Below are 72,089 nucleotides of genomic sequence, written 5' to 3' on the forward strand. Positions count from 1 at the left end.
TTGGTTTGGGATTTTTTTTCTATTAGCTCTTTGGGTCCTAAAGTGTATTCTATTTTAAAATTGCTTGTGGAAATTTGCTTGTGGATGTGAAATTTTATTTTATTTTCCATCTTTTCTAAAAAAAAATCAGGTTTTATAATCTGATTCAGTACTTCAGCACTCTTAACATTGGGCTATTAGGGAGAATAGATAGAAGTTTTAACCCCCCCCCCTAAAGATGTGTTGTCTTTCCATATTGATATAATACCCACAGTTCATTTATGTTATGAAGTTTCTTAGTTTACTAAATAAACAGTGAGCTGTGAGATTTGTAGGTGATATTTTTTGTCATATCCACTCCTAAACAGGTTTGAGATGACCTGGTGGCCCTTCTTCTGGTTGTGTGGATGCAGTTGTGTAGGTGGAACCTTTTGACATCCTCATTACTGAAGCTTTGTGTGAAAAACCCTCCTTGCATAATAGCGTGACCCATCAAAACCGCGTTCCACTAAAGCGCGCCGGATTAAAGCGTGTACCTGACGTCATCAGCAGCGCGACAAATACGACCGGGGAAAAAAAAGGGCGCTTTAAAAAGCGCTTTTAAAGCAAGCCGATTCACATAAAGGTAAGGGTTAGGTTTAGGTTTAGGGTTAGGTTAAGGGTTAGGGTTAGGTTTAGGGTTACGTTAAGCGTTAGGGTTAGGTTTAGGGTTAGGTTAAGGGTTAGCATTAGGTTTAGCGTTAGGTTAAGGGTTAGGTATAGGGTTAGGTTTAGGGTTAGGTTTGGGGGGGTTAGGTTTAGATTTACCCTTTAATTTTAAGTTTACCGCTCACAGCGTGCTGTTTTCGTCGCGCTGTGATGACATCACGTACGCGCTTTCGTCGAGCGCGCTTTAGTCTACCGCAGTTTTGTGGTGGAACCGCATAATAGACATCTTAGTGATTTGAAGATATTCTTTAATCTATCAGCCAAAAGTAATGTAAATAGTTTATAATCACCATTTGATAGGGACATTTTTCTATAGTTCTGATATCTAAAAGAGTGTTTCCTGGAATTTTAAGCTTCATGATTAACATTTAAAATGTGATATCAATACGTTTAACATGGCAGTCTAGGCATTTTTATTAGTTTCAAGGAGAACGTTTAATTTTCCTTCTTTGCTAAGGCTATTTTTTTTTTTTGTATATGAGAACTTTGCCTTCTGAGCACAAAACAACAAAGTAGTCTTTCAAATACCCTTTAAAAAGATACCTTCTCAAAAAGAGTAATGTAGTCCGTAAATTTGCCATTTAGGGAATGTTATTTAAAATCAATGTTTTTTCTTGTTTAACATAACTGAACATGTAATTAATTCTTTTTATTTTATTTGTGCACTGTCCATCTTGACAACAGGTGACTAGGTGGTTTACAATCAAGAAAAAAATAAGATAAAACATTCAATATTAAAAAATTAACAATAAAATTGACTGTTATAGTTTGATCACTTGCTTTCTGTTTTATTACACACACATCAAATGTACGATAGGGATCATTTGTTTTTCTACCCTATAAATAGACTTGAACTCACTTGAATATGCTTGCAGGTTTTACATTAGGTGAAAACCCTACTGGGAAACAGTAATATAAGCTATAAATTTGCTACTTCTGGAATGTTATCTAGAATCAAGAGACTTCTCATTGTTGACATCTCACATGCAATGAATGTCTTTTATTGTTTGATCACTTGCTTTCTAATGTATCACATATTGCAAATGTATGCATCATTGGTTTCTATACCCTATAACCCCCCCCCCCCATTTGCTTTGCCTGAATTACCTGGTAGTTTGGATTTTTAGATGGGCAAAGAAGCCCCTTTACAAAGGTAAAAATATCCCTTCAAGGATCAAGTTTCAATCAACTCATGATGAGATTATCAGAGCCCAGATGAAATGGGAGGAGGACACATTGTCATAATGGATGGTCACCTTATGCATTGCCATTTGCTCTGTACTGGAATCTGAGTAGACACCTCAAGGTCAACCAACAAGAGCCAGACTCTGTGAAAGAAGTCCTAAGCCACTGTGACCTCCAGCCAAGGGAACTGAAAACAGCAGATGCTAACAGAACCTCTGGCAAGCCCTGTGCTATGCAGCCTCCACTGGCTTTGCAGATAAACACCACCCAAAACTGAGAGAAAACAGGGCATGGCAACACAGAATAACACTCAAAGCTAATATAACAATGGACTTTCAGTGTTTCCCCTTGTGTTAGACTCTGAGCCTCAGGGTTGGAACTGCAGAGCCAACTCGATAGTCACAGATGAAATGCACAATAGTTCTTGCAGGATCCAATCTGAGTTGGTCAGCAGCAGTGGTGGGTTGCAATTTATTTTACTACCAGTTTGTGTCTGTCTCTGTGTGTGTGTGTGTGTGTGTGTGTGTGTGTGTGTGTGATCACATAATGCTTCTGTGCATGCACAGAAGCATCCGAGTGGGTGGGTGGAGCCTCCCACTGCAGCCACCACCGGTTCACCCCATCCAGGGGGATCCAGCAGCAACCCACCTCTGGTCAGCAGTATCAGAGGTTTATTCTTCCATGCTTTCAGATTTCTGCTACAGCCCAACCTCAGGGAAGTTCTCTTTCTCCAAGAGAGACAATGTCTTCTCCACAGCTAAAATAATGGAATTTATAGAGCTCTCTCTCCCCCCCCCCCCCTATATTCTGGGGCATATCAACAAGATTCCCATTGCACAAGTGTTATTTTTTAAAAAAGCTTTATTTGCATCTCGGGCCTCAATAGACTAAGGGCATTAGGCAGATATGCTGCCTTGTGAATTAAAAAAAAAAACTCAGAATGTTGGGGGGAAAGAAAGAAAGAAAGAAAGAAAGAAAGAAAGAAAGAAAGAAAGAAAGAAAGAAAGAAAGAAAGAAAGAAAGAAAGAAAGAAAACAGCACAGCAATTTAGGGCTAGAAGGCAACTCAGAGGTCATCTAGTCTAACCCCCTGCTGCAGCAGAAAACCTTACATCGTCTAGATTATTTTGGTGCCTCTAAAAGAGAGGAAAATTTCCAGAAAGGAGAAGGAGTTTACTAGAACAAGGTTGCCATGCAGATGAAGGCAGAGATAGTCCTTGACTTATGACTACAATTGAGCCCAAAATTTTGGTTGCTAAGCAAGACCGTTGTTAAGTGAGCTTCACCACATTTTACCCAATCCATGACATCTCCTGGTAAGTCAGATCATGTTGGCCATGCCCATCATCACATGACCACTAAACCATGCCCACAATATAGGCCACGCCCACAGAATAGGCAGTAAAATGTTTTGAAAGCCACCCCTGGCCTGCTGGTGGGCAACGTAACTTTCTTTTTATATTCCTTGTAGTCATCTGGTTGTGATAGACTGCAAGGAATATAAATCCTTCCATTCCCCACCATTCAATGAAGAAGCTTTTTGGATGAAAAGCAAAACACCGTGAAGAAAAATAATGAAAAACTTGTCTTTTGAAAAAACACATTTGAGACAACAATTGACCTGGATGACTGAGAATCTCCATAGACTTTCACCCATCAGTGATTGCCTCAATCACTCTTTCAGCCTAATTTTGTCTGAAAAAATTACATGAAAATGTATCACTTGTACAGTGTTAGAACTAGACAGGATCTCTGCTTTTTAGCTTCAATTTGAACATGGACGATGGAGTAATTGTGCAGAATGATGTGATGGAAGCTTGACATTTCCTTGTAAATAAAGCAACAATAGAGGCATTGGTTTTGGGCAATGAGGCCTGCGGATTAAGATATTAACATGTGGCTGTAGAACTGAATAAAGTCACTTAGAAGAACAGGGAGGACTAGAAGAGCTGAAGAGCTTTTAATGTTTACTTTGACTTTTACACTGTCCACACAGCAGGTAAGACTACATTTTTTGGGTTACAAAATTTTGTGACTTTCAGCTGGGGTGCTGGCAGATGGAATGAGTAAGCCTTTTTTGAGCTTGTCCCCAGCTGGTACAGGACATTAAATAGCAATAGCAGTTAGACTTATATACCACTTCATAGGGCTTTCAGCCCTCTCTAAGCGGTTTACAGAGTCAGCATATCGCCCCCAACAACAATCCGGGTCCTCATTTTACCCACCTCGGAAGGATGGAAGGCTGAGTCAACCCTGAGCCGGTGAGATTTGAACAGCCGAACTGCAGAACTGCAGTCAGCTGAAGTAGCCTGCAGTGCTGCATTTAACCACTGTGCCACCTCGGCTCTTAAGCAAGCAAAGACAAGGACAAATATGTTGAAAAATATATTCTATCCCAGAACAGTAACCATAATGAATTCTACTGCAATATTAATGCAATATCAAGAGTTTCAATACAATTATATGGAATGTGAAGGATATGTGTTTTTGTTTATTATTTTTAATGTCTAATGTACACTGAAGATGGGATTTAATTTTGTTGTATGAGGTACAATCACACTAAACTAAACTAAACTAAATTAAACACATTTCTTAGTATAATATAGCCTTTATTGTATAATATAGCATAGTGTTTTTTCATGAAGAGATTGAAAAATCAGACAGGAGGTTTTGAGTATTTAGTTTTTTTAATAATTGGAAATTAAATTGTATCAATGGTTCTAAATTCAGGCTGGCAACCTGTTCTCTGCATTGGCTTTCTCAGTGTTCAGCTTAGCATGAGAGCCAGAGGCATAACCTCTTTTTGGACCTATTGAGTTGGACCAATACAGAAGACTGAAAATTTCTTTGGTTGGAAAGATATTATTTATACTGTGCAAGATAGGACAGGCTTTAAGATAAATGCAAATAAAGGACAGAGCAAAATTCACAGGTTCATTAGCCCCATAACTGCATATCATAGACCAATGATGGCGAACCTTTTCGGCCCTGAGTGCCCAAACCGGAACATATGTGCATGTGTGCGTGGTGCAGTTTTGGAAACCTGAAAACCAGCTGGCTGGCATGCACATGCCTCTGGCTGAGTTTTTTGGCCATTTTCCAGCCACTTTGGGGTTGGTTTGGGGGCTGTTTTTGAGTCATTTTTGGGCTGAAAAATGGCCTGAAAACAGCCTGAAAAATGGCCTAAGAATGACACAAAAAGCAGCCCATTTTTTTGCTGATTTTAGGGCCATTTTCAGTGCTCTGCCCCTCCCCCCTGCAAAGACCAACTGGCCAGTGCAAGAATGGCCCAGAAAACAGCCTGAAAAATGGCCCACCAAAAGTCTGTTTTTGGGGCCATTTTCAGGCTGTTTCCTGGCTCTCCAGTGCCTGCAAAGACTAGCTGGCCAGAAGAGCCAGAAGAGCAGCTGGCGAAAGCATGCGTGCCCACAGAGAGGGCTCTCCGTGCCACCTCTGGCATGCGTGCCATAGGTTTGCCATCATGGTCATAGACTATTATCATGTATTACCTGTAAACATATAAGGAAGTTTAATATTTGATGTTTAATTCACATATTGGGTCAAAGCTTCCCCTTTGGGTCGAATGTATAGGTCCCTTTTCCTCCCCCCAAAAAGTTTATAGTCAAATCTAATTTCAGAGAGGGTAGTTTAGTATAAATCACCCAGTCCAGAATAGTCTGCAAGAGATTCCTCTCTGGAATTGTTGATCAACCAATAGTTTATCTAGGTAGCACCTGCCTGAGAATTCTGGGGGGCAGAAATAGTTTTTTAGGGGATGCAAATTCCCTTTGCCAAATCAATTGAAAGAGTAAATTGTAATCAGTGGTGGGATTCAACCGGTGTAACAACTGGTTCACTGAGCGTTAGTGGTGGTTACTTTATCAGAGTAGAATTGATTCATTCTGGTGTCCCCTTTGATCACATCAAATTGGGGGAGATGGGGGTTGGGTTGAATTATTTGAAAGCAGCATTTCTGCTGTCAGGAACTGGGCATGGCTAGTTTAGTGAAGACAAGGACCAGCTGAGAGATGATAGCAGTGTCCCAATAGTTGAGGGGCTGCCACAGAGAGGAGGAGGTCAAAGTATTTTCCATAGCACTTGAAGGCCAGACAAGAAATAATGGATGAAATTGATCAAGGAAAGATTCAACCTAGAAATAAGGAGAACAATAAATCAATGGAACAGCTTTGCCTTCAGAAATTGTGGTAGCTTCATCACTGGAAGCTTTCAAGAAGAGACTGGACAGTCAACTATCAGAAATGGCATAGGGTCTCCTGCTTGGGCTAGATGACTTACAAGGTTCCTTCCAACTCTGTTTTACATGGCTAGTTTCATTGTTGTAGTTTTATTTATTAAATAAAATAATATCCTTTGTGGCCCTCCAATGCTTTATAGACATAGAATAATTCATCTCAGTGGAGAAAACATTTAATCAAAATGATTAATTGTGTTCCATGCTGGGCTGATTCATTTATTTTTAATCTCATTCTTCTAAGAACCAGAACAACACTCAAGGTACAATAACAATAATGTAATAAAAATAATAGTGTGAAGTGTTAAATGTTGGAAAAGGGTCAGGCAAATACAGATTATGGAGCACTTTCAGCAGTGGTGGGATTCAAATAATTTAACAACCGGTTCTCTGCCTTAATGATTTTTCCCAACAACCAGTTCAGCAAACTGCTCAGAAAGTTAACAACCGGTTTTCCCGGAGTGGTGTGAACTGGCTGAGTCCCACCCTTAACTTTCAGCCATGTGGTTTCCATCAGTGACATTGGTTCAATCAATCTCTTAGTCCAATTTTGTATAAGAACGTTGCTTTACTTCATAGTGGGCAGAAATACAACCTCTGTCTTTTAGTTTCAATTTGAACATGGATGATAGAATAATTGTGCACGATGCAATAGAAGTTTGATATTTCCTTGTAAATCAAGTAACAATAAAAGCATTGAGTTTGGGCAATGAGGCCTAAGAATTAAGATATTAAAACGTGGCAAGGGAGATGAATAAAGTCACTTAGAAGAACAGCCAGGACCAGAAGAGCTGAAGAGCAACAAATGCATCTCCTTTTAATCATTGTTTTGACATTTGCGATTTCTGCACAGGGGGTAAGGCTAAATTTTGTGAGTTGCAATGGTCTTTCAGCTGATGAAATCAGTAAGCATTTTGTTGTGTTTGTCCCCATGCTTTAGTGAACACTTTTCTTCAGAAAGGCATTGAAACATCAGGCAGAGGGCTTTAAGTACTCAGTCTTTTAATCATCGGGAATTCAACTGTATCAATGGTTCTGAATTCAGATTGGCATGTTTTTTTTTCTTCATTGGCTTCCTCAATGTTCTCTTTGCATGAGAGTCAGAGACAATCTCTTTTTGCACCTACTGAGTTGGAACAATACAAAATGCTGAACATTGTTTTGGTTGATCAGATATCAGCAACTATGCAAAGTATGGGAAAAGTTTGAGATAAATTAAAATAAGGAAGAGCGCAAAATTCACAGGTTCATTGGCACCTGAGCTGCGTATCTTATGAGGTTATGTTACCTGTAAACATCTAAGGAAGCTTAATGTTTTACATTTAATTCACATATTGTGTCAAGGCTTATTTGGATACCCAAAAGTTTTGTACATTTACTTGACTATATCAACAAGATCTTTGAAGCAATGCCTGGAAGATTGGTGGCAGTATTGGGTGAGGCTCAATAGTGCTCTCTCTCTCTCCCCGTTCTCTCTCTGTATGTGTGTGTGTGTGTGTGTGTCAATGGAGTCTAATCAGAAAAGGATATAGCAATTTCTCAATAGCTACTGGATTGATTTCTCCCAGTGCTTCTGATTTAAATTTAATTGGTTTGGGCCATTTTAAAAAAAAAAGAAACAGAAGGATATTTTAATGAAAGAGTTATCTTAGTTTTATTGATATCTAGACAATAATATACTGATCTTACACAGAAAATGGTAATCTTATATTCTTAGAGGAGAAGATATTCTGTCAACTCTGAAGCTGGCCTGACTGAGGCCATTTTTGAGGTTTCAGCATTGCCAACATAGAGATGAAGAATAGGGAGCATGGAATAGAGATAGCTGGGGGTTTCCAGCCAAAATAAAATATTTTTTTGAACCAAGGACATTCCAAAAGCTGGCTGGATAGAGTAGGAGGAGAGCAGTAACCTGTGCCAAGATGATATCTCCAAACAAAACTGTTATTTGAGGATTCTACCTGCCTCCGAGTTCTGTTTGCAATGGGTACATCACGTGGAACCCTGACGTTCTCTATCCATCTATGTCTTTATGTCTCTTTGACATTTCTATACGGGGATTTCACTTGTTTAACCATGGTTTGAATTTACAGTGGTGCTGGGGAAAAATATAACTCTGACTGTCTTCAAAATTACAGTTGTTATGTGATCATGATTTGGGTGCTTGGCAACCAACTCGCATTTACACAGTGATCTGAGGTGGTGATTGTGATTGTGGTTTTCATCTGAAACCTTCCCAGCTAGCTTCTGACAATCAAAGTCAATGGAGAAAGCCATATTCTCTTAACAATTGTGCAATTCATTTAACAACTGAAGTGATTCACTTAACTGCAGCAAAAAAATCATAACACAGGGCACAACTCACTTAACAATTGTCTTGTTTAGTAATAGAGTGAGAGAAATATTACCTGATTATTCATATAAAAATTAGTGAACCTGACAGATTCCATTTTGAATAGGATCTCAGATATTATCAAGTTACATTTCTATTTAGTTTATTTAGCTGGAAGATTATTTAGCTGGAAGAAGCATTTTAAGTTTAGCTGGCATTAGCTCAGGTCATTTTGATCTTTGTCAAAAATAGCCCAGGTGGGAGGGTGGAAATTCCCTGGCTGTCCAAAACTGCAGTAAACAAGGAGATGTTGATGTCAGATGTGTTCTCCAGAACTTGGTAATTATCTTGTTATTGTCCTAGGGGAAATCTGGGGAATTTGGCATTGTTTGTAACCAAACTGAAAATGTCATGCATTTTAGACACCCATGTGAATGGAAGATGGGGTTCTTGGCTTTGAGCTTAACTATAGTAATGATAGCCAAACTATTGTCATAGTAGCAATAGCAATACCAGTTAGACTTATATACTGCTTCATAGGGCTTTCAGCCCTCTCTAAGTGGATTACAGAGTCAACATATTGCCCCCAACAATCCGGGTCCTCATTTTACCCACCTCGGAAGGATGGAAGGTTGAGTCAACCTTGAGCCGGTGAGATTTGAACAGATGAACTGCAGATCTGCAGTCAGCTGAAGTAGCCTGCAGCCAAATGCAATTATGTAACTGTATTATGAAACAACTTGATGATGTCCATGAGGCCCATGAATTGTGTATTTAAGTCTTGCCTGTCGCCCTGTCAATTATTCTCTTTTCCGAGAATCCTCATGTGCATGAGAGTGATCAATAAGACTTATTGATTAATAAAAGCTTTTTGTTGCCTATAATCTCCTTGTTTGTTTTTCTTAATATATAGAAAAGATATATCAAATATATTTTTTAGTACAAAATAATTACTTTATTTCTAAAATGTGCATAGGTACACACAATTTCTTGTGTCTTCTTCCTTCTCTCTGCTGATAATGTAATTTCACTTTGTTTTGCAAATGGGCAAATGACTGTAAGAAAAAACATAATCAGAAACTGCAAGAGTAAGGAAATTTTCTTGTTTTCTTTTCAGTATAACTATGATGAGGCTAATGCTGATGCAGAATATATGGTAAGTAAGTTACATTTTGCTGGATGTCCTGATTTTTCCCCCTTTGGCAGAATGTACTTTTTCTCCAAAAACAGCTTACAGTTACAACTACTCATGTCATGTCATTTGTGTAGTGATGAGAGTGGATTAGTTAATATTTAGAAATTTATATTGCTGTCTATTTGTACATAGAAACTCAAGGCGGCTTACAAGAATATTTTGTGTGTGTGTGTGTGTGTGTGCGTGTGTGTGTATGGATATTTGTTTTTGTAGATTTCGTAGGTTTTCAAAGTGCTTCAGGAGGCTGAAAATGGGCCACATGGGGGTCACGTCCCACCCCTGCATCCCAGTTTGCCTGTCAGAGGCACCATGAGCCAGTCCTTTTGATATATACACATACATACATACATACATACATACATACATACATACATACATACTTACATACATACATACATACATACACACACATACACATACACACACACACACACACACACACACACACACATATGCAGGTCTTGGCGTATTTGGGTCTTTTCCCGTGTAAGATGGAGAGTATCTTAGTGACGTTTCGACGAGGTCCCACTCGCCATCTTCAGGCTGGTGCCTTCAGCTTCATGCTCCATGCTCCTTGCTCTGTGCCTTCGGCTTCGTGCTCTGATCACACTTTGCTCGCATAATGGACTGGCCCATGGTGCCTCTGACAGCCAAACTGGGGTGTAGGGGTGGGACGTGACCCCTATGTGTCCCGTTTTCAGACTGGATGGCCTCCTGAAGCACTTTGAAAACCCCGCCTCCCATTTTGGCTGGCAAAGTGCTGCAGGACGCCATCCAGGCCATCTCCCTCTGTCCCTGCTGTCCTGTGGAGATCTACAATGCTGAACTGGCCCTTGAAGAAATCCACTTTGACACCCCTGTCCTATAGTCTCAAAACACTTTAAATTTATGTTTAGGTTTTTTACCCCTATCATGGCCTCTTTTAACAAGAATCATATGTTTCCAATTTGGAGAATGCAGCCATTCATTTGTGTGTGATATAGTGAGGGAACAGTTGGAGAACTCAGATACGTTATCACGTGAGGATCAAACTGATACCCTTTATTTTCCTTGTAGGAAAATGGCGATGTAGTGATGGCAAAAGTAATGGTAGGTAATTCATAGTATAATGCTTTTTACTTGGGTATTCTCAGTCCCTTATAACAAAAATTCCTGGAGGAATAAAAGCAACTAACATCAATCCTTAGATTCTTATTTTCACCCACACTCATCAAATACCAATTCATATTTTCTGGAATGAATTTAAGCTCCTTCATTTTTAAATTAAACTTCCACTCCAGGAAATACCACAAAGGGAGCTACAGACCACAGGGAAAACTGCACCACACTCCCAATTCTGGCATGTCTCAAAAGGTCCTCTTTGTATAGGTAGGCAGAAAGCTACCATGAACTGCCAATGCTCTTTAGCTAGTCCCACTTCAGCCAGTGTCCCCCAGCCAGCCCCACCTTGACATCTTGTCACCTCCTGTTCCCTCACCCACCACTGCCATTAAGACATTTGAGATTTTGGCCTTGGTACCAAAGCAGCCCATGACCTCTTGGGAGGTGAAGCTGAGATGGAAACAGATTTCTCAATGATAAGGACTTCCTGGTCCTCTTAGGCCAAGGAAGTCCTGATATGCCGCTTGGTTCACTGAACTTGCCAGCTCCCGCAATTCACAGAATTCAGCTGCTGCCTTCAGATAATCCTGTCCCAGCTAAACATTCCTTCTTTTGGGGTCTGTGTTGGCAAAACCATTATGGAACTTTCCTTGGGGATCATTCTGGAATATAGGAGGGGGCTTATGGAGAGCTTCTTCTCTAGTGAAGTATTTCTCAACCTCAGGAATTTTAAAATGTGTGGACTACACACTCCCCAGCCAAGAAAGGGAAGTTATTGGAAGTTAAAAGTACCTGCAACTAACCCAACTTAGTAAACCAATGCATGAAAGCAATGACAGAAAAACTAACCCAAATTACAATTCTCCAAGTTTGGGTGGTTGTACCAATGCAGCTATTAGGGTTTTTCTTGATTTGATGAGATAATAAACATGAAAGTAGATTCATGTATGAAATGAAGACACATACTGCATATTCGCAGAAGAGCTTTAACTCCAAGAGACACGTTGATTAAAGGGCTGATCCTTTTATACCTGAAGAAGGAAGGTATTCATTGTTATCATGTATGAGATGGCAGAGATCAGATTGTGGCAGAAGGCATGGATGTTGTCATTTGAGAATAAAGTGGATACTTTTTGTTTCCATTGCAGAATGCAATTGGTGAGAAAGGTCGGGAACAAGTAATGGTAAGTAGCTCTTTGACCATGTTTTCCCCTTTCATTGTGAAATATCTTTCATGTGTATTCAAGAAGCCTTTATATCTATCTAGATCTGATTTGATTTTTATCACTTCTTTCTTTCTTTAATCTATTGATTTATTCAATTTTTACACTCTTCTTTTTTAAGTTTCTCTTTTATATTTCATTGTATTGTAAATTATACGTCTGTGTATATATCTCTATATCTCTATATCTCTATATCTCTATATCTATCTATCTATCTATCTATCTATCTATCTATCTATCTATCTATCTATCTATCTATCCAGAGATATACATATCTCTGTGTGTGTGTGTGTGTGTGTGGAGAAAGAGAGAGAGAGAGAGAGAGAGAGAGAGAGAGAGAGAGAGAGAGAGAGAGAAAGAGAGAGAGAGACTTCCACTCACCCCCAAAGATCCACCCACATTCCACACACCATTCCCAAAGTTGGGGAGTGGGTGTGGGGGTATGTTGAGTACTGATATAAGGATTTTAGGTCTCAGGATGGCTTAAATCTTTTTAAAATCTTTTTCTGACCAGAAAATGCTCTGAATTTGAGCTGACATTCTTATAATAGTTGGAAGAGGAAATAAGATGCCGTTGTGGAATTTCAATATCCCCTTTTCCTTTTCCCCTATACACTGAAAATCAAAAAGAGCACTTATAGGTAGAGATACAAATCTGCATTTTTAATCATGAGCATATTTCACATTTGAACCTACTTGGTGAGACAGCCAGAGAAGGTAGAAGAGAGGGGGTCTAGAAGTGGAATAATAATAATAATATATTTTTTTTAAAAAAATCCACTATAAGGATGCCTTCTATGTATAGTTACATAACTAACATGAACTAGAGTAAAGTGATATATGTCTGGTATATCTTCTCTTTTCTAAGCAATCATCTTTATGTTGGTGTATGGGGAAACACTATTATTCCTTGGGTTTCTTAATGCACATTATAGTTCAGTGAATATAAAAGGACATTGAAAAGAGAAAGAAAAGAAAAAGGACTCCTCAGAATTTTGTTAATCCAAATTGTTTTTAGAATTAGAATTCATTTCAAATTCATTTTCTAGAATCAATCCCTGTTGTGATAAGAAATAGAATAGAATATCAGAGTTGGAAAGGACCTTGGAGGTCTTCTAGTCCAACCCCCTGTGTCTTTCATAAGTAGAAAAAAGTAGAAATTCATGTAAATGTTATTTAAGATGGTGTCAACTCTGAAGCTGGACTGACTGAGGCCATCTTTGAGGCTTTGGTGTTGCTTAATGGTGCTGAGGGATAGGGAGGGGGGGATAGAGATAAGTGGGGTTTTGTAGCCAAAACAAAATAGTTTCTCCTGAGAACCAAGGATGTTCCCACAGGCGGCTGAAAGAGGAGGAGTGAAGTTTCCAGGCAACTGACAGCACTTTCATTGGACCATGTGACTTATTGTTTGGGAAAGAGGGAATAACTTTTAATTTTAATTAGGTGAAAACCATGGGGACCTTTAGAGTCAGGTTTCACCAGTTTGTATCAATATGTAGTGAAGGCATGGATAGAGACATCCTGCAAGTGTTCATGTCAGGATAGAATTTGACTTGTTTGTTTACCTTGTAGAATGCTTTGGATGACTATGATCTTCAAAAATTAACGGTAAGCAGCAGCTTCTTTTTTTCAAAAACAGAGCATGGTGAACAGTTAAGACACTGGACTTGTTGACTAGAAGGTACTGAATGAGGGAGTAAGCTGCCATTCCTTGCCCCAACTCCTGCCAACCTAACAGATCAAAAGCATGCAAATGCAAAAAGATAAATAGGTACCGCTTTGGTGAGAACGTAACATGGTTCCATGTGGCTTCAGCGTATATTCATTCTGGCCAAATTCCCATGGAAGCATCTTTGGACAACTCTGAGACTTCCAGCTGTGAATCAAAGATGAGCACTATCCCCCTAGAAAGGGACATGACTGGCAGGGAAAACTTTTACTTTTTTCTACTTTAGCTTTTTCCATCTTCTGCCTTTTCTTTGAGTAATATGCTTCTTGCCTGCAGTAAAGCATCCCTGTGTTATAACAACACTGATCCCAAACCTACTTCCTTGGGTTGTGTGTGTGGACAAGGCCTTTTCTGAACTTTTTTGCTGGCATTCCTTAGACAATTTCTTTCTCTCCTGCAATTTATGTCCTTTTTGGTGTGACTCATGCAGTTCTGTAATTCAGGTGGTATATTTCCTCATCTCTCTTTCCATGGTCTATTTTGCCAGCAAATGAAGCCAGAAAAAGGGTTTTTTTTTAACAATCCAAAACATTATAATGAAACCAAAATCTTTCACTGGATTACTTAGTCCAGACGTATGAGGCATGTTAGGAACCTGATGTGCAGCGGTGGGTAAGCAAAACTGTGGATGAGCAGGATCTAAGTTGCATACTCCTCTTCCCCTGCCCCAGGTCCATGGAAAATTCACCTTCCACAAAACCAGTTCCTGGTACCAAAAAGTTGGGGACTATTGACTTAGTCCACACTTTTAATGTTTTACAAATTTCATACAAATTTCTTATGCAAGCCAAAAATACAATTGCATTTCTGGAGTTTGTCTAATATATTACAGTAAATACTAAAGTGATCAAATAGTCTGCATTTCTACAATATAGCAAGCCAAAAAAAAATCTAAACAAAATAAAAACTGTCCAATTTAGGAAGTTGTGCTAATGTGGTCATTTTGTTGTTCTTGTGTCCTGCGATCACATGATTGTGTTTTCAGCAAAACTGCTCTGAAACACAATCACGTGATCACAGGATGTTGCAAACAGCCATAAGTGTGGGCTAGTTGCTGAGTGCCCCACAGGCAGGAAGCTGACAGCAGGACAGAAGGGCCCAGCATTGGAAGTCGGCTGTAAGTACCTGTAGGAAGGTCTGTACAACTTTACACAATTTCTAAGTCAGGGGTTTCAAACTCGATTTCATTGAGGGCCGCATCAGGGTTGAGTTTGATCTCAGGGGTCAGGGTGGGTGTGGACAGAGTGAGTGTGGCCAGCTCAACATCACTTGTGTTGTGAGCTCCTATGGTGGCCCGAGTGCTCTGCCAGTGAAAACAGGCTCCCAACCTCTGTTTTCAGCTGCGATAGTCTCCTGCAGTGAAAATGGAGGTTCCTCTGCCAGTGAAAATGGAGCTCGGGAGGGCTGCATGGCCAGTCATTTGCTGTTTCCAGGGTGGCTCCATGTGCCAGATCTAAGCACCTTATGGGCCGGATTCAGCCTGTGGGCCTTGAGTTTGACACCCCTGTCCCAAGACATTATTCCACTGGATTCTCTGTGCAAATTTTGATTGTTTAAAAGTGGAATATATTGAAAGTGATTCACATGTGAAATACAAGAGATGGCAGTAATGGCGTGACTATTTCTTTATTTCAAAGATCGTTGCCCATATTGCACATCTATACCTGAATTAGAGAAGCCATCCGTTGATGTCATGCCATGATTGAAGTAATACACTTTGTTTTCTTTGCAGGATTGTAGAGAAAGTGAGTGTGGAATGGCTGATTTCATGGTAAATGCCTCTTCATTCATTTTCTATTCTTTCCTTGTGAAATATTCTCCTTGTATGAAATTTTTTTGCAGATGATTGCCAAATGAGTAACAAATGTGGCCTGGCAGCTATGAAGAGGGAAAAGAAATCTTGGATGCATTGCTAAAGGGGTCACCAGCAAAAAAAAATAAAAAAGGTCCTTATTCTGCTATATACTATAAGGATTTAGTCAGATCTCATTTGGAATCCTGTGTCCAGTTCTGGAGACCTCCTTTTATTTATTTCTTTTTACATACATACATACATACATACATACATACATACATACATACATACATACATATTTGTTTTTGTAGATTTTCACAGGTACAGGTATGCAGGTCTTGGCATATAGGGGTGTTTTCCCATGTAAGAGTGAGAGTATCTTGGTGATGTTTTGACGAGGTCCCAATTGCCATCTTCAAGCTGGTGCCTTTGGCTTTGTGCTTGTGCGAGCAAAGCGTGATGGGAGCTGCTGTCTTTCTATAAATATTTGTGATGTGTGTGTGAAGTGCTGGTTTGTTGCTTTAACGGGTTGGTTGGCTGTGTTGTTACATCTTGATTAGTTGAATTGATGTATGCAGATTAGTCGGCTATTTCGTAACATCCTGTGTGGCTGAGGTACTGGCTGTGTGCCCATTAGTCTTTTGTGTGTAATGACCTGGGTAATGGGCTGTGTGATGACATCCTGAGCTCTAGTGTAGTGATATTCTGAGTCCTGTGCTGCAACATTCTGGGAGGTTGGCTGTGTTGTGTCTACTGTGGACCTCAACCATTCCTAAGAGATCTGTAAGGGGACGTGCATAAGTGCACCAGTGTGCCTACTGTCCCTGTTTTACTGTCCCTATTTATTTGCTCATGTCTATTTTCATACTTATAACTGTTATCTCGTACATGTTTGACAAGCTAACTAACTAAAATAAATATATAAATAAAAACAGTTTCAATATTCAGGTTGGGTTATGGCTTGTAGGGAAATTCAGCTCTGTCCTTGAGAAGGGGAAGGAGAAAAAAAAGGTTGTTCAGCTATGGGTAATTATAACAGATGAGAAAGCAAGTCAGTGTAGTGCTGACTTGACTTTGTTATCTTTAAAAAGAAATAATGAAGGCTTTGGATGATAGATTCTGCTACTAAATCTGACAACAACGTAGTAGCATTCCTGGAATATCTGCCATGGCTTTCCTTCACCTTGACTATCTCAAAAGGTTGATGTGGCTTTATGTACCTACTCTGCTGATATGGGATTATTCATATCAATATCCTCTGTGTTCGTGAAGGTTTCACCAGTTTATTTTAATGGGCTGCAGTGGCCATGATAAAGGCCATCCAGATGCTCATATTATGCACTGGCACAGTGTATTTGTGAGGGAATCTATAAAAGAGGATAACATTTTTCCCCTTCATTGCAGGATGTCATGCAGAAGATGTTAGCTGTTTTTAAAAGAATATCAAATGGTCATAAACTGATATATAAGTCAATAGTAAGTAGACCCGCACTTAAGGCTACTGATTGCTTCTATCTTTTGTAGTTTATCCTTCTTAGATACAATGAGATCAGCTCTCTTGAGCAGGAATTTATAAGCTCTTAGGAGAGTTTAAAGGAGGACATCCTTTTGAATATTGTTGGAATAGGAAAAAGTCTGGTTTCACAAGTCTCCCCTGTAATTTAGGAGAAAGGATTAAATGAGGATATCAGGAAACTTTTAGAAGAGCTGCACAATCATGTCTCTTTTAAGGGGGGGAAAAGCACAAAAAATGTTTGCTCACAATATCAAGTCTCTGCTAATTTGTGTGTTTTTTAGGCTTTATCGCTCCATTTGGGATTAGAAAGGCATAGCTGCTATCTGGAGAATGAAAGATATAGTTGAAATTGACATAGGGAATTGAAGTTACCTGTGATGGTATAGTAATAGTTAGTGATAGTTATCCCAAAGATTCTTTTTCAAGAGGCAACTGGACTTTCTTTCTTTTTCCTTGAAGAGGTTTCGTTTTTCATGCAAGAGGTTTCTTCAGATCTGACCTTCACCTTTGGGACAACCATCACCTGCATGACTGAGAATCTCCATAGATATGTAGTGATAATTACCTTATCAGAATAGAACTGACCCCCTTTGTTTCCTTTGCAGAAGGCATTCATTAAACATGGTCCTCTAGCTGAATGCATGGTAAGTAGCTTTGATGTATCTTCTTCCTTATAAAATTTCTTATTGTGTCTGAACAAGGTCCTCTTTGGCATAAGAGCCAAGGTGGCGCAGTGGTTAAATGCAGCACTGCAGGCTACTGCTAGATCAGCAGGTCAGCGGTTCAAATCTCACCGGCTCAGGGTTGACTCAGCCTTCCATCCTTCCGAGGTGGGTAAAATGAGGACCCAGATTGTTGGGGGCAATATGCTGACTCTCTGTAAACCGCTTAGAGAGGCCTGAAAGGCCTATGAAGCGGTATATAAGTCTACTGCTATTGCTATTGCTATTGCTCTTTTATTCTCCTTCACTCAGAAATTGCACGTGCACCAAACCAGCTGTAATGCCATCAGCAACCCACCCCTGTTTACAGCCCTTTCTAAGAATCAGCCTATTGCCCCCAACAATTTGGGTTCTCATTTTACCCACCTCAGAATTATGGAAGGCTGAGTCAATCTTGAGCCTGGTGAGATTCAAACTGTTAAATTGGAGTCAGCCCACTGTCAACAGAAGTAGCCTCCAATACTGCACTCTAACTACTGCACCACGGTGGCTCAAAGCAGCTGTTAGAGTTTTTAGTGACATGGTTAGATATCTAGTGGGAATCTAGATTCACCTATGAAATGAAGACACATAGTGGATATTCCAGGAAGAGTTTTAACCCCAAGAGACATGTCTATCAAAGCACCGCTTCTCTCTCAAACCTTCTTTTGTGTTCATGTATAAATTCAATACAAGCATTTTGATTCAGGTTTCTCTGTTCATATTGTAATTGCAAGCGGTCTTTGGTGTGCTCTGAGTTTGGTTGTTTTCTTGCTGATATTTCATTACCCAAACTATGTAACATTATCAATGTTATCTAATGTGGGTAATGAAACTTCTGCAAGAAAATAACAGAGACCAGAGAGCACCACAGACCCCTCATTTCAACTCTGAGCTACAAATAACCTCATCCTTTCATATTGTGGTTGTGTGAAAGGAAAGCATTGAAAGAGAAAGAAAAGAACATAATATGATTAATTCATGTTTTCTGTTTGGTCTCAAATGTTTGCTATCTGTAGAATGAAGACATTCAATTTTAAGATATATGAGATGGCAGAAACAGCATGGTTGGAAAAGTCATATATGTTCCCATGTGAGAATTGAGCTTATCCTTTGTTTCCTTTGTAGAATGCACTGAATGAGGAACATGCATTGGAAATTATTGTAAGTAGCTCTTTGACCATCTTCTCCCTTTTCCATGTGAAATATTTTTCTTACAGGTGATCAAGCAGTTCTTTTCAGATTCTTTTTTTGGATTCCACCTCACCAAAATTTAGCAGATAAATACAAAGGAGGATAGCCATCTTATTTTATGATGAAGAAAACAACCGAGACCAGAGAGCACCAAAGACCCCTCATTTCAACTCTGAAATGAGGGGTCTTCATCTTATCTCATTCTTGAAAAAGATGAATGCTTTTAGGATTTAATTAAAAGATAATTAAATGTAAATTATGAGGATACTGTTTGAGATGTACCAACAGATGATTGAGAAATGATTATTTGAAAATAGTTGAATGAGGATTAGTAATTGATGTTAATTAATTTAGCAGAATTTTTTATGTGGAGAATATATGTGAGGTGTGGATAATCTGTTACTTTGTATACTAATTAATTTGAACTGTAATACATTTTGAATAGTAAGGATTCAATTAAAAAAGAATTAAATGTATATTATGAGAGTATTATTTGATATGTACCAACAGATGAATGGGAAATGATTACCTGGTCATAGTTAAGGATGTGTAAAATGAGAAAATGGATTGGTAAAGGTATACATGGATGGGGAACTTGAAAATAATTGTAATGAGGATTAGTAATTGATGTTATAGTAAGAAATTAGAAAGTTATGAGTGTTTAATGATGTTTAGCTATGTAAAACTATTAGGGTGCTAGCTGGAAATATGGACATGAATTTTAAACTATGTGAAATGATGTTTGAACCCGGTCCATACTTTGTCCCAAAAAAGATACATTTTTGGGGGGATGGGGGACAATAATAGAATTGCTATATATGTATACATTTAAAAGGAGGATGTATGCAAAATTATTAATATGAAAGACCGTTATTGGAATGTGACTATTAACAGCATCAATACTAAATTCAGTCTACTCAGAGGCTGAAATACACCATGTAAGCTAAGCGGAGAGTGTGAAAGGGAAGAGGGGAGAGGATTGGAGGGGAAGAGAAGGGATAGAAGAGAGGGAAGCAGAGGTGAGGAAAAGAGTAGGAGAGAGAGAAGGGGTGAAAAGAAGAAAGGAGAAGGAGAGAGGAAGTGGAAGTAGAGAAGAGAGGGATGGTAGAGGGAAGGAAGGAGGTAGGGTGGAGAGAGGGAGAGGAGGTAGTTCTGCTGTGGAACAGGGTATAATATGGTTTATGGACAACAGAAGAGCAAATGAGTTATTGTGGGTAATCGGTGAGAAGAATTGATATAATATTGGAAAATGCATAATAGTGTTTGTTAAGATGTAATGGTATACTTGCGGATATTTATATGGGAAAAAAAACTTTTCAAAAAAGAAAAGAAAAAGATCCCTGCCTCCAACAGTCCCCAATGTTTGATGGGTGGGGGGTAACTTGAGTGGTAAAAATAAGGGTTTTTAGGGTTCAGGGTGGCCTAGATCGTTTTAGGAACTTTTTCTGACCCGAAAGTGCTCTGGATCTGAGCTGACATTGTTGTAGCAGTTGGAAGAGGAAGTAGATGTTATTGCGGGATTTCATCCGCCCCTTTTTCAGTGGTGGGATCCTGTTGGTTTAACAACTGGTTTTTCTGATTGTGTGCATGCTCTAAGAGCACACACATCTGACGTGTGCTGCGTGCACCTGCACTTTTAAGAAAACTTACTTTCCGTGTTACTTCTGGGGAGTAACATAGCTGAGGTGCGGTAATCCGTTCTGCCGTGCAAAGCAACTGAGGAGATATAGGTCAATAAAGGGCAGGGTCAAGCAGGCCACCTCTTCATCAGAGCAAACTGGTTCGCTCCCAGCTGATCGTCGGAGCTACTGCTTCACCTGAACCAGTCTGAACCGGTAGAATCCCACCCCTGCGCTTTTTCCATACATGGCTACATTGAAAATCAGGAAGAGCACACCTAGGTGGAGACATACGTCTTCATATTTAATAATGAATATATTTCACATTTGAACTTACTTGGAGGGAGAAGAGGCAGAGAGGGTAGAACAGTGATGGCTGACCTTTTTGTTGTTGGGTACCAAAAATGTGAGTGCATGTGCGCAATAGCACATGTGCATGCTGGCACCCATAATGCAAAGCCCCCCCACATAGGCATGTGTGCACAATCCACCGACGCCCCTCCCCCACATGTGCCACACTGCTCACTTCCAAGCTGAGCTTGGTATTTCCTCTGAAAGGGGGCAGGGAAAGCAGTTTTCTCCATCCCCAGGCTCCAGGAAAGCCTCCAGAGCTTGGGGAGGGTGAAAATGACCTCCCAGCCCTCCAGAAGGCCGAAAATCAGTTGGCCAGTGTGTGCATGTATGGTGGAGCTGACGGCTCGCATGCCGGCAGATATGGCTCTGCATGCCACCTGTGGCATACATGCCATAGGTTCACCATTACAGGGGTAGAAGAAAGGGAAGCTATTGGTGGCAGAATTAAAGAAACAATTAAAATATGTCTTACCTATGCAGGTGTATAACTAAAGTGAATCTAAGTTCCAGCATGAAATCTGGATCAGTAGTGCTAACAGTGTTGTCCCTCAAATGCTATGTCTGTTAAGGCTTCCCTTTTCTGAGCAATCATCTTACCTGTTTGTGCATGAATACAAGCATTATCCTTCAGATTTCTCATGCATATTTTGGTTCTGTGAATGTTGCAGAAAGTTCAGAAGAGAAAGAAAAGGAGAAAGAAGCCTCAGAATAATCTTAATTCAAATTTGGTTTTTTTTTAGATTGAATACACCCTGTTGTGATAAGAAAGGTGTGTTTTCTAAGGGAAGGGGAGCAGCAATTCATATAAATGATATCCAAGATGGTAGTGATGTCAGGGACAGAGAGGTCCTGTGGGTCTTCACACCAAAATAAAATTTGATGTGCTTGTTTCCTTTCTAGAATGCTTTGAATGCAGAAGAAATTGGGAAATTAATGGTGAGTAACTCTTTCTTCGTCATCTGCCTTTTTGTTGAGTGATATTCTTCTTGCATGCTTTGAAGCCCCATTTTTGTGATTCTACCGCTCCCAGAAAGCATCTACAGAATCTCCAGAGCATGAACAGAGCATCCAGGGTCAAAGCATTTCCTTTACCTACTGACTGAAACAATTTATCCCTTAAATAAACTGCCACTATCACTGATTGGCTGAAATGCAGCCATGTGACCACAGGGGTGGGGGTGGCCATCAGAACTTTCAAACCTGGTCATAATACCCAAAGGGAAGTCAATCATAACTTCAAAGGGTAACGAAGCAAACAGTTATAAGTGGAGGACTACAAATAGGGAATGTAGAGATTTAATGTCAGGTTCCCAAACATCTGGAACCCCAACTGCCTTTTCTATTAATTATTTTTTTGTTGGCAAGCATCTTATCTTTTGAGGGAGAAATTCAATGCAGCCATTATTCCACTGGATTCTCTGTGCAGTTTTTGGTTCTGTGAAAGTGGAAGAATAATGAAAAGAAAATGAAACAATGTTTCAAAACACAATTCATTCATTTGTGCCTTTTGTGGCACAAATGTTCTGGTAAGAACCATATGTAACTTATTTATACAATGAAGCAATTTACATATGTGTTATCAAAGATGGCAGTGGTGCCACACTTAGAAAATAATGTGTGACGTCTTTTCAAAATAAATGTAATATCTTTGGTTTCCCTTACAGGCTATGGGTACGGATCAAGTTAATATTCTTGAGTTAATAGTGAGTAGACTTTGTTCATCTTCTGTCCTTCCTTTGGATAATATTCTTCTTGCCATGCATCCTTTTGTTATTTCACATCTTCCAGAATGCATCTTACAGATTAACAAAGTTGGAAGGGACCTTGTAGGTCATCTAGTCCAACCCCCTGCCCAAGCAGACCCTATTCCATTTTTGACAGATGGCAGTCCAATCTCTTCTTGAAAACTTCCAATGATGAAGCTCCCACAACTTCCAAAGGCAACTTCTGTTCCTTTGGTTGATTGTTCTCCTTATTTCTAGGATGAACCTCTCTTTGTTCAGTTTCCATCCATTATTCCTTGTCTGCCCTACAGGTGCATTAGAAAATAGCTTGACCCAGTAAAAGAAATTTGGATATAAATTGCAAATTGTGACTTGGGAAAAAGACCTATAAATTTTATTAACAAATGTTTATTTAGATCTTGTTATAAAGGTGTAAGGTCTTTTTTGGGGGGGGAGTCTGATGAGAGGAGATGGGACATAAGTAGTAAATGATTTTTAGCCAATTATAATAACAACAAGGAAACATCGATGGACATTGTTTAACAATATATACATGCTATGGCATTGGCAAAAGTAACTTGGATATAAATTCTAAACAGTGAGTTGGGGAAAAAAGGGGGGGAAGGTTTGGAAACTTTATTAATTGACTTTTACTTAAAAGATGTCATAAAGGTGTAATGTTATTGGAGGATTTTTTGAAATAGCTAATAGCAATAGCAATAGCAGTTAGACTTATATACCGCTTCATAGGGCTTTCAGCCCTCTCTAAGTGGTTTACAGAGTCAGCATATTGCCCCCAACAATCCGGGTCCTCATTTTACCCACCTCGGAAGGATGGAAGGCTGAGTCAATCCTGAGCCGGTGAGATTTGAACAGCCAAACTGCAGAACTGCAGTCAGCTGAAGTAGCCTGCAGTGCTGCATTTAACCACTGCGCCACCTGTGCCATTATGTGGTTGTGTCTTTAAGTATGAATGATTTGAGGTAAAAACATGTTCAAATAATTGTAGTCAAATGAGAATTGTGATATATTGAAAGTAAGATATACAAAGATTTTTGATTTAAAATGTATAATCTAATGTGAACTATAAGTAATGACTGTGGAAGAAATGCACGAAAGTTATCTGTAACCAATCGGCACGTTTTCTACAAGATGTAATGAATGATGATTCTTTTTTTGTGTTTTTGTTCAATTAAAATAAAATAAAAAACTTTTTAAAAAAGAAAGAAAATAGCTTGACCCCTTCCTCTATGTGGCAGCCTCTCAAATATTGGAACACTGCTATCATGTCTCTCCTTGTTCTTCTATTCATTAGACTAGCCATGCCCAGTTCCTGCAACTGTTCTTCATTTGTTTTAGCCTCCAGTCCCCTAATCATCTTCATTACTCTTCTCTGCACTTGCATTGTCAACATCAACAGATTGTAAGTTGTCTTGAATCCCAGGCTTGGTTGAACCTTGCTGCGTGATACAATCTTCCCAGTCCCATGTGGTGAGATGGGTAGAGGGCTAATCCTACTATGTCCTGAGAGTGAAGGCCTTTTGTTTTGTAGATAAGCTGGCCCAGCGTTTTGTCTTGCAGATAGGTTGGCACCAAAATATCTGCTGGAGGGCAGGGAACTGAGGCTCTGAGTTTAGAAACATGTATCTCCTTTAGGGAAAATATAATATTCTGCCTTTTAAAAAATATCCCCTAGAATATTTCATTCTTCTAGGAGATGGGTGGGCCCTACCTTCCTACAGTACCCAACAACACTTCAGTGGTTTTCCTTGAATTCCTGCCATCGCTTTCCTTGACTTTGCCTACCTCAAATGGTTGGTGTGGCTTTACGTACCTTCTCTGGTGTTGTGAAGTCATTCACATCAATATCCTCCATGGCCCTCAAGGGGTCACCAGTTTATTTTAGTGGGCTGCTGTGGCCCAGGCAAGGCCTACACGTATCACACATTGGTAAGTCTTCTGAAAGAATCCATAATGGTTTTTCTTCTCCCTTACAGTCAATTGGAGAAAAGATAATACCTATTATCAAGAAAGCTAATGATGGCAAAGGACTGTCTAAATTGATGGCAAGTATCACCCTTAAATTGTCTCATTTCTTCTACATTTTCTATGTTATCTTTCTATGACTACAGTAACTCTCTTAAGACTCTCTTCAATCACCCACCACTCCCAGACATTTCAGCAGAAAATTATAAAATTTTGGCAATATTTGAAGGAATATTCTTGCTTAATTAAAATCGGAGGTCACATCAGTCTTTTGAAGCTATCAATTAACTAAAGAAATATATACAAGAAAAAAAAACTCTTTATAAGAGCTGATTCATAATATGTCTTTTGGAAAGTAAATCCTTTGCTCATGAAAACATAATAAAACCTTTAAAGAACAATCTTAATTAATGTGCATGTTTTTGGTCCTGATCACCCTATGTTATGATAAGAAAGGCATGTTCTTATTCTGAGGAATGAAATACAAGTATAATCATATCAATATACGATATGCCTTATTGAAGATGGCAATTGATAGCATAGTAAAAGAAATCATGTCTAAACGTTTGGATTGTTGGGTTATTGGAAAATACCCATTTCCTTCTTAGATCACTGCAGATCACTTATATCACTGCAATCACTGTCTCTGTTAATGTTGCCTATTTCTTTTGATTATGATGGCTTGATCTACTTTGCTCAAACCATCCCATTGACATTAATACCCTCTGTGGCTCTCTTCGACCCACTCTTGATTTGAACAAATTGTAGTGGTCCAGACCTGACGCACACAAATCCTCATAGGATTCATGGTCACACCATAATTATAAAGGTATCCTTTTGTTTCCATTTTAGAGTATATTCACTGATGATTCAGATGGAAAAATGGTAAGCAGCTTCTGTTTTCTGCCGTTGCTTTCTTTCATATTCTTCTTTGTTTGTTTGTTTGTTTGTCAAACGTGTACAAGATATGAACATTAACGTGAACAAAGGAAGTAAATACAGATAAATGGGGACAGTAAGACAGAGATGGTAGGCACGCTGGTGCTCTTATGCATACCCCCTTTACGGACCTCTTAAGAATGGAGTGAGGTTCACGGTAGACAGTTTGAGGTTGAAGATGTGAGGGTTAGAGTATGTAACAATGGAGTCAGGTAGAGCATTCCAGGCATTGACCACTTTGTTGCTAAAGTCGAATTTTCTGCAATTGAGCTTGAAGCAGTTTACCTTTTTTTATAGCAATAGCAGTAGACTTATATACCGCTTCATAGGCCTTTCAGGCCTCTCTAAGCGGTTTACAGAGAGTCAGCATATTGCCCCCAACAATCTGGGTCCTCATTTTACCCACCTCGGAAGGATGGAAGGCTGAGTCAACCCTGAGCCGGTGAGATTTGAACCGCTGACCTGCTGATCTAGCAGTAGCCTGCAGTGCTGCTTTTAACCACTGCGCCACCTTGGCTCTTGAGTTTGTATTGATTGTTTGCCCGTGTGTTATTGTGGTTGAAGCTGAAGAAATCGTTGACAGGCAAGATGTTATAGCAGACAATTCTGTGTAGTATGCTTAGATCGAACCGCAAGTGGCACAGCTCCAGATAGACCAAGCCCAAAAATTTCAAGCCTGGTGGCATAGCAATGGCAAGCAATAGGACTTAGACCAGTGGTTCTCAACCTGTGGGTCGGGACCCCTTTGGGGGTCGAACGACCCTTTCACAGGGGTCGCCTAAGACCATCGGAAAACACATATTTTTGAAAAAATACGGAAAACATAAAACAATTGTATGGTTGGGGGTCACCACAACATGAGGAACTGTATTAAAGGGTCACGGCATTAGGAAGGTTGAGACCCATTGACTTTTACAGCCCTCTCTAAGCAGTTTACAGTCACCATATTGCCCCCCCAACAATCTGGATCCTCATTTTACCCACCTTGGAAGGATGGAAGGCTGAGTCAACCTTGAGCCAGTGAGATTTGAACTGCTGAACTGCAGGTAGTAGTCAGCTGAAGTAGCCTGCAGTACTGCATTCTAACCACTACACCACCTAGGCATAAGAAATTCTATTGTGAGTAGAGGAGTGCAGTACTCTTTGATCTGAACAAGCATCCTGTCAACCCTGGAGCCACCTTTTAGCATCTTCAGGGTTACCACCCTGAAGTCAGGCTGGCTGAAGCTGTGGGAAAGGGAGGCGGGAGTAGAGATAGCTGAGGGGAATATGTAGGCAAAAAACATTATTTCTGGTGGGAATCCTCTCACCAGCACCTGGAGGGGCATGGGTGGGGAAAACCTGAGGGACTTCAGATTCGGGTTTTCACCAGCTGTGCCAATATGGCATGCCTAATAAATCTATACTTTGAGGAACCCAGACTTGGAGTTTTGATTTCCTATGGGCTGTTACTTGGAACCCTGACACAACTCTCTTATCTTTATTCCACCTAAACCAAAAGCATCTCCAGAATCCCCAGAACATCATCACAAGTGGAAGAGCCAAAATATTCTTGCTGCTTTTAACCTTCCTTCCAATGACTGATCCCTTCAAAATAGATCTAGTGGCCATATTGGGGTCAATATTCTCCCCCCAAAAAACTGAGCAGCAAATGGGGGGGGCTAGATCTCAGTCAAGGAGGTCCATTTGAGGAAGATGGCAAGCAATGAGATGTGCATGTTCTTCTTTTCTGATTTGTGGTGAATTGAATTAGGAAGGAAGGAATTTCACAATGTATTTGATTTTACTGTGGCATGTATGGTATTGTTTTTCAATTGTCAGCTTTGAACTTCAAAGGAATCTGTCCATGCTATCAAAAGGCACATTACCTTCTGGTGAATGAAAGATATGTCTTGGAATAAAAGAATGAAGCTTGCAGTGATTATATAATTATAATTAATGATGGTTATTGTGTCATTGGCCAAACTTCCCACACTTGTTTGGGGTTTGATCCAGTGGTGGGGTTCAGCTGGTTCGCTCCGGTTTGGGCAAACTGGTAGTTCTGGTGAGCATTTGGCCCCATCCCTCCACCCCTCCACCCCAGTGCTTTCCTGTCCTATATTTCCCTGATTTTTAGCTCAGCTGATTCGTGCAGCACAGCAGATTGCTGCCTATCAGCTGTTTTTCTCACAGGGGCTGACCTAGAAATTAGGTTTTGAAGTTTAAAAAGGTCATTTTTTGAATGCTGCACGCACACGCAAAGCGCACACTCATTGAACCGTTTGTTAAACTGGTTGCATCCCACCACTAGTTCGATCCCCTCCCCTTTCAACTCACTCCTTCCACCGAATGTGCAAATCATAGCAGCCACCCCACCCACCCACAGATGAAACACGGTTCTCCTATAAAAGCTCCAGAAATTCAGAGGAAAAGACAAACACTCTCCTGGTCCCACCAGCCTGACTCAGTTGGCCTTGCAATGTTTGTCTCCTTTCCTGGGAAGTTCCTCCAGAGCATGGAGAGGTCAGGTGTGTCACTGGCATCCACCAGTCTTGCTCAACCCACTAATCACTCACAAGAGTTAAAACAGAACTGGTCCACGGCTGCACTTTTGGTGTTTACTCCATAACTTTCTTCCCCTGCTATGTTGAGGGGGGGGGATTAATCCTTATCAGAGACCTTGTCAGAAGGCCATTGTTTTACTTGGAGGCCATATAGGATAACTGATATAAGGCACAAGTTGCAGTTGTCTGATTTGAAGGTCAAAGTTGTGTTTGTAAAGTCACTGGTTTGGTTCATTATTTTATCTCTTCCAGGCTCTCCCTTATCATCATCCTGTCCCTGGTGGACTCCAGCCTGGGATGACTGTATATGTGCAAGGCATGGTCCCCAAACACATCAGGGGGTAAAGTTCCTTTACAGGCTCATAGGAAGGGCAAGATGCTACCTTATTCAAAGTAATAGTTATAAGACTATTATGTTGTTAAGGGTGGTTTACAATACAATAAAATAGCAGAGTTGGAAGGTACCTTGGAGGTCTTCTAGTCCAACCCTCTGCCTAGGCAGGAAACCCTATACCATTTCAGACAGATGGCTATCTAACATCTTAAAGACTTGCAGTGTTGGGGCATTCACAACTTCTGGAGGCAAGCTGTTCCACTGATTAATTGTTCTAACTGTCAGAAAATTTCTAAGTTGCTTCTCTCCTTGATTAGCTTCCACCCATTGCTTCTTGTTCCACCCTCAGGTGCCTTGGAGAATAGTTTGACTCCCTCTTCTTTGTGGCAACCCCTGAGATATTGGAACACTGCTATCATGTCTCCCCTAGTCCTTCTTTCTATTAAACTAGACATACCCAGTTGCTGCAACTGTTCTTCATATGTTTTAGTCTCCAGTCCCCTAATCATCTTTGTTGCTCTTCGCTGCACTCTTTCCAGAGTCTCCACATCTTTTCTACATCATGGCAACCAGACTGAATGCAGTATCCCAAGTGTGGTCTTATCAAGGCATTATAAAGTAGTATTAACACTTCATGTGATCTTGATTCTATCCCTCTGTTTATGCAGCCTAGAACTGTGTTGGCTTTTCTGGCAGCTGCTGCACACTGCTGGCTCATATTTAAATGGTTGTCCACTAGGACTCCAAGATCCCTTTCACAGCTACTACTGCTGAGCAAGGTACCACCTATACTGTACCTGTGCATTTCATTTTTGTTGCCTAAATGCAGAGCCTTACTCTTTTCACCATTGCATTTCACTTTATTAGATAGTGCCCAATGTTCAAGTTTGTCAAGATCCTTCTGTTTCTTGAGCCTATCTTCTGGAGTGTTGGCTATTCCTGCCAGCTTGGTGTCATCTGCAAATTTGATGAGTTCTCCATTTATTCCCTCATCCAAATCATTGATGAAGATATTGAAGAGTATTGGGCCTAAAACAGAGCCTTAGGGTACTCCACTGCATACATCCCTCCATGTAATGCAGTTCCATTGAGGACTACACATTGAGTGTGGTTGGTCAGCCAGTTACGAATCCATCTGGTGGTGATGCTGTCTAACCCACATTCTTCTACTTTATCTAATAGTAGGTTATGGTCTACCTTATCAAATGCTTTACTGAAGTCCAAGTAAACTATATCGACGGCATTCCTCTGGTCCTCTAATTTTGTCACATTATCAAAGAATGCAATAAGATTAGTCTGGCATGATCTGTTTTTGACAAACCCATGTTGGCTTTTGGTTATTACTTTGTTTGCTTCTAGGTGTTCGCTAATTCGTTGCTTGATTATTTTTTCCAGAATCTTTCCTGGTATTGCGGTCAGCCTGATAGGTCTCCTAGTTTCCTGGATCTATTTTTTTTCCTTTTTTGAAGATGGGAACCACATCAGCTCTTTTCTAGTCCTCTGGTAGTTCCCCGGTGCTCCAGGATCTCTGAAAGATATAGTTCAGTGGTTCTGAGATCTCACCTGCCAGTTCCTTCAGAATCCTAGGGTATAATCCATTCGGTCCTGGTGATTTGAACTCATATAGGGTAGGCAGGTGCTCACTTACTGTTTTCTTCCCTATTTCAATTTGTGTTCCTAATCTGATTTTTGTGGTGCTGTTTTTGATAGGTTGGACTGTTTTCTCCCTTTGTGTAAAGACAGATGCAAAAAATGAGTTAAATAGTTCTGCTTTCTCCCTGTTGCTTGTCACCTTCTTGCCAAATTCTCCCAGCAATGGACCAATTGTTTCCTTAACCCTTTACTTGTTTTGAACATGTTGGAAGAAGTTTTTTTTGGTGAATTTTTACTTTTGTGGCAAGCCTTTCTTCATTGTGAGCCTTAGCTTTCCTCACTTCATCTTTACAGGCTCGTTTATAGAATTAAAAGTCTATGCCAAGATAAAAGCTTTTCTAGGTTCTTCAGATAGTTCCACACCCTGCTTCTTGCAACTTGAACTAAGCAATGAGGGCTAGGAACTTGATTCTTCTCTTCAAGCAAAAATGCAGGAGCAGACTTTTACTCTGAGACTGCTGCACCTCTCATTTAATTTTCCTCTTCTTTTTTCCTCTCTCTCTTCCAGATCATGGGTGAAATTCAATGTGGATTTTGCAGGTGGCCAGCATAACGGGGTCGACATTCCCCTCCATTTCAACCCTCGTTTTAATCAGAAGAAAGTTGTGCTTAACACGTTTCAGTCTGGCAGGTGGGGACGTGAAGAGGGTCATCAGATGCCCTTCCAAAAGAGCGAGCCGTTTGAGCTCATCTTCAATGTCACTGAGGCTGGATACCAGGTTGGTTGGTACATGTGACAGAGGCTTCTTTGGGACTGCAGGTGCATCTTCATTCCCCTGGAATGAAGCATGAAAGTATTTAATGGCAGCTTTCCTAAGTTCATATCTTCCAGATACTTTTACGGAATGTACAAGTCATCCTTGTTTAGCACCCACTGGGACCAGGAACTTACTCATTAATTGATGATGTTGTTATGTGAAAACATGACTGTGCTTACAATCAAACTTCAGTTTTTCGCTGCTTTACTGTCCTACAATGGTTGTCAATACCAGGATTTGTTGCAAAGTTACTTTTTCATCACTGTCTTAATTGAATACAGTCACTAAATGAAGACAACATATAAGTGAAGGAAATATATTTTGGTCTAGGGGGAAAATTGAGCATTATTGAAATAAAGGCTTTTCCCTTTGTACATGTAAACATTTTGACCTCTGCTCAGCTTTGGGTGGGTTTTTTTTCCTGGCAAAAATAGGCATGTTTTTCCTGCAAACAAAATGTATGATCCCAATTGAGACTTGATCCCTTCGGATTTGCTCTCTGACAGATCCTGGTGAACAAGACACCCTTCTGTACCTACAAGCATAGAATCCCACCACAAAGCGTGAAGGCCATCTACGTGAAGGGAGATATGGAGCTGAACTCTCTGAATGTGACAGAACCAACAATGAACATGGCAAGTGACCAGTACTGACAAATCGGCACTTCCTAATCCTTGATCTCTCTTTGGGAATTGATTCTGGATTTGCTCAATCCTCAAACTACCTCTATTTCTTTCTCCCCTCTAATTGCTCTTTCCTTTAATTGTTCTTGACCCCTAAGAATGACTGCCCCTCTGGGTCCACAATTGTCATGGCTTACAACTCTGCATGCTAGCAAAAATAGCCATCCTAGGATGACAATAGGACCAGCAATTGAACAGGAAATAAATTTACCCCAGGCCTGGTTCCGATGCCCCAATTGAAATATTTGTGATGCTAATTTCCTGTTGATCAGACCAACCAAGCAGGTCTCAGATGTTTGCTAGACATCTCTTTGTTTCAGTGCCGTTTGCATGGTTATTTCTTGGAAAAATTCACAGAAAAATGCAAGCGGTGAGAACATTGACTTTGAATCAGACAAAATTCCCTTGGTTGCCCCAGAGTTGGTAGGAAGATATGGATGGAATCCAAGGATGATGTCAACACATCAGCCCCACAAGATAGACCAGATCTTAGAAACCAATGTTCTATACAGTAAGTCAGGACTAATTTTATTGTAACTGCTCCAGTAACCGTGTCTTGCAAATCTCTCTCTAAGGATTTTTTGCATGAAAGAGGGAAAAAATATGATTTATGATTTTGGTGGTTGGGTAAATCATAGCAAGAAGAGACTAATGTTGCAATCATAAAGTAAGAGGTAAATTTATAATAGTTTTTTTAATTGCTGTCAAAAAATATGGAAGCTATACCTTTTTTTCTCCTTTCCTTTCTATTTTATGTTTTTTTTCTGTTACTTTTAGCTTTTTCTATGATTACTTTCTCCTCTTATTCACATTTATTGTATTAGTTTATATTAACTTTATCTTCTTTTATAAAACAATGAAGCCTAAATATTTCTCTGAATCTGCTTCTTCCTTTCTTCCTTTATTTTTGATGGACTAGATGTGGCTTGTCTGAGATGCTTTTCACATAGACTTTCTTGGATTGGGTTCAGGCCCCTCTTATCTGACCATTGCCTTAGTATAGCTCTTCATAATGGTATGTGTGCATGACCTTAGGAGACAGGAGGAAGAGTCATAGATTAAGCAACACTCAGATAAGAGGCAAGTGAGCCTGGAGAAGCATTGGGGGAGTGGCAGACAGGGCCGGATTTAGATGAAAAGAGGCCCTAGGCTATGCCACATATGAGGCCCTTTCACCTCCCATTTTTAAGTTTGTAAATTACATGAGAGACAATAAAATACATCATTACTGTGATATATCAATATATATCAATATATATAGCTGGCCTCCTGACAGAGGGCGGCTCTGCTCTGCGGCAAAGGCAGCGAGGCCAGCCGCCTCCCCTGCTGCGCTCAGCTGCCCGGCTCGGCCCCCTCGTTCTCACCTGCCTGGCCGCTGGTGGTCTCCACGTCGACGGAGTGACTACTGGGAGGGGCCGCGCCTCTCGCCTGACCGCCAGTGCCGGGAACGTGGGCGGGCTCCCCAACTGCCACGGCACTGGAACAATCTTAACCAATACATTTTTATGTTTGTTTTTTAGTCATATGCGTAGAATTTCTCCTTATTTTTGGTTCAGTGTTTTAGTGTTCACTGTTTTTAGAATAGTGTAATTTTAATTTTGCTAACAATTTGAATGTAGGCCTCTCTTGATCTTGAGGCCCTAGGCTGAAGCCTAGTTAGCCTATAGGAAAATCCGGCACTGGTGGCAGATTTATCATTAGGGACACCCCCCCCCCTTAGTTTTTTTGGATTACAAATGCAAGGGGGGGAAGGGATGTACTTTCATGTAACCTTGGGGTAAAGTTAAAACTACTTTCAAAGAGCATTCAGAGGCTACAGCTGGTCCAGAGTGTGGTGGCACAGGGAGTTCTTGGGGCCCAAAGAATGACCCATGTAAAACTACTGTTCTGCAAGTTACACTGGCTGCTGATTTGCTTCTGGGTGCAATTCAAAGTGTCGATAATCACCTATAAAGCCCTTAATGGAACATGTCCAGGCTACTTGAGAAACTGTCTCATCTCACTGCAATTGACCAGCCCCATCTATGCTGGCAGTGGAGGCATGCTGCAAGCCCCATTGGTTCAAGTATTTTGCTGGTGGGGTCCAGGAGAAGGACCTTCTTGGCCATTGCATCTGCCCTTTGGAAAATCCTGTCCCCTGGAGTAAGGTCAGCTCCAACCCCCCTGATCTTCTAAAGGAGTCTAAACCCTGGCTCTGCCAATTAGCTTGGAGCTCCAATGGGGGAGCTTCACAATAGAGGTGGTTGATAAATTAACAAGAGATTCCCCCCTCTTGCTCCTACACTTCCCATTTTTAATTGGGCCATAGTGTTTGGCTTTTGGTATTAACCTATTTATGCCTTTTAACCTATACAGTTTTTACCTTTTATGATTATAGGCCACCCAAAGTTACCCTAAGTAAGTTGGGCAGCCAATACATTTTACAAACAAACAAACAAAAGATAATACTTTGGGGAGTGATTCTTGTATGGACTACCTTCCAGAGCTGACTTTCTCTTTTCTTGCTTCATGGCAGTCCCTCTCTCCATGGGACACATTTGTGGGGGAAGTCAATGAAAGGATAGTAATCTGTCTATGTAGGCAAAGATTCCCCACCCACCAGCACACTTTTTAACTACTCATACCATCCATACAAATGCAAAATGTGGCTTGGAGTTAGAGTTGCTGCCATCCAATGGACGCTTATAAGATGTCCTACTTGGTCTGACACAGAAGGCAAATGGAAAGGCACAGATTGTGGTTGTCCTGTTTGAAAGTCAACATTGTGTTTGTAAAGTCACTGGTTTGGTTCATCATTTTCTGTCTTCCAGACTCTCCCTTACCACCATCCTGTCCCCGGTGGACTCCATCCTGGGATGTTTGTATATGTACAAGGCACAGTGCCCAAAGACTGCAAGAGGTAAAGTTCCTTTGCAGGCTCACAGAGAGGACACAATACTACCTTATTCAAAATAATAGTAATAATAAGACAATTACGTTGTTAATGGTGGTTTATATAATTCAAATTCTATGCCAAGATTAAATCTTTTCTAGGTTCTTCAAATAGATCCACATCCTGCTTCTTGTAACTCCAACTAAGCTATGAGGGCTAGGAACTTGATTCTTCTCTTCAATCCAAAAACACAGGAACCTACAGATTCTAGCTTCAAGGCAAAGAAAAAAATGGGAGGAGCAGAATGGTGCTCAGAATTCTGCACCTTTCATTTAATTTTCCTCTTCTTTTTTCCTCTCTCTCTTCCAGTTTCTTCAATGTGGATTTTGCATGTGGCCAGCATAATGGGGTCGACATTCCCCTCCATTTCAACCCTCGTTTTAATGTGAATAAAGTTGCACTTAACATGTTTCGGTCTGGCAGGTGGGGACATGAAGAGGGTCATCAGATGCCCTTCCAAAAGGGCGAGCATTTTGAGCTCATCTTCAATGTCACTGAGGCTGGATACCAGGTTGGTACATGTGACAGAAGCTTCTTTGGAACAGATGCATATTCATTCCTTCCCTGCCCCGCCCCCACTCCCCCAAATTCACCATTTCTCTGGAATGAACCATAAAGGTATTTAATACCAATTTTCCCAATTTCATATCTTCCATATGGGTTTAAGTGATGTACAGGTAATCCTCATTTAGCAAACATTGGCACCAGCAACCTACTCATTAAGTGATGAAGTCGTTAAGTGAAAACGTGCCTGTGTTTATGATTGCGCTTCAGTTTTTTCTTTGCTTTGCTTTGCTGTCCTGTAAAGGTTAGAAATGACAGGATTTTGTCAGAGAATTCATGACTGGCAGAGACATGGTAACAAGGTCAGCCAATACATAGGCATAGCAACTAAGTCAGCCAATGAGGGCTGTTTGGGAGCTGAGACAGCTAGGCGCCTGAGCATGGCTTAGTCAAACTGTTTTGTACTAAAGCTGCAAGTCTGTGCTGAGAACTAAACTGGTCTGCTGCTCTGATCTGAAACTGAAGAACCACTCTTGGTATTGTATATATGTCTCATATGTTATATTATATATAAAGAGAAGTTAATGAATCCTGCTGAATAAGTTATGTGTGTGTGCTTCTGGTTTTTATTTCTGCAACAAACTCTGACAAATTTGTTGCAAAGTTATTATTTCATCACTGCCCAAATTGAAAACAGTCACTAAATGAGGAGAACCTATAATTGAAGGGAAAACATTTTGGTCCAGGCGGGAAAATTAGGTATTGTTGAAATAAAGACTTCTCCCTCTGTTCATATACACATTTTGACCTCTGCTTAGCTTTGTGGTGGGTTGTTTTCCTGGCAAAAATAAACAGGTTTTTCCTGCAAACAAAATGTATGATCCCAATTGAGACTTGATCCCTTCGGGTTTGCTCTCTGACAGATCCTGGTGAACAAGAAGCCCTTCTGTACCTACAAGCATAAAATTCCACCACAAAGCGTGAAGGCCATCCATGTGAGGGGAGATCTGGAGCTGAACTCTCTGAATGTGACAGAACCAACAGTGCAGAACATGGTAAGTGATCAGTATTGACAAATCGGCACCTCCTGATCCTTGATCTCTCTTTGGGAATTGATTCTGGATTTGTTCAATCCCCAAACTGCCATTCTCTCATTCTCACCTCTAATTGCTCTTCTTGCACATCTTTCTTGACCCCTAACAATGGCCTCCCCCTCCCAGATCCTCAATTGATACGGCTTACAACTCTGCATTCTAGCAAAAATAACCATCCTAGGATGAACACTAGGACCAGCAACTTAACAGGGAGTAAATTTACCCCAGGCCGACATCCTACTTTCCCCCTTGTAGATTCCACAAATCAGAATTTCTCAGCCTGGCAGTTTTAAGATATGTGGCCTCAACTCCCCGAACAGCCTAGGAGAGACCTGTACATCTTTGTTAACAAACACACAGAACCAGGAATTGTGCCTGAACAAGGCAACCTGCCTCTTCAATCAGAAGATTACAAGCCTGTCACATGTGCTTTCTCCACTGAAAAGCCAGACTCTGAGACATGGAATGGTAACCTTCTGTGAAACCCCTAGATAAAAAGTTGGGCCAAGGCCATGGTGGAATTTTTGCATTGGTGTAAATTACCTTTCTACATTTTTTCACAACAAAGGTGATAATTCCCAATTGTGTCTTAAGAGTGGAGTTCTGTTGGTTGTCCTGATGTAGGCTTCAGACACATCACAAACCTGGATGCAGAAAGAGAGAGTGGCTCCATGGGGAATATAGTCTGAGCCTTCTTTGATCCTGCACCCAGTTCTGTCACTTCTGTCAGAGTTCTGTCACAGGTATATTATATGTGGTATCTTTCTCAATAGTAGTAACTGTGAGAGAGATCTTGGAGTCCTAGTGGACAACCATTTAAATACGAGCCAGCAGTGTGCAGCAGCTGCAAAAGAAGCCAACACAGTTCTAGACTGCATAAACAGAGGGATAGAATCAAGATCATATGAAATGATAATACCACTTTATAAGGCCTTGATAAGGCCACACTTGGAATACTGCATCCAGTTTTGTTGCCATGATGTAAAAAAGATGTTGAGACTCTAGAAAGAGTGCAGAGAAGAACAACAAAGATGATTAGACAACTGCAGGCCGAAACATATGAAGAATGGTTGCAAGAAGTAGTTTAACAACCGGTTCGGTGATTGTGTGCTTCGCAGTTTTAACAAAACTTACCTTCCATGTTGCTTCTGGGGAGTAACACAGCTGAGGTAGGGCAATCTGCTCTACTGCATGAGTCAGCTGAGAGGATATAGTTAAGTAAAGCACAGGAGGCGGGCGGGCCCAACTGATCATCGGAGCGAACCAGTTTTCTCCCAGTTGATCATCGGAGCTACCAGTTCACCTGAACTGATCCAAACTGGCTGAATCCCCCAAACTCTTCAACTCTTCGATCCCTTCATAATACTTTGTATTCAATTGAATGCTCCAACACTGGAAGTTTTTAATAAGATGTTGGATAACCATTTGTTTGAAGTGGTATAGGGTTTCCTGTCTAAGCGGGGGGGTTGGATTAGAAGACCTCCAAGGTCTCTTCCAACTCACATCTGAATGGGCTGCTGAGACAGATGGCACTTGATAAAAAAAAACATCTGAAGCATTACTGGATTCTTCCGCACTCACCCTTGAGAAGTAAAGACCAGAAGGAGATAGTTGAATGTCCATCTTCCCTGATGGCTCCACAGAGGCTGGTTTAACATTTCAACTATGGATTCCTCAGGAAGAGCAAGGAATGGGGCCATGGGCTTGATTGCTTGCATTTTTTCAAGGAAACGTTGGTGTATCTGCCAAACAAATTCAGGGGCATGGACATAACTGGCATTCTCCCAAATGCATTCAGGTACTGGCGATTATGTCTTGGTGTGATTGTGTTGCCCTCTATACCTAGTGCATGAGTAGGTATGTGTTGAAAATTTAAAAAGTTGCAAAATGCTTGCATCTACTGGGGCCATCCCATCTGCCCACAGATGCTCCAGAAGTGCAGAGGAAAAGACAAACACTCTCTTGGTCCCACCAGCCTGACTCAGTTGGCACTTATAATGTTTCTTCTTTCTTTAGAGGTTCCTCCAGTGCAGTGAGCGATTGGGCATCCAGCCAGTCTTGCTCAATCCACTGAGCAACTGAAAGAGCTAAAGCAGAACCTCTCCATGGCTGCACTTCTGGTGCTTCCTCTGTGCCTTCCTTTCCCTGCCATGTTGGAGGATTAATTCTTATCAGAGGCCCCCTCAGGAGGTCTTTGTTTGACTTGGAAACCACATGGAAAAGCTGGTACAAGGCACAGATTGTGGTTGGACAGATGAAAAGTCCAAGTTGTGTTTTGCTGTAAGGTCATTGGTTTAGTTCATCATTTCCTGTCTTCCAGGCACTTCCTTATAATCAACCTGTCTCTGGTGGTCTCCGACCTGGGATGTCTGTATACGTGCAAGGTGCAGTACTCAGACATCCAAAAAGGTAACATTCGTTTGCAGTCTCATAGGAAGGGCAAAATCTACCTGTCTCAAAATAATAGAGATAAGATCATTATGTTCTAAAGGTAAATTATACAGCTCAAATTGTCTGACAAGATTAAAGCCCTTCTTAATTGTTTGCATAGTTCTACATCCTGCTTCTTAAAACTCCAACTAAGTCATGAGGGCTTGGAACCTGATTCTTCGGCTAAACCAACAAAGAGCATCATATGTATTCTAGCTTCAGGGCAAAGGAAAAGGAGGAGGCAGAACTCTATTCTGAGCGTCCTGCACCTACCAATTAATTTTTCCACTTGTTTTTCTCTCTGTCTCTTCCAGATTTGAGGTGAACTTTGCCTGTGGCCAACATGATGGGGCCAACATTGCCTTCCAGTTCAAGGTTTACTTTAATTGGCAGAAAATTGTGCTCAACACATTTCAGGTTGGCAGGTGGGGACATGAAGAGCATCATGAGATCCCTTTCAAAAATGGTGAGGATTTTGAGGTCATCTTCATTGTCAATGAGGCCAAATACAAGGTTGGTACAAGAACAGAAGCTACTTTGGGACTGCAAGTGGCCCCTCATTCCCTCTGCCCCAAGAATTCACTGTTTGTCTGGAATGAACCATTTTAACACTGACTTTCCTAACTTCTTACATATATTATTTTAAGTGATGCACAAGTTGTCCTCATTTAGCAACAATCGGGACTAATGATTTAGTCATTAAGTGTTGAGGTTTATGAGTCCTATGTTTATGATTGGACTTCAGCTTTTCTTTGCTTTACAGTCCTGTGAAGCTTTTAAATGCCAGGATTGGTTGTAAATGTACTATTTTAACACTGTCGAAATGCATACAGTCGCTAAATGAGGACATCTCCCTGCTCTTGAAAGGAAAACATTATGGTCCAAGAGGAAAATGAGTATCAAAATAAAGGCATCCCCCTTTTTGACATGAACACATGTTTACTTTTTGGACACCTTTCTGGACCATCTGCTCAGCTTTGGTGTGGGATATATTAATGGCAAGAATTAAAAAAATATCCTGCAAAGAAATTGTATCATCCCAATTGAGACTTGATCCCTTCGGCTTTTTGCTCTCACAGATCCTGGTGAACAAGAAGCCCTTCTGCATCTACATGCACAGAATCCCACCACAAAATGTGCAGGTTATTAATATTAAGGGAGATGTGGAGCTACAATCTCTGAATGTGACAGAAGGATCAACGAAGGAGAACATGGTAAGCATTACCAATATTGACAAGTTGGTACCTCCTGATGAGTGGTGGGTTTCAAAAGTTTTTAGAACCTATTCTGTAGGTGTGGCCTGTTTTGTGGGAGTGGCTCAGCAGTCATGTGACAAGGTGGGCATGGTCAACTTGGAAAATGTGATGAAACTCACTTAACAACACTCTTGCTTAGCAACCAAAACTTTGGGCTCAATTGTGGTCATAAGTTCTTTCTTTCTTTCTTTCTTTCTTTCTTTCTTTCTTTCTTTCTTTCTTTTTTTCTTTCTTTCTTTCATTTATCTCTCTCTCACCCACTTTCTTTTCTTTTTTTCTTTTTTCTTCTTTTCTTTCTTCCTTTCTCTTTCTCTCTTTCTCTCTCTGTGTGTGTCTGTCTGTCTGTCTCCCTCTGTGTGGATCTGTCTCTCTCACCCTCCTTCTCTCTCTAGCTCTGTCATTCTCTCTCTGTGTCTGTCTCTCTGTCTCTCTGTCTCTCGCTGTCTCTCTCTCCTCCCTCCACCATCTGTCACTCTGTTTGTGTGTCTGTCTGTCTGTCTGTCTCTCCCTCACTCTGTATGTGTCTCTCGCTGTCTCTCTTCCTCCCTTTCTATCTATCTATCTATCTATCTATCTATCTATCTATCTATCTATCTATCTATCTATCATCTATTTATCTATCTATCTATCTCCCCTCCCTTCCTCTTTCTCTGTCACTCTGTGTGTATATGTGTGTGTGTGTGTGTCTGTCTGTCTGTCTCTCACTCACTCACATAATCACTCACTCTGTGTGTGTGTGTGTGTGTGTGTGTGTGTGTCTGTGTCTGTCTGTCTATCTGTCTGTCTGTCTCTCCGTCCCTCCCAACCCGCAGATGGGCTCTGGACCAGTGGAGTCTCTTTCTTCTTTTTAACCAGGTGATCTTTCCTAAGACATAAAAAAGAACCTTAATTGCAGGCTCAACAAAAGAAACTGGAAAGAGATACTGAAGCCAGGAAGCTGAAACCTGAGACTGGAGAAAAACCATTTCTATCCCCTTACCAACCCATCCAGGAAGACGAGTAACAAGAGGGGGATCCCTCCCCCTGCGGATGGGTTCCAGACCAGCAGAGTCTCATCCTTCTTTTTAACCAGGCAGTTATCTTCTTTTTAGACCTGCAAACTTTTTAACTAGGAGATCTTTAACCAGGCGAACTTCAGCTGCTGCACAAGCACATGGGCACGCACTGCCCTTTTCTCTCTGATAGCCGCCTGGTTAAAAAATAGGAGGAGGCTCCGCTGGTCCAGAGCCCATCTGTGGGGGAAGGGATCTCCCTCGCATTCCTTGTCTTCCCGGATGGGCTCTGGACCAGCGGAGAAAAAGCGACAGCCTGGAAACCCAAGCCCCATTAGCCCCCAAAGCCTTTTCTGGATGTCTATTGCAGTTGCGAGGAGCCGAGGAGAGTGCAGAGAAGGTTCTCAGTGCTTTGGGAAGTCACAAAAGCAGCTGGGAGAGGCGAGTGGCTTGGTTTAGCCTCCCTGGACGTCGCAGCAGCAGCTCCAAGTGCGCCAATCTCGGCATTTTTCACATTGGGGCATGCTGCAAGAGGGAGTGAATGATGACCTTTTCCAGCTGGCGCAGAGGATTTCCACGGACTTGCTTTACTGAACAGGGGTGACAGGCCCGCACTTCCACAACCAGAAATCCGGAAAAGGTCTTCACTCACTCCCTCTTGCAGCATGCCCTGATGCGAAAAATGCTGAGATCGGTGTGCTTGAGGCTGCTGCTGTGACATCCAGGGAGTCTAAACCAAGCCGCATGCCTTTCCCTGCTGCTTTCACAGCTTCCCAGAGTGCAAAGAACCTTCACGCTCTTCTCCGTGCTCTCCTCAGCTCCTCGCGACTGCAATAGATATCCAGAAGCGGCGGGGGCTATATTCTCAGAAAAGCAACTCCGGGAAGGTCCTTTGGTGGTGGCAGGCATCCTAGAACCTGCCTGCTAGCAAAGGACCTTCCCAAAGTTGCTTTTCTAAGCAATGGGGAGACAGAAGGGACAAAATACCATCCGTTTTCCCCGTGCTCAGAAAAGCAACTTCGAGAAGGTCCTTTGCTAGCAGGCAGGTTCTAGGATGCATGCCACCACCAAAGGACCTTCTCAAAGTTGCTTTTCTGAGCACGGGGAAAATGGACGGTATTTTGTCCCTTCTGTCTCCCCGTTGCTCAGAAAAGCAACTCCGGGAGGGTCCTTTGGTGGCAGCAGGCATCCTAGAACCTGCCTGCTAGTAAAGGACCTTTCTGAAGTTGCTTTTCTGAGCAATGGGGAGACAGAAAGGACAAAATACCGGCCGGACGGGATGGGTATACAGGGCCAGGGGTGGGGCTGGCTTACTTCCGGGTCTGGTGAGCTAGCAGCCTCTTGAGAGGGTGGGGCATTGAGTGTAACCTGGATTCTTTATTTCAGCTGGTGCCTTACACAGGAGACATTCCTGGAGGTTTGGGAGCGAACAGGAACATCACAGTGCGAGGATCTATTCCGAAGAACGCTAAAAGGTCTTGGGTCTGTTTTTTTTTCCATGCATTACTAGATTCAGGCAGAGGAATGGAATTGTAACCATTGGGCATCTCTGCCTTTCTACAGTCCAGGCCAGAGGTCCCAACCTGCCAATGCCTCCCAGGCATCACATATTTCAGCCAAACGTTCCCCCAGCTCACAAGTTAAACACCAGGGCTCCAGTTTATCTTTGGCACAGCAAAATGCCAGTCTTAGGGCCTTTCATAGTTTATCTCCTTTATATGACTTTCCCATCTTTTGTGCACATTCACAAGGAAAGCCCAGAGGGAAAGGGGAAGGGGAAGCTGTGTTACTCCCCAGAAGCAACGTTGAAGGTACGTTTTGTTAAAACTGTGAAGCACGCAAGCACCAAACCAGGTGTTAAACCCTATACATTTAAGAGAAATTGTTGTCCAATGTCTTCTTAAAACTTCCAGTATTGGAGCATTCAAACTTCTGAAGGCAAGTTGCCTCACTAGTTAATTGTCCTCACGGTTAAGAAATTCCTCCTTAGTTCGAGGTTGCTTCTCTCCTTGATTAGTTTCCACCCATTGCTTCTTGTCCTGCCTTCAGTTGCTTCGATGATCTCTGGCGGGCCCGGGACAGGGGCTGCTCCTCTGTCCTGGTCGTATTAGACCACTCAGCAGCTTTCGATACCATCGACCATGGTATCCTACTGTGACGACTCGAGGGGTTGGGAGTGGGGGGCACCGTTTTATGGTGGTTCTCCTCCTACCTGTCAGATCAGTCGCAGTTTGTGTTGACTGGAGGGCAGGGATCGACCCCGAGGCGTGTCACTTGTGGGGTGCCCTAGGGGTTGGTTCTCTCTCCCCTCCTGTTCAACATATATATGAAACCACTGGGTGAGATCATCCGTGGTTTGGGGGTACGGTATCATCAATATGCTAATGATACCCAACTTTTCATCTCTACCCCAAACCACCCAAACGATGCCCTCGACGTGATGTCCTGATGCCTGGAGGCTGTGCGGATCTGGATGGGGAGGAACAGGCTCAAGCTCAATCCCTCCAAGATGGAGTGGCTGTGGTTTCCGTCATCCCGATTTGTGCATCTTGTTCCATCTTTGATGAAAGGGGGAGAAATTTTAGCCCCCTCAGAGAGGGCCGCAATCTGGGCGTCCTCCTGGATACGCGGCTTAGTTTAGAAGAACACCTGACGGCCCTGACCAGGGGGGCCTTTTACCAGGTTACCTGGTACATCAGTTGCGCCCCTTCCTGGATTGGGATGCTCTGTGCACAGTCACTCATGCCCTCGTCTTTTCTCGCCTGGACTACTGTAACGCTCTCTACATGGGGCTGCCCTTGAAGAGCACCCGGAAGCTTCAACTGGTCCAGAATGCGGCTGCACGGGTTATCATGGGGGATCTAGGTGCTCCCATATTACACCCCTTTTAAGCAGCCTGCACTTGTTGCCGGTTGTTTTCCGGGTGCGATTCAAGGTACTAATTATGACCTTTAAAGCGCTCCATGGCTTAGGCCCAGGGTACCTGCGAGACGACCTACTGCCACCGGTAGCCTCCCATCGTCCAGTGCGATCCCACAGAGTTGGCCTCCTCAGGGTGCCGTCGGCCAGACAGTGTTGGCTAGCGACCCCCAGGGGGAGAGCCTTCTCTGTGGGAGTGCCTTCCCTCTGGAATGAGCTGCCCCTGGAGCTTCGTATAATCCCTGACCTCTGGTCCTTCCGACACGCCCTAAAAAGTTGGCTTTTCCAGCAAGCCAGCCTGGCCTGAAGAAAACAAAATAAATTATTGATCACTGTTAATTTTAATTTTTTTTAAAAAAAATGTCATTGTCAATTTTAATTGGGTTTGGGATATTCTATTTAATTTTTTTTAACTTTTGTATTATGTGTTTCTTTTGGTGTTGTACGCCGCCCTGAGTCCTTGGGAGAAGGGCGGCATATAAATCTAATAAACCTAAACCTAAACCTAAAAATGGGCCTACCAGAAGTTCCAGAATTCCAGAAACAAGCCCATTTCTGGCCTCTGCAGGGCCTCCAGAGCTTGGGGGAAGCCGTTTTCCCCCTCCCGGATGCTCAAGAAAATTTATTTATTTATTCCAAGGTTCATCTGAGACACCTGTTTTGTTCTCTCTTTCCAAGCTTTCGAATCGATTTGGTGGCTGGCCAAGATATTGCTCTCCAGATTTCTCCATGCCTGGGACAAAGATTCGTGATCCGCAACAGTTTTCTCTATGGCAGGTGGGGAGCCGAGGAAAGGGCCTTGCCCTTTAACCCTTTCCAACCTGGGAAGAACTTTGAGGTCAGTTGGCTTTGATTAAGCAAGGTGGGACATCAGCAGGGAGGCAATCAAAAAAGTTAATATGTCAGTCATAGTGATACAAATGATATCTGCCCCTCATGTTTTAACTGTCTCATGTAGACATCCCTGGGTTCCAGCAAAGAGTTTGGCTGGTTGGCCAATGAGAAAGTAGGGAGGCAATGAGGGTGTAGAAAAGGTCCAGCTGATGCCTTCCAGAGGTGTAAGGCTTCATCTCCCATAATTCCCAGTTAGCACAGGAGAAGAGAATCCATCTGCCTTCTGAAAAAGGATCTTTGGGTCATTCAGAATCCCATTTTTACCTCTCTCCTGGAAAATTGTCCTTTTATTGTCCTTGAGGCTTTGGTGGGGGGAGGAGAAAATGATGTGGCAGTTGTGACAATGAAGCTCCATATCTTATGTATTGGTGGTACTTTTTGGGTTTGATGCAAGTTGTGAATGGTGTGGACTGCAGACCCCTTACCAGAGGACAAAAGGTAATCCAGATGTACTGATTTTCCACACTAACATCCTTCCTCTCTTCCCAGCTCTTGATCCACTGTGACAACCAGAAGTTCAAGGTTTATGCCAATGGTCAACCCTTCTTCAACTATACCCATCGTTATTTCCCTATAGAAGACATTGACACTCTAGAGATCAATGGAGATGTGACTCTGTCCTACATCAAGTACTAAACAATTGGGCAGGGGGAACAGATCAGTAACATCACAGACCCATCCCCTTCTTTCTCTCTCAGTCTGCCAATATACTTAGAATCTTGCTGATGTCAAGTGGTCTACAAGCTCCAGTCATTCATTCAGTCAATCAGTCAATCAATCAAACAATCAATCAATCAGAAATTCAAGTGTAGTGAAGAATATTAAGCAGCATTTTTCAATAAAGCATCTTGATCAAGTAATGCAACAGGCTTACTTTTCTGTCTTCTGAATTTGATTTGTGGATGATAGCAAACACTTTTACTTTTGCACATATAAACAGATGAACGCCAGGTGATGGTAGAAACAAGGCAGAGGAGGGAGGTTCTGGCTGTGAGTGAAAGGCATCGCTTGCACAGGCAGGGTGCCCCCATTTAGAACTATCTCGAACCCCTTTCCTGCCCCAGAGATGCTTCAGATTGCATGGGGGTCCCAGCAAAGACACCAAATGGCAGAGAAGGAGGGGGTCCCCCCATGGCTTCTTTAGGGCTTCATTTCTATCCACAAAAGGTCCTGCCCTGTCAAGCTCTCAGTTCCCCCCTGAAAGGGGCCAAAGGAACCAGGGGAGCCCAGACAGGTCATGTCAGAGAAAGAGACCTGAGTCTGGCCACAGAGTGACTCAGCCCAGGGTGAAGAGACATGTGGGAAGCCTAGCCATGCTTCCAAGGTCTGAGGCTGCGACCTTCGCATGAAAGTGGCATTAATAGGCAGACTTTGGAATCCCTGCCTGGCCTGCCTTACTAGGCTGACACCACATGGCCTCCCCTGACCTGAAGCCCCAGGGGAATTTTGCTGGGGGTCCCAATTGGAGGGAAGCCCAGATGGACTAGGAGACACCTAGGAGGAAGGCATAGATTCCCTTCTGAAGAACAGGGAATGTGCCAAGCTGAGATAGGCGAAGCTGGGGAGAGTGTGAGTCTAGGTGTAAGTGTGATTGTGGATGGGCACTGCCACATTGAAGCACCACAAAAGGCTGCTGGACATTCCTAGTTGCCAGGCGCCCCCAAATGTGGGAATTCTGTTAGGTAAGCTCCCTGTTGCAAGAGCGAGTGCATTCAGAGAAGCACTTAATCCAAATAACATAGTCCAGTATCACATAATCAGGTCAGAACTGAAAGTTTGCTAGCAGTTGCAAAATTTACAATACCTCACGGCACTTTCTAACAGCCAGCTTCCAAAACAGATCAGATCAGATCAGCCCAGCATCTAACAAACAGAGAGCTAACAGTCATTCTGGCTCCCTCTTATGGCTGATTGAGGAAAACAGCAACCAATCACATTTTACAGTATGATTTAAAGAAACAGGCATAGTATTGTTACATGCTTTATATATTGCCAACCCAACCATTAGATTATATTCCTAACAAATTCAGTAGCCAGTTAAATGTGTTATGTGCACCCATCCCAGATATCTGGTATGTCCAGTGACGTGCGGTGACGGTTACCGTTTGTGAGGCAATACCGCAGCAGCGGCGAGAAGCAACGTCCCCGGCACTGTGTCCGACAGGCGTCTCGCATTTATGGCGGACATAAACGCGAGATGCCTGTCGGACACAGTGGCGGGGACGTTGCTTCTCGCTGCCGTCGCACTCCACCGCCTTGCGCCCTGCCTCCTCCGATGAACAATCCTGCTGCCTCGGCCTGCAGCCAGCCCACCCACCCCTCGCCCGACCTGCTTCCTGGGTGTCCCGGCTCCATCTGAGATGCTTCTCGCCACCATCGCGCTCCACCGCCTTGCCCCCGCCTCCTCCGACAAACAATCCTGATGCCCCGGCCTGCAGCCAGCCCAGCACCGAGCCTGGACTCACCACTCTTCTTCTCCTCCTCCTCCTCGTCCCCGCTCAGGATTGTTTGTCGGAGGAGGCAGGGCGGGGGCAAGGCGGTGGAGCGCAACGGTGGCGAGAAGCATCTCAGATGGGGCCGGGACACCTGGAAGTCAAGCCGGCACTTTGGCATGCCTTTAAGTGCCGGCTTGTCTTCCGGGTGTCCTGGCTCCATCTGAGATGCTTCTCACCGCCGTCGCATTCCACCGCCTTGCCCCCCCCCCCCACCTCCTCATACGGACAGTCACAATCCTGCAGCCAGCCCGCCCGACCTGCTCCCTGCCTGGACTCACCGCTCTCCTCCTCCCCGCTCGGTGCTGGGCTTTAAAGGGGCCTCCCCTCCCCAGCCAGCCAGCCCACCCAGCCAATTCCTCCCCCCACCACCACTGTGTCCAACAGGCCAGGTGTCTCGCGTTTATGGCGGAAATAAATGCGAGACGCCTGGCCTGTTGAAACACAGTGGCGAGAACGTCCCTGCCACTTCCGTGCTCCGCCGCCTCACCGCCCTGCCTCCTCCGACCCCACCGCTGTGAAGAAAGAAAAAAAAAAACACACACAAACCTCACAATAAAAAATTAAATTTTTTATTAAATTACAAATTACAAATTAAATTACAATAAATTTGAACCCCCCCCCTCCCTCCATCTGATCCACCTTTTCCAGCTGTGGAAACTCTCTCAACTCTCCTCTTGTCCGCCCAACGTAAGCGTGCTCAACGTAAGCTCCTAAGGCATGATTCGCTGCTCCCCGATCAGGAGGCAGGAGAATCAGTGCCTCTTTTGCATATGAAAGTGTTCGCTTGTTAACTCCGCCTTAACTTTTAAAAGGCGAACAATTCCTTAGGCAAAAGAGGCCCCGAGTTCTCTGGCCTCCTCTCATAGTTAACACTGAGAGCAGACACCAAGCCACTGTGACTTTGAATCTGGTAGCAACTACCCTGGCTTTAATTATTTTTAAAAAATTATTTAAAATTCTTCCTTTCCCTCAGGAGACTGGTGAGGCCCCGCCTCCCCTGCCTCTAGTGACTGCACGTCCCTGGGTATGTCCAGTTGAAGGGATTGGTAACTTTTGCTTTGCTTCAGAATGAGGCCTTCCAGCATCACCCAGGAGGTCCATGTTCAATCCCCACAGGATACCCTGATTGTATGGCATCTGCTGCAGGAGAGAAAAATCAAGATGACCGGTGGTGTACAATGTTTCTAAGACAAAAACAATGTTTTTATTTTTAGAAAGGCCCAGCCATTCAAACACCTCTGTAGGCCAGAATTATTGATCTGGGGCTTGAAAATGCAAATGCAGCCAGGTTTCTACTTGTCAGAGTAATTCCTGCAAAAAGTGGTCCCTTTTCCATCTTCTTCCCCCAAATGTGAGCTCGTTCTTCAGCAGGTGTCTCTCCTTGACTCCTTTTTCCCTAACAATGAATCAGCATATTGAATCACCATTCACATACAAAATTTATCAGGTTTAGGAGCCAAAAATATGAAAAAAAAATTGAAATCAAGAGTTGTAAGGCTACAGGAATTAGCAGTCCATGTTCTTAAAGGCTTAATTTTGGTTGCAAAGGTTCATTATAGGTTCAATTCAGTGTAAATGGAATTTCATTTTTGGTGTGTTTGGTTAAAAGTCAGGGTTTACCATAAAGAAGAGAGGGTCAACTTATTTTCTAACGGACCAGACAGCAAGGTAAGAAACAACGGACAGAAACTGAACAAAGATAGAAGCAACGAAGAACTAAGGAGAAATTTCCTGAAAATAGGGACAACCAATCAGGGGATCAACTGACTTTTGGAAGTTGTGGGTGCTGCAACAATGGAGGCTTTTAAGAACAGATTGTTGGAAATAATATAGGGTTTCCTGCTTGAGCAGGGGGTTGGGCTAGAAGACCTCTGAGGTCCATTCCAACTGTTAATTTTTATTTTGTGTTTGTCAATTTTTCCCTGGACGCAGGATTACCATTGAGTTTTACCTGAGTAAAGGTCTCTCCTTTACTTGAGAGACCGCCTTCTGCTGATTACCTCCCTTCGACCGATAAGATCGCACAGATTGGGCCTCCTCCGGATTCCATCCGCCAGTCAATGCCGACTGGCGACTACACGGAGGAGAGCCTTTTCTTGTTATTTTTTTTTTATTTATATCATTAATTTTTTTTTATTTTTTTTTTATTATATATATATTTTATTATGTTTTCATTCTATACAATCACATATTCACTGTGCTTAATCAGGGCATATAATATTGAATATAGAAAATGCCCTCTACAATACAAACCCAGTATACCACCTTGACCCGCCATACACCCTCTTTCAACCCCCTCCAACTTTCATTCTTCCTTCTCACACACCCCTCTACGCCTACTTCCCCTCCCCTTCTTTTAACCTTGACCCTATCACACCCTCTCCATTCCCTCCCTCCCTTCTCCTCCTCCTCTCTCTCACCCTCTCCACCCTCCTTCTTCTTTCACTCGACTCTTTCCTTCGGTATCTATTACCTTCCAGTATATTCGGTTTGTTCTATTTTCGCACTAACATTGAAAAGCCACAGTATACAAATACAATCATGGAATTTAACACATATTGTATTTCCCCCCTCCCCCCTCCCCCTAAATCCCCACCTCCCTTCCCTCCCCCCGACTTCCCAAAGACCATACGTGGTATAACTTTTGAACAATCACAGTCTAAGATATCTCTACATTGAACTCAGCTTCTTACTGTTACCCAAATTTTAAACAATTTAAATTATTACTGATACTAAGCATAAGCTATCTGGAGTTTCTTAGTCCCATATTTACTTTTTATGTAATCAATCCATTTTTTCCAGTCTCGTTTATATCTCTCGTTTGAATGTTCTTTGAGATATGCAGAGATTTTGGCCATTTCGGCTAAGTTCATAACTTTCAAAGTCCATTCTCGAATTGTAGGTAAATCTTTCTTCTTCCAATACTGCGCCACCAAGAGTCTTGCTGCCGTTATTAAATACAGAACCAAATTAGTCTCTGCTGCTGTAAAGTCAATACATATACCCAGTAAAAACAACTGGGGGGTAAATTTTATCCTTCTTTTAAAGATGTTTTGCAGGATCCACCATATTTTTATCCAAAATGCCTTGACATTACGACATGTCCACCATATATGAAAATATGTAGCATCACAAGAACCACATCTCCAACATTTAGGTTGAACATTTGGATACATAGAGGCAAGCTTTTTAGGATCTAGGTGCCATCTATAAAACATCTTATAAAAATTTTCTCTCAAGTTTTGTGCTTGTGTAAATTTCACATTTCTTACCCAGATTCTTTCCCATGTTTCAAGCATTATTGGTTCCTCGATATTCTGAGCCCATTTTATCATACAATCCTTAATCAGTTCCGTTTCAGAATCCATCTGTACTAATACATTATATATCCTCTTTATATGCATTGAGCTTTGATCTCTTATTTGTTTAAACAAGTTATCCTCAACTTTTACAAAGCCAATTTTTTGATCTATTTTCCACCTAGCCTGTAATTGACCATACTGAAACCACGTTTGAACTACCTTCTCTTCTTTAAGTACCTCTAAAGATTTTAGTTCCATCACCCCTCTTTCTGAGATAAGAAGTTGTCTATAGGTGGTTCTATCGTGTTTTTGTTCTACATTCATATTTTCAATTGCATGTCTAGGAATTGCCCACATGGGCACTTTATCATTTAATTTATGTTGATATTTTTTCCAAACCCTCAATAAAGCATTTCTTAAGATGTGATTTTTAAATTTCTTATCCGTTTTTTTGTTAAATAACAAGTAAGCATGCCAACCATATAACAAGTCATATCCCTCGATATTCAAAATCCTGTCATTAGTTAGATGAATCCAATCACTAATTGCAGATAATGCCACTGCGTCATAGTATAATTTTAAGTTAGGTAATTTCAATCCTCCTCTTTCACGTGCATCTTGCATTATTTTCATCTTTACCCTCGGCTTCTTTCCTGCCCACACAAATTTATTGATACCCTTCTGCCATTCTAAAAGATTCGCATCTCTTTTAAGTATTGGTAACATTTGAAAAAGAAATAAAAATTTTGGTAAAATGTTCATTTTTACTGCCGCTATTCTACCCAGCAAGGACAAATGCAGTTTTTCCCACCTTTTCAACTCCAACTGTGTACTATGCCAAAGTGATTCATAATTATACTTGTATAATTTCCCATTTGAGATTAAAATATTAACTCCAAGATATTTAACTTTTTTAACTACCTCACATCTTAGCGTCGCCCCCAGTTCTTCCTTCTGTTTGATAGTCATATTTATAGCTATTATTTTGGTTTTTCCTAGATTTATTTTAAATCCCGAGACTTGACCATATTGATTGATCGTATTCAATAATACCCTACTAGTTTCCTGCGGTTGTTCCAATATTATAACCAGATCATCCGCAAATGCACGGACTCTATATTCTTGCTGTCTAATTTTAATCCCTTTTAGACCGCCTAGGCCCCGTATCTTATTCAACAGTATTTCCAAAGTTATAATAAACAATAATGGGGACAGAGGACAGCCTTGTCTTGTGCCTTTTTCAATTTGAAAGGAGTCTGTCAGACTTCCATTGACAATGATCTGGGCTGTTTGCTGCTGATATATTGCACCAATCTCCTATCTGCATTTTTTGCAATGTCTTCAGCAGGAATTGCCAATTAACTCGATCAAAGGCTTTCTCCGCATCCAGAAATATGAATGCGGCCGGAATTTGATTGTTCTTTCCCAGGTATTCTAAAGCGTTGATAATTAATCTAACGTTGTCCTTCATCTGTCTGCCCTGTATAAAACCAGTTTGATCGGTATGTATCAGTTGTTGAATTACCCCCATTAGCCTATTTGCTAATATTTTAGTAAAAAATTTATAATCTACATTGAGTAATGAAATAGGTCTGTAATTTTTTGGTTGGGTAAGGTCTTGGTCTTCTTTGGGTATCAACGATATGAACGCAGTCTTCCACGAAGGAGGCACTTTCCCTCCCGATTGAATTTTATTGAATAGTTCTCTGAGGGGTTCTACCATTTCTAACTGTAGATTTTTATAATAAACAGCTGTTAAACCATCTGTGCCTGGTGCTTTCCCTAACTTTAATTGTTTAATTGCCTGCAAATTTTCCCCAGAGGTTATAGGTTGATTCAGCTTATGCCTATGTTCTTCTCTAACTAGGGGGATTTTCTCTTTATCTAGGTATTTGTCTATATCTCCGTCCTTAATTTTATCCCCTTTATACAACTCTGTAAAAAATTCCCGAAATACCTTTTGAATCTCTTCCTGTTGAAACACTTCCTTCCCTCTGTAACACAATTTGGATACATTTCGAGCTTTCCTTTTTTTTTTTCTAATCTGATAAGCCAACCACCTACCGGGTTTATTTGCATTGCAGAAAGTATTATGTTTAGCATATAATAAACTAGTAGCTACCTGGTCAGAGATCAGCATATCAAACTGAGATTTTAATATAGCAATTGTTTCCCTAATCTTTGTATCTCCTGGATTCAATGTTAATTCTGACTCTTTCCCTTTAATTTCCTCTTCCAATTCTTTTCGTTTTTGCCCTTGTTTGTGTCTATGTATTTTGTTTATATTCATTAATACTCCTCTCATATACGCTTTGCTTGCATCCCATACATATTCCAAAGATGTACCCTTGTTCATATTGAGAACAAAATATTCCGATAGCAATTTTTTACAATCATTAACATACTTTTCATATCTAAATAAGTTTTCATTCAACCTCCAGGACCTTCTTGGCTGGGCTACCCTTCCCAATTCCATCCAGACTGGATTATGGTCTGAAAGAACTCTCGCCATAATCTTTGTCTTCTTCACCCTACAAAGTAAATCATTTGTAATTAGTATAAAATCAATCCTTGAAAGAGATTGATGTCTATTGGAAAAAAAGGTAAAGTCATGTTCTTCTGCATGCCTCTCGCGCCAAGCGTCTCGCAATTCAAAGTCGTCCAGCATGTCAAAAAAGGCTTTGGGTAACTTAGCTCGAAATTTGGTGTTCGGGCGAGCTGTCTTCTTATCTCTTTTGGTGTTGATCACGCCATTCCAGTCACCCAACAATATACAAGACTCAAAGTCCCACTGTACTAATTTAGCGTGAAGATTTCTATAAAATCCATCTTGTTGTTGATTAGGAGCATAAATTCCCAAAAGTAACGTCTTTTTCCCTTCTAAGATTAAATCTAATGCAATATATCTTCCAAAGGGATCTGCTTCAATTAGCTCAGCTTTAATGTCTTTTCTTAAATATACTACTATGCCATTTTTCTTTTCCATGGCTGAGGTCGCAAAATGTTGGCCCAGTTTGGGGTTAAACAAATATTTTTGATCGGTTGATTTGATATGAGTTTCTTGCAAGCAAATTATGTCATTCTTAAACTGTTTGAGATAATGAAATATTTTCTTTCTTTTCTGTGGAGAGTTCAGTCCGTTAACATTCCATGTCAAAATCTTAGTTGTCATTTTTGGTTGCCTGAAGCTTTTTTAGAGCCTCCCGCAAGGCCTGTCTCACCTTTGGTTTGGCTCCTCCCACAGCTTCTGAGCTTGTTGCAGTAGCTCCTTGATCAATGGCCAACTATTGTTGAGATTGTTGCATAGTAGCTTGTTTATCCGTTTGTCTGGTGGTCTTACGGTTGGATCTTTTTTCCTTGACTCCTTGCCCTTTCGGAAGAGGGAGATGATACATTTTATCTGATGGTTGTGTGGTTTGCTGTTTATCTTGTTCGTCTCGTGGTTTTTCACCATATCCCGAAGGTTCAGGGTATCCCATCTTCAGAATCCTATGATAGAAATCACGAGCTTTCCATACAGAGCTGAGACAATATCTTTGTTTGTCCATTGTAACTGTAATACCGAATGGGGCATCCCATCTGTACTGTATCTGACGCTTTCTGAGCTCTTCCACCAGAAAAGCATAATCTCTTCTGGCTCTTAGCATCTGAGGTGGTATTTCTTTCAAAACAATCAGGTCCTGTCCACCAATTTGAAGCTTAGTATTGTAAGACTCTTGTAGTATTATATTTCTAGATTCTCTTGTAACAAAGTATATTACCACGTCTCGGGGAAGTTGCCTTTGTTTTGCCGCCCATGAGTTAACACGAAAAATCCTGTCAATCTGCCAATCAAAATTGGATCCCGGTTTTCCCACCAGACGGTCAAAAGCTTCAGAAAACATTTGCTTTAAGTTCTCCTGCTTTTCTTCACGCAGCCCCCTCACTCTTAATGCAAGCTCCATCTGCTTATACTGTATCATAATAATTTGTTTTTCAGCATTGTCAATTTTTTGTTCCACCATTTCAGTTTTGGATATCAGGTTAGTTTTAGCTTCATTGAGAGTTTCTAAATTATCTTCCATTCCAGAAATATATTCTGTTATCACATTTACAATTCCCATCATATTATCATTCATTTTAGTGACCCTGGTATCGAATTTGTCATATAGAACTTCCATCTCACTCCTTATTTCATCTTTAAAATCTTTAATCATTTCTTGATTCTGTTCTCTGAATTCTTTAAACATTTCTAAGTTCTGTTCTCTGGATTCTTTGAACATTTCCAGAAAAAATTCTTTTGTTAGTACATCTCCACTAGGGGGCATAGATGGTGGGGGCTGCAACTTTGTACCAGGTATGGGAGACGTTTTCAGAGGTAATTTGACAGAGGTTGATTTGGATGCCATTATATTTTGGTTTTAATTATTTGTTCTAAATTACTAATCCACTGTGCTATGTGGAGAAAAAGAAATTCCTCCCCCCCCTTTTTTTCCTTCTTTTTTTTTTTTTCAAGGGGTTTTACGGAGGATTTCAAAAGAGAAAGTCCATTTGGAATGTTTGGAATGTCTCTTTATCAACAACAAAGCGTCTTGAAAACTTTAAGGGAGTAGCTCTAATTGAATTATAAGAAATTATTTCTTTGATTCTGTAGCAGGAAGCCGGAGATAACAAATGCAGAAGCTGTAAACGTCATTTTGAAAACAATTAAACAAAAGAGGTTTTTATAACATTGAAGCTGGTATTTCAGATAGAGAAAAGTTTTAAAGTTCACAAGTTGGTCTTTGCTCGTATTGATTTTTAATAGTCTCTTTTCTAAAGATTGTCCTGAGGGGGAGGGGGTCCTGTCTAATGCTGTGAATAACAGCTGCGAAGTTCAGGTCGGAGTTGAATGACTCAGCTTTGGGTTGATCCTCCCCCTCCGTCCACAGCTCACAAAAAAAAAAAAAACTGTGAACTTCAAAGAAGATTCTTACCAGCTGAGATTCCTCACTGCTTTTTTCTTGTCTGAAAAAAGAGTTATCTTGTTGATATTGAGCAGATAACGAACCTGAATTCTGGGGGCAGCTCTGTTAAGCTGCCGACCGGCGACAGGCCACTCCCCGGAAGTCCGAGGAGAGCCTTTTCTGTTGCAGCTCCGACCCTGTGGAACGATCTCCCCGTTGAGATTCGTACCCTCACCACCATCCAGACCTTCCACACAGCCCTTAAGACCTGGCTCTCCCAGCAGGCCTGGGGATAAGTTTTTTAAATTACCCGCCCGAGTGTTGCTTGACTGTTGAATGCAAGTTGGTGTTTTATAATTTATCTTGTTTACTCACTGTTTGTTTTGTATTATTGCACTCCCCTCCCGTGATTGTAAGCCGCCCTGAGTCCCCTCAGGGAGAAGGGCGGCCTATAAATCGTAATAAATGTCTAAAAAAAAAATGTCTTTACCTTTCCACTACTCCATGCATTTAATCATACCTGGTCCACACCAGTGTTACATAAACCAGCGAAGCTCTTATGGATCCTCCTGCAAGACTCCTTAATTCCCTCCATGCTTAGGATCGGCTTAGGCAATTCATACATTAAGAAAAATGCAGTTTGAACAGAGGCGCGGGATCAGTCTCTGCTTGACCCAGAAAAGTCAATCTCACCCATCCAAAGCCAAATCCCTGTTTCCTTTCTGAACACCTCCAATCTTTAGTCAGATGGGATGTGAGCATGAGTCCACATGCATTTGACAAAGCTCGCTAGAAAAATGGACTTTTAGACAGATTGTTGCCTTATACACTCTCCTAAATGTTAACATGATTAGGAAGTAGGAGGGGACATGGGCTCAGTTTCAAATCTGGGCACTCCATGTGTTTTCCCTGGGGCAGCACAAAGTTTGTGAATTTCATTGCTGGCACCAGTTTCTGAAGAAACAAATACAGGATGCAAAAGAGCAATAATCAAGGTTCACTGCAATTATTCTTTATTTAATGTACACTGGAGGAATTTCCCTCCAGAAAATAGTGGAAGGAAATCCTACAGAAAAAAAAGATGCACTCCTATTTTTACATTTCAGGAAAGGATAAAATGATAGTAGTAAATATGTATATTTAATACAAGATTTAAGCATGAATAGTCATAATTAGCAATCCTCGGGTTATTTTCAATTCATCTACAGTTACTATCCTCAAAAAAGAGTTATTGTCTAAATAAAATGAAGGATATCAGTTACGTAGCCATAGCAGTTTTGGTAAAATGTACTGAGAAACAAGGGCATCAGTTACCACATGCAATACTTCTATATTTCTAGCTTGTTAAAACCCTCCAAGAACTTGCTTTCATCACAATCCTATCTTCCAGTTGCCCTTTAATGATTTGAAGCAAAAGAAAAATTTGGCCTAGTCATCCATGGAGAAAAGCTTGGACCATTATCCAGGTTTGACTTGTTGGAACATGTCCAGAACGGATATTCCTCTGCCTCACATTTCTACATTACTTCTGGCTGTAAGCTGATTCCTGGTGTTCAGGTCTGGCCTCAAAATGATTATGTAGCACTTGGGCATGAAGATGCAGCCCAGAAGACCAGCACCAGAGGACAATATGGAGAAGACCTGAACAGCCACCATGTATTTACCTTTGGTGCTCAGGTAGGCTGGCACAAAAGATACCCAGACATTGCAGAAGACCAGCATGCTGAAGGTGATTAGCTTGGCTTCATTGAAAGCCCCAGGCAGATTCCTGGCCAGGAAAGCCACCGTGAAGCAGATGGCAGCTAAGAAGCCCATATAGCTATGATGTAGAACATGATAACAGAGCCTTCATTGCATTGCAGGGTGTTCACTCCAGGCTGAGAGTGGAAGTCAGAGTCAGGGAATGGAGGAGAAACTCCAAGCCAGATGGAACAGATGATAATTTGGACAGCAGAACAAGAAAGGATGATGAAGTTGGCCAAACTCTTCCCCAACCATCTCTTTACTTGGTTTCCCGGTTTTGTGGCCAGGAAAGCCAATACCACTGTGATTGTTTTGGCCAAGAGAGAAGAAATGGCAATGGAGAAGAGGATGCTGAACATTGCTTGTCGGATAAGGCAAGTGGCTTTTTTGGGTTGACCAATGAAGAGAAAAGAAATCAAGAAGCAAAACAGGAGGGAGACCAGAAGGATGTAAGAGAGATCCCAGTTGTTGACTCTGACAATGGGAGTTTCTCGGTATTGAATGAATATGATTAAAACAAGGCCTGTGGTTAGGAACAAAAGTAGGGCAAAAGAGACCAGAATGTGTCCCAGATGTTCTTCATAAGATAGGAAGGATATTCTTTTGGGTATACATTGGACTCGATCCTCATTTGGAGATTTATCATCTGGACACTTGGTGCATTTTTCTGTATCTGAAAAAAAATCCAAAAGAAACATTTCTTTCATATTTTATTCTTTTATCTTTCAAAAAATACCTTCTTGGGACATCAGTTGAAACCAGGAACATTTTCCAAGATGCATTGCTTAATATCTCCAGAGAAAGAAGATAAGAATATCACTTTTTAGAAATAGCAAAATTTCTAGGACCTTATGAAATTGGGGAAAACCTTGGGACCTGAAGGATTTCCTGTGTAATGTGCAGATTCCTCATAGGCTATAATAATGTCTACATTACTACAGCTAAATATTTAATAAATTAATCCAGGCAAACATTTTGAGTTGTGCCGAATGGCACTTCTTAATATATAAGATTAAGAAGATGCCAATCTTTTGAATTCCGTTTGTCTGGTAGAGAAAACTAGTCCTGCAAATAATCTTGAATGCCTACCACAACCTGTTGTAATATAGTTGTAATGAGGTGAACCCATAACTTTCATGCCATGTCATTATAGGCCAGCAATAACTTCTACTGATTCCTAAGGGGATGCCCATGTAAATTGTATTGCACTAATCCTTCCAGCAGGAGAACCTAAGACAATTCTTCAAGTTTTAAAGAACTCAGATATTAATTAAAAAAATATAAATTTGGAGAGATCCAAAATTAAAAGCAGAAGAATAGTTCTCTGACAGTAATTAACCTTGCCCAAAGTGCCATACGCTTCTATCTTTATCCTGTTCCACCTTCAAGTTTTTGCTATTCTTCCCCTTTAGTTGTGCAGTTTGAAAATAAACAAGAAAACTTTTCAATTTCAGCACATCCTTTAACATTGACTTCCATTAAAATGTTCTGGATAAATCTCACAAATCTGTTCTTTTCTTGGATGTCACCTACCTTCCTGAATAGAGATGGTCCCCTCCGGACAAGGAACACAGTCATAGCAGCAAACTGGCTCTCCTTCTCGCTTCCGCTTGACAAATCCAGGATAACAATTTTCTACACATTTAGACTGAGGCAAAGGCTAAGGAGAAAAGCAAGGATTGCTAAAGAAAGTGTGTCTTGATAGAAAATGGTGGTAGATATGAAATTTAGCTAAGTAATCTTTGGGCTTCACTTGGAGAAATAAGAACCAAAGAACCTTGTTCCAAATTGTTGCAGGAGACATACCACTGAAAGATCCATTTAGTTCCTCCCTTTTACTTCTGGAATACCTCAGGGCAATAAAGGACTTTTCTACTTAATAAAGTGTGGAAGGATGGGACTGAGAAAAGTTTTAAGCATTAAGTGGCAACTAATGGCCCCTCATCATTGCTGTATTAACATGCATTCTTCCATTCTTCAGATATCCATGCGTTTAAAATATGACGAATTTATATTATATTATAGAAAAAATATTATTAATATATAATACATATTCTTCTATTATATTTGTTAAAATGGACTAAAACTCTGGTGAAGAAAGAAATTTCTGATCAGTAGAAACTGGAGGGGTTTCTTCTGGAGTATATAAAACATTGCAAAGCCAGACCCTTTTGATAGTAGTTCAAAACTATCCTTCATTTAAGACATAAACCAAAAAAAAAAACCTTTCTGATGGGCAGGGCTAATGTGACATGAGCTGGCCTCTTACCATTTCCAGGACAGCCACATTTGACAGCCTTTCAGGTGTGGTTGTGTAGGGGGGAAGTGTCCAGTAGCAGGAGCTCTGTAGCTGGCCCTACAAGAAACAAGCATGGCGGCAGCACCGGCAGCAGGCAGAGTCTGGTGGGGGAGGCACATGTTGCATACCATCTGATGCACCTGCTCCATCCCATGCGGGTGGGACAGGGCAGGTGTCTGCCGGTGCATCCAGCAGGCTGGACCACATGCCTCTCTCGTGAGCCTCTGCCTCCAGCTACTGCTGCAACTGTGGACCAAGAAAAGGTGAAGCAGGGGGTGGGGCAGCTGCTGTCAGACATCATCAGTCTGCCTACTCACCAGAGACCTCTGTCTTCCCTCTGCAACTCCACCCAGTCCTGACAGGCACCACCCACACGAGTGATATCCAGATGGTCATGCCCTTAGGCCATGTCCAATCGGCTGTCCCGATTACACCCCTTCTCCTTCCCTCTTCCTCTGGCCCTTGGAGGACAACTACAATGCTGATCCAGCCAGCAATGAAATCAAGTTTGACACCCCTGCCTTAACAGATCTGTCCTTGCTACAGGTCTTTCCACAACCTATTCATTTTATACATATTTTCCTGTATGAATCTCTTTTCAGTATATTCAAAATGAAAGATTTACAAAAAAGAATCAAGAAATATGGCAAACTGCTAATAGACAACAAAGGAAAGGCAGAGCTGCTTTATTCTGGTTGGTCCCAGTTTTCTCTACCAAGAGAATTTGTGTTCCGCCAGAAGTTGTGATGCACCAATGGAGAAACCTATAGCTTGAGACTATAAAAATCCTCTAAGTAATTCAGGGAATACATTTTTACTTTCAACTCAATGAATTGAGAGACAAATTCATTGCTAAGATTTTGAAGGAAATGGACTGACTGATCTGTTTATCTTTGAGGAACCTGGAGTACTGATATCATGCCAGACTGTTTGAGAAGGAGCTCAATCTTAGTTCAGCCATCCAGAAACATTGCTAAGAGAGTGTTACAGCCTACCTTCTAATTGATCAACTTTCTTAGGATGGATAGATCTTCTATAAGTAATACTTTTAATGGAGTAACCCCAATATTCTAATTAGCAAATTTGGGATGAAGGGCAATAAGCTGTAGTGGTTATCAAACAATTCTTCTTATGACTACAATGAACTATTGAATTTGGTCATTTTCTACTCCAGATAATGGATTCATCACCATTTGTAATTAAAGATGTACAGTAGATTAAAGGAGAGAGGGAAGGAAGAGATGGTATGTATCTGGGATGGATTAACACCATAGAAGAACAAAGGGGTCATTGAGGCCTTGGATTATAAATTTGAAGCTACCTGAGTCAAAATGAACTAAAATAAGGGTGTTTTAAAGTCCATCTGGATATAGATTGAAATGAGTCTTGAAAATGTGATTTATCACATTCTGCAATACATGTCTCTACATAGAAAAGAAGCAAGAGACAAAAATGGCCAGAGTGTGAAATTATGCAGAGACACACAGTGGACTAAATTGTAGGCCAAGCCAGGAATTCTCTATCTTTTAGGGTTTTCTGGCTCAGGACAGGACATAACTTTGCATTATTCCTTGTATTTGCCATTCACTGAATTGTTTTCAAAAGTTACAGCTTTTCAAAACTTCTGAAGACAAGCCATTCCACTGATTAATTGTTCGAACTGTCAGGAAAATTCCCTGGAGAGTAAAGAGGGAAGAAGAAATCCCCAGCAGTTGCATAATTGCAGGGGAGACGTAAGTGGAACACCTGCCACAGCTCCTTTGCTGACCTGGAAGTGACCCTGTAAACAAGAACTCACTTCCAATGACACAAAAACATTTTCCCGCTTTGTGTATATTATATATATATATTTACTATGCAAACTTTTAATGACTAGTTTTTGACTGAGCTTGATTTTGTTCTTAGGGACTTGCCACACTATTGCATCACCCCCTTTGTGGTGATGCTCTTGACCATTAGCTTTCAAAGTACAGTAAATTTTGGCTCTCCAACTTAACAGAGTTTTTTTCAGATCAGTGACTTGCTCGGGCACTAACTAGTCCCCAGTGTTTTCTCTGACTACTATGCCAACAAATACCAGATTTCTTTTACTTCAGTCACAGGTGCTGTGTATTCCTTCTGGGGCCAATTTCAAGGCTGGAGCTCCTAAATCTCTCAATTTTTGACGGCCAATTTGATTCTAGCTCTACCCTATCATTATGAACCATATGGGAATTATTTCCCTTTCATTTCTCTCTGGAGAAATGCACAACAATCTATGAGTCTGAGAACTAGTTGAATGAGTCAGGGATCTCTCCTGACAGGGAGAATTATAATAGAAAAGTTTTAGCTCAGCTCTTTGGCCAAATCCTCCAGGGGGGACAAGTCAAGTGCAGTTAACTTTTCACACTGACTCAGAAGGCCTAAATGGAAATCTTTTCTTGTTCAGAACTTGGCTTTAGGCAAATAAGTTTTGCTGGAGAATTTCAGACTTTGGATTTCCCTCCCCACTAAAGATCAGTCGTGACCAAAATTTCCATCATAAGTCTCTACAAACCCAAGTAAAATCAAACTCAATTTATGACCATTTTCATGGAAGTTTTTATTTAAATCAGTCATTAAGTGAATCCAGTTTCCCAAAGAGTGTCTTTTGCCAGAAATTGGCAATAGATATTTCAAATCACAATCACTGGACCCTGCAACCAGCTGTCAATGTGAGCTGCCTACCAAGAGTCTAAATTGCAATTGGGACCACAGCAGTGTTGTGACAATTGCAAGAACCACAGTTAACTTTTTCCAAGGCTGAATGAACAAACGTAGGTTCAAATTGGTCATCAAGAATTGAGAAGTTTAGGAGCTCCAGTAATACAACCTGTGTTTTATTACTAAATCTCTCTTCCCTATAAAGGTAGTCCGCAATTTACAACAATTCATTTATTGATGGTTCAAAGTTACAACAGCAAAAAAGTGAAACAATTTTTCACAATTAAAACTTTTGTAGCATCTCCATAATCATGTGATCAGAATTTGGATGCTTGACAACTAACACATATTTATGATGGTTGCAGTGTTCCCAGAGTCATGTCATCACCTTTTGTGACCTCCTGACAAGCAAAGTCAATGGGGAAGCCAGATTGACTTAACAACTGGGTTAACTAACTTGTCAACTGCAACAATTCACTTAGCACCTGTGGCAACAAAGGTTGTGAAATGGGGCAAAATTCACTTAACTAATGACTCACTTAACAACAGAAATTTTAGGCTTAATTGTGGTGGTAAGTCAAGGACTTCCTGTATTTCTGTTTCTGGGACAGATAGGTGGCCTGATCAATTGAATGAATCTATCAACAGAATAAGGAATTTTCCTAATTGCTGCAGATGTTTGTAGGAAATGGTGTCATTTGGATTTGAGACAAGCAGGATCAATAAGAGTAGAGCTAGAAAAGATCTTGGAAGTCTTCTAGTACAGTGGTCACCATTGGTGGTCCAGGAGAAAATTTCTGTGGTCTGCAGAAAAATTATTTGCATTTATCTTTTTTTTAAAAAATAATATTAGTGGTCCGCAGGATTTAAAATTATGAATTTAGTGGTCCCTGAGGTCTGAAAGGTTGATGACCCCTGTTCTGGTTTAACCCCTGCTCAAGCAGGAGACCCTATCCCATTTCAGACAGATGAAGTCCCTACAACTTCTGAAGGCAAGCTGTTCCCCTGGTTAATTGTCCTCACTGTTTCTGTTCTCCTCATTTCTGGGGAGGCTGGACTAGATATCTTCTATGGTCCCTCCCCATTCCAGATTCTGGGCTTCTCCAAAAGAAGCAGTTTTGCATAGTATTAGTGCTGGGGGATGGATGCATCTCTTTTTGCTCAAAATTATGCTCTGCAAATTTCCTGATTTGAACTGCATGCAATGGCTTGCTTGGACTGTGAGAAAGCTATTTCCAGCTCTTTTCATCTTTGAGAGACACAGTCGAAGCACAGAACAGGCCATTCTCCCATGTGTTCGAGGCAGACTGTTTCTAACTCAAAATGGGATTGCTGAATTGAAGTTCTGCTCCTGGAAATCATGCTGAACAATCATTACCAGTTGCTAGCACCATTTCCAAATATATTTTTTCAAAAAAAAAAAAAAGTTTTATTGAACATTTTTTTTAAAAAACAAGAAAGAAAAAATACAAAAACAAATACAAAACAGATAAAAACAGAGTAACAATATAATCTACTTTTACAGCTTTCCATATCAGCTTGTATATTTTGGCTTTGTGATTTACTATTCAATTAATGCCTACTCATAGTTTTTAACAATTATAATGGAAATGTAATAATTATATTTTAATATAATAATATAGTGCGTATAATCAAATTTTACATATATACATTTACATTTTTCTTCATAGTATAATCAATAGTTTTTAAAACTTTTATTTCTTATTTTGGCTTCTATTCTCTAGCCCCTTGTATAGTGTACTCCAAATTTTATAACAGTCTGATTCTTCTCTTTCTTTTAACTCCATAGTCATCCTGTCCATTTTAGCAGAGTCAAGTATCTTCCTAATTATCATATCATCTGGGATGTGTGTAGTTTTTTGTTTCCAATTTTGTGCAAAAGAGATCCTAGTAGCGGTTATCATGTGTAATGTTATATATTTATATTTCTTATCTATCTCTGGGTCATCCTTCCCCATTCGCCCTCTGTGTGGTAACTGAGGAACAGAGAGATGGTTGTGGCCAGGTTCAGTTTGAAGTTGACTGAAGCATTTAGTTTGTCTTTCTTTCATATTTATAACTCATATTCTCTTGCAAATCCAGAACAAAGCATTTTGCGGTACAACAATTGAATATAGATGTTAACACTGCTTGTAGATGAATTAAAATGAATGTTGATGTGCTTTGGTTGATGTAGCCACAAGTTTCTTATTTATCTCCCCATGGTATGTTTTCCTAGTTCTATGTGAATTGGCATCTCTTTGAATAAAAATGTGCTTTAAAAATTACAGATGAATAAAGGCAGTTATGCACTCATTCCTTATTCATCCAATAGTTATTCTAGATAAAAGTGTCTCAACCCTCACAACTGTAGGATATGTGTGGACTTGAACTCCAATTATGGTATTTTAATTCTAGGGAATTCTGGGAGTTGAAGTCCACATATATCCTAGCCTCTTAAAGTTGCCAAAGTTGAGAAATATTCTTCTAGATTTTTCATTGTCTCTGATGGCTCACCTTTCCTTTTAGGAGGTTAAAGAAGGATATATGGGGAAGGAAGATCACAACATCATCATCACAACAGCTGTTTCTTTCTCAATCCATTCAGCACCCCCAGAGTGGGAAGTTCTAAGAATGGTGATTTTTCTACTGAGGTTTAAGAAGCAAAATAAGCAGAGGTTTGAGACATCTATTTCATCCACTAGAGTTATGTGACAAGAATCTAGACTGCCACCAAACTTCAGAGCTTCGGGGTGACCTCTCTGGAGACCATATGCCACAATGGCAGACAGCAGAAGTCAATTCCCTGAGTATTGGAGCCCCTTCCTCCACCATCACTTTCTGGATATGTCCTGACAGGAAGGATGACAAACATTATGTAATAGTGTCTCCAGGGATGTATCTGCAACATTTCACAAAAATCATTTTCTCAAGCTGCCCCTCTATATGGAGCCCTGGAAGAGGTCTGGAGGACAAATTATCACTCACAGTAATTATCACAATCCCAGGCTTTGAGATCTCTTCTGCTACTTTTCCTGTGGCTGCTTTTGATATAACATCAGACTAAAGCAACATGGAATCTGATCTTGCGTCAGAAAAAGTTACATGCCTCTACTCATGCTGAATGGTTTGCACAAGATTTAGGAGACATGCGGGGGCTGTGCTGCTGTGTACCTTTCTCTCTTTTCAGATAAAGCTCAATTTGTTTCTGTTTGAATAAGGAAAGCTCCCCTATATTCCATTTCCTGAGAATGCTTTGAAATTTTCTAATTGTTCTTTGAAAACAGACGTTTGATTTGGCTCCATGAATTATGGACCTCCTGCTTCTACTTTCAATGCTATTGGTGTCCCAGCCAGTCTCTGCAAAGCTTAGAATGAAGTGCCCACTGAATTTGGTGCCACTGGATAGAGAAAGACCATGGAACTACTACAGGCCAGGAGACCATCTCATTGGCATGATCACGAGTGCTATAACCATGCCACAGAAAATATTGGTTTTCAACCAGCTTCCTCATAATCAGTCTCACTTGTAAGTTACTCAGTGTTATGAACTGCATTCCTTCCATCTGCAGTTTTAACACTCTCATTCTTTTCATCTTATTCTACTCTCTCCTATATTTCAGGAAGTGGTTAATTTTGTTGATTGATCAGATTTCTGTGGGTTTCCTGTTTTTCTTATTTAGTGGAAGGGATACAAATTCAAAGGTGGAACAAGAACAATTACCTGAAAGAAGTCCACATTATTTTCGTCTCTACATCCAATCTAGAATTTATGACTTGAATAACGACTTAGTGACAGTAGTGAACCCTGACCAGCTCATTTCCATATTTTTATAACTGCTCATTGATATTCAGTGCCTGATCCTTATAGGGATAGAGGATGACTTGTTTTTAGAACAGCTTTTCTGGGTCACTCATGAAATATCATCTTCCTTTTATGATAGTTGTACTTTAAAAAATGAGTTATTTTGCAGACTGGGTACTATGCTGATGAAAATTACTGCTGTTATAAATAATAAACTATTTGTTATTCTTATCTGCTTCCAATTTTTTCAACATTTACAAATATTCAATTTGATGGGTGACTATCATTTGCCTCTTGTTTTCAATCAGTATTGACTTCAGACTCAATAGTCTTGATGAAGAGGATGAAATTGGAAAAAAGATACTGTGTTACTGCTGTTGATAATACTTGTATTAACCAAAGCATTTTTTTTACATTAGTATACCTTATGCTTCCAAATGAATGGAATGCTTTATTTCCATCATTCAAGAGATCAACAAGAATATCCAGCTCCTGTGAAATCTCACACTTGGCTATAATATCCATGACAACTATTTGAAAGCTCTTGGCACTTCAGAAGTATTGCTGGAAATGCTCTCTACTGGAGAAGCCAATGTTCCCAACTACAGCTGTGGAAGGAAGGACAACATTTTGGCTCTTCTTGATGCAGCTGACAGGAAGATTTCCATCCAGATGTCAACATTACAAAGTCCCACAGGTTTGTGTATAGTAAGGTGAGTGGGTGATAGTCGGTGCATGATAGATGCAACCATATCTTCTCTATGGAGTTCAAAAGCTGCTTTTCATTATGTCCATTGTAGGTGTCATAGCTTGGAATTGGGACACACATTAGGATGGGAGCGTGTATCAAAATAAATATATCCAAAAATAAATATATTTTATGATGAAGGACGTTTAAACAATTATAGTCAAATAAAAATGGAGGCATAAAGGTAACATGTATAAACATCTGAGTTAAAATACTATGGCAGAAGATATAAGATTGTTTTGTTATTGGAAAGATACAGGTTGATAGATGGAAGAATATAACTTAAAATTAGTTAAACTTAGTGAAATTTAGTAATAATAGATATAATAAAATAAATAATTGATAATGATAATGTATACAATGTGTAGTGTTATGATAAGTAATAATTTGGATATGAATATTGAATGGTAAACATGAAAGGAAGATTAGAAATCCTTTTGGATTATATAGAAAGGTTAATAAAAAGAATTAAGTTAGATACAGTTAAGTTTTGATTATTAGGGGGAAAATGTTATGATACAGGATATAGTCAAATAGAGGAGGGATAATGATGACAACCTATATATATATGTTTGTGTATAATATAAGGAAACTAGATGAAAATTGCCAACAGTGATTTGGAAAAGAGGATTAGAAAAGTTTGTTATTAAATATTATGGATGTTTAGCTAGAATAGGACATAAGGATTCAGTGTTATTGGAGGATTTTAGAAATATTAAATGAAATGCCAGTATGTGGTTATGTATTAAATCTTGGTATATTTAATGATGAAGGATGTTTAAATAATTATAGAAATAAAAATGGAGGTATGGTAACATGTATAAATATTTGAGTTAAAATACTTGAGTTAATATGAATTATGCTTGATGACTGTGGAAGAGATGCACGAAAACCTTTTGTAACCAACTGATAGACTTTCTACAGTATGTAAAGAAGGAAGATTTTATGTGTTGTGTTTGTTTTGAAAATAAAAATAAATTCTATTTTTTAAAAAATAAATATATCCTCTCATGATAGCATCTCTATTGTTTTGGGGGCTTCTGCAGCATCCTTGTGAAGGTGAGGAGAGGCTCTGTGTCCAATCAAAGGATCTTCTGTACAATAAGAAAGTGCAGCACTGCTGGAAAGCTCACATTTTGTACATGATCTTAGAAAAATGATGATAATGCTGAACAAATGCCATATTCATGAAAATATGATGATGATTTGCATTCATTAAAGAAAGAGACTGAGTTACCTGGCATTAAATTCATGGATTTTCTGGAGAAACATTTAAACTAAACAATGGGGATAGAGATTTTATTGATGCAGAATTCTTTTGTCCCCAGCAATCTAAAACTAATAGGGTAGTCAGTGCTTGTAATATAGATGTTTGTGTGTGTAAGAATATCAATGACAAGGAAAATGTAGCTTTTGACAGTGTGTGCTATATACCATGTGCACTAATAAAACATGTGGTAAGGAAATAGGAGAACTCAGGCACAAAACAGGTACTGTAGAAAGTAATCACAAGGTCAATTAAAAAGGGCTCAAATGTCTATACACCAATGCACAGAGTATGAGGAATAAACGGGGTGCATTAGAAACTCAAGTAAATGAGGGCAGATATGATATGGTTGTTGTTACAGAAATGTGGTGGGATGAATCTCAGACATGGAATACATAGCTAGAGGGATTTAAATTATTTAAAGGAAACTGACCAAATAAAAGAGGAGGTGGGGTTGCATGATATATAAGAAATAACTACAGCTTTACAGAAATAGAGCACAACAATGGTGAAAACTGTCTTGAACGCATTTGGATCAATATAAAAAGGAGAAAAATGACATTGCCATAGGTGTATACTATAGGCCACCCAACCAAACAGAGGAAATGGATGAACTTTTTGTTAGTCAGTTAACTAAGCTATGTAGGAAGCGCATAAGTGTTCTTCAACATCTTCACAAATGATCTAGATCAGGAGAAAGAAGGGGAATTCATCAAATTTGCAGATGACACCAAGCTGGGGAAAATATGCCTATACAGAGACTATAAATTGTATAGCTTGAAAACTGTTTTTTGCTCTCCTTGTTCTCAATCCATTTGGGAAGAGACTAGGAGGCCACTCTTGCAACCACTTTTTCATTTTTCTTCAATAAACCTTTCAATTGTTAACCAGACTTGTTTTTGTATTGTGGGGATTAAACTATTTGGGTCTTACGGCTCACAAAATTGCCTCTCATTTAAGAAATCAGGATGGGCCTTTCTTTAGTTCAAGGTCATGTTTCAGTTCCTCAGTTTTCTGGGCCAGGAGATTATCTCCCATCAGACCAGTTGATATGATTTTATTTGAACTGAATGCCTTGGTTTTCCTTCCTAGAAGCAGACCTATCACATAGCAATAGCAATAGCAGTTAGACTTATATACCGCTTCATAGGACTTTCAGTCCTCTCTAAGCGGTTTACAGAGTCAGCATATCGCCCCCACAGTCTGGGTCCTCATTTCACCCACCTCGGAAGGATGGAAGGCTGAGTCAACCTTGAGCCGGTGAGATTTGAACTGCCGAACTGCAGATAACAGTCAGCTGAAGTGGCCTGCAGTACCGCACTCTAACCACTGCGCCACCTCGGCACATCCCCTCAGTGGGGTGAAAGAGAAGCATGGATAACTCTGGCCAGGTCCAGACTGCTTAAAACCTCACAGGCAATGGGCCCACACTTTCATGAGATATTTTCTCCAATCAGGATAAGCTGAGTTCTAATTTCAAAGCTTATTTCCCACTGGGACCAACAAGAATTTTTACTGGATTCAGGTTGATTGGATTCAGTCTGAATGCCAAACTCAGAAACTACTTAACACAATTGCCTTTTTATTTGCTATTTTAGGACATGGGTCAAGTGATGCTATCAGCACCACAATCCCAGCACCTGGTGGCCTCTTTCACTCATTTTAGGTGGCATCAGCACTTTACAATTAAATGACTATGATTAGCTTACTTGAACTGGGTCCTATAGCTTTCAAATATAGGAAATGACACCAATATTTCACCCACCTTATTGAGCAAATTTAGCCACACAAGAGCATCTTGCTTGATAATAAGTCTCTGTCTTTCAAAACTCCCCAGAATCTGAATCTTGGGATTCTCCTTGTGAAGAACAATGCAGCTCATGATGTTCAGATCTGCTGTTACAACTCCATTTTGGTCCAAATATAGTTTCTTCCGGGAAATATTGCAAAATTTATTCCTCTCTAGAAAGTGATGAAACTAGGATGGAAACATCCAGGAATTTTAAAAGCAGAAACCTTGAAAAAGGTTCAGCAAAATTTGTCAATCACAGATTTTTTTAAAAAATGTCAAACTAAAATCAACCAAATTTATGTATTAAATGGAACAAATTTTAAAATAAATCACAAATAAATTGGACAAAGAAACAAAGAGACTACTCATAAATTCCTTGGAAAAAAAGTAGGTTGATTTCCAGAAAGCATGGATTGGTCAAAACAAAAGTTCCCAAGCTAATCTAACCCCAGGTAGAGCAGATGGGAATTCTAAACTAGTGTAAGGGTAGATTAAGAGAATCCCATCATTTTGAAAGTACAAATACCCCACTAAATATTTGCCCGAAGAGTTACAATAGATCTTTTCTGAGTTTCTTTCTCCACCTGCTATGCAGCTGAGGTCTCTCCCCCACCATCTGATCGTTCCCTAAACATCATCTCCTTGCCCCTGAAGTTCATTTAATCATTTTTATGTATTTGTATCCTGTCAGTATAGATATATTCATGAACTGGAATAGGGCTTAATAACAAGGTCAGCCAATGGGGCCTGTTTGCTGATTCAGACAGCAAGGAGCCTGGGCATGGCTTAGCTCAACTGTTCTGTACTAAAGCTGCAAACTAGTCTGCTGCTCTGAAATGAAACTGTTCTCTCTTCGGCCTTGTATCTACTTACAATCTCTACTCTCTACTACTTTGGAAAGACCTGTTTGGATGTTGTATATTTATTTCATGTGTTATATTATATATAAAGAGAAGTTAATTAATCCTACTGAATCAGTTACCTGTGTCTGCTTTTGGGATGTGATTGCTGCAACAAACTCTGACATATCCCACTTTTATTAGTTTTACAAATAACTCAATGTGGCAAACATGTCCAACACACATTCCTCCTATTTCCCCCCACAATAACAGCCCTGTGAAGTAGATTGTGTTGAGAGAAGAATATGTATGATTTCCTAACAGAGAGAAATGCTTAAGTAAAATGAAGTAGAAAGCAATCTGAATCATAGTTGATTGCAAACCGAGTCAGCAGTGATATGCTCAAATACCAGGTCCCCTTGCAGGTCCAATGCTTGGAGAGGAGTTTGCACAAAACATGGATCTGCTTTAGGGAATGGCAATGGATTCAAGGAAGAGATCAAAGGAGATGCTCTTAGCCTTGAGGAAAGATGACAAAACTCATCATATTGGCTCAAGGTGTGAAAAATCTGAAGGCATCTAGGAGCACATTTCCCAACTAAATGCATCTTTTGGTTGCAGAAAGGAGGAGATAGCACTCTTCCAATAATTGAAAGATGTTAAACAGAAAATCTAATATCTAAGATCTGTTCACTGTTATTTCAGAATTGTGGAATATGATAAAATGAGCTGAATATCAAGAAATTTTGCCTGAATGAGAGGCAAGGTACTGTAAAAGGAGGCTCAGTTTTACTGCTGAGCCAGTGAACCAGAGAAACTTATTCTCAAATTCATAGATTGTCTTAATTTAAAGACCACACAGCCATCAATCAGAAATACTTTATCAGGGATCCCTGTGGAGAAGAGGAGATAAGTCAATTTTAATGAGATATGTCTCATTAGAATGTATCAACGTAAAATTCTGTTTCTAATCACAAACTGATGCACGCAGGAATTTATTTAAAAATGCATATGTTCTTTTAAGATTAGCAGTGTTTAATATCAAAATTTATCTCTCATGTGACTGACTCTTTCAAACATTATCCCTCAAGCAAATCTGATGGCCTTTTTTCCCCCAAGAGTTGGTTGAAATGGCTGCCATCCTTCTCCTTTAGATTTATTCTATGAAGGAAATATGTTCAATGGATCCTTATTGAGTCCCCATACCTGCCATAACTGCAACCTTGGAGCTCCTAACTTCCCTTCATCCCTTTTCCTTCTCCTGGACCTGGAGGAATATGCAGCATTCAAAACAAGGGCCAGAGTCGTAATGATACTGTAATCATAGGGGTAATTGTGGATCTTGATCCTATTTCTTTTCTCTTGGGTCTCCAATAGCGATTTCTGGGTGCATCTTCTCTGTCCTTTCATAGAACGGACATGCTTTGAAAAAGAACAGTGAAATGACTGATTTTCAAACTGGAGATCTAGAAAGAAGTAAGGTTCAAAGGTATCGTCTTTTCTTTCTCTTGATACATAAAGGTCCAAAGACTATGGACATATTTGAGATTTCTGTGCTTTCCCAAAGGATATATTCCCAAGACTGTCATGAGCCAGAGTTTCCCTTCAATGGGTCCAGGCAAAATTTCAAATATTAAATGGAAGGAGATGATTCTTTCCAAAATGGAAT

At 40.7% G+C, this 72,089-nt stretch overlaps 1 protein-coding gene and 1 long non-coding RNA gene across 3 annotated transcripts; both read left to right on the plus strand.

Annotated features, from left to right (window-relative positions):
* Window positions 1-18,842: 18,842 nt before the first annotated feature.
* LOC148047072 (uncharacterized) lies at window positions 18,843-24,672 on the plus strand. The gene is made up of 4 exons (XR_015695761.1): window positions 18,843-18,879; window positions 21,783-21,818; window positions 22,547-22,585; window positions 24,604-24,672. It is a non-coding gene; the product is annotated as an uncharacterized LOC148047072 (long non-coding RNA).
* A 5,918-nt stretch (window positions 24,673-30,590) lies between these two features.
* Window positions 30,591-45,383, plus strand: LOC106543104 (galectin-6-like). 2 transcript variants are annotated; one of them, XM_087707756.1, is made up of 11 exons: window positions 30,591-30,780; window positions 31,326-31,454; window positions 34,313-34,401; window positions 34,744-34,945; window positions 35,862-35,993; window positions 38,353-38,441; window positions 38,777-38,975; window positions 39,542-39,676; window positions 42,097-42,185; window positions 44,308-44,467; window positions 45,013-45,383. In XM_087707756.1, exons 1-11 carry the CDS (start codon window positions 30,718-30,720, stop codon window positions 45,157-45,159), a joined length of 1,434 nt encoding a protein of 477 aa, XP_087563882.1. In that variant the 5' UTR covers window positions 30,591-30,717; the 3' UTR covers window positions 45,160-45,383. The 2 variants fall into 2 exon arrangements, with proteins under 2 accessions (XP_087563882.1, XP_087563883.1); XM_087707757.1 differs by having other exon boundaries at window positions 42,097-42,192; window positions 45,013-45,151.
* Window positions 45,384-72,089: the final 26,706 nt, after the last annotated feature.

Source organism: Thamnophis sirtalis, unplaced genomic scaffold (genome assembly GCF_051295495.1).
Source record: "Thamnophis sirtalis isolate CommonGarterSnake01/CBP01778 unplaced genomic scaffold, rThaSir2_p1.2 scaffold_3, whole genome shotgun sequence".
Lineage (NCBI taxonomy): Eukaryota > Metazoa > Chordata > Lepidosauria > Squamata > Natricidae > Thamnophis > Thamnophis sirtalis.

Excerpts from the sequence above, each read along its gene's own strand:
- LOC106543104 (XM_087707756.1), top strand. The coding sequence starts at position 30,718 with ATGCCCTTCCAAAAGAGCGAGCCGTTTGAGCTCATCTTCAATGTCACT. Across the intron at positions 31,455-34,312 it reads CAGAACCAACAATGAACATG|ACTCTCCCTTACCACCATCC; the intron begins GCAAGTGACCAG and ends TCTGTCTTCCAG. Across the intron at positions 42,186-44,307 it reads ATTCCGAAGAACGCTAAAAG|CTTTCGAATCGATTTGGTGG; the intron begins GTCTTGGGTCTG and ends TCTCTTTCCAAG.